The following is a 72,089-nucleotide window of genomic DNA, read 5'->3' as shown; positions in this document are numbered from 1 at the left end:
TCAGCACATATGTTTAGTAGTGAAAGTTTCTATACTTAATATGTTTTAGAAAAATCCCAAACTATACCTATTATAGTTTGCATGTATAATGTAGTGAATAGCGAATCCGAAAAACTATGCAATTTTAGTGAAAACGTCCCTTATGCTCAACACAGTACAAAAGGGTTAAAGTATGAGAATTTCATGAGTTTTGAAAACATTTATGTTTAGCTTGTATTTCCCCCCTGAAAACATTAAAAATACGGAAAATGTAGGGGTATGAACTCACAGTTCTTGTTGTGAAATCGTTGACTGAAATGAAGATCCTTGAGTTGTTGCACGTGACACTTAACGAAATCCTGTTATCAAATAAATACATATATGTATCTACATTAGCGATTTCGATAGATAAAGTGTCATAAGAACACTTGTATTCGGTTGAGGAATGTTACCGGGACTTGATCGAATCAAAGAGAGTGAGTTTTCAGTCAAAAGCACCACCAAAAAGGTGTTTACGGTCGAAGAGGGGTTTACGGTTCCTGAAGGCTCGGTGAGTTTACGGCCGTAAACTCAAGAACAGAGTTTACGGTTCTTGAAGGCTCGGACCGTAAACTCAAGAACATAGTTTACGGTTCTTGAAGGCTCGGACCGTAAACTCAAGAAAAATGGTTATGATTGCTGATTTTGATGAGATAATCGTTTCCAGGCGTTCCCTAGTGACTCCAAACGTGGTTTCTTGATGATTTCCGAAGTTTGAAGGCGTTTTGAGTGTTTACGGTTAAGGTTCTTAGAGAGAGAAGGAGAGAGTTTTTGGCCATAAATGTTATAATGAAGGTGGAGGCATCGTACTTATAGGAGTGAGGTGGGGGGGGGGTCCACTCGTTACTGACCGTAAACAAGTTTACGGTCGTAAACGAGTTTACGGTCGTAATCCTCACTTAGACCGGAAATGTTGATTTTTCGAAATAAACGGGTTTCCGTGCGATTTTGGCTCCGACTCGTAAATAATTTAATTAAATATAACTAGATTATTTTCTAAACCAAAAGTTTGACGGAAAAGTTAACGAATTTGAAATTTTATTAACGGAAATCACGAAACGGAAACGGGAAAAGTTTCGGGTTGTCACAGAGCGATATTTAGCCTTAGTGATCTAAACGGAAGTCGTAGAATAAGTTAAACCGAGAGCGTGCATAAGAAGAACGTCTAAATCGGACTTCGTATGAAGAAGTTATGATTTTCGAAGTTTCGACTTAGCAGTGTGCAGCCCAAATCTCGAAATAAAGATCGAGTGATATTTGGCCGAAACAATCTAAACAAGAATCGAAGATCTCGTCGATAGTAGTCCAACAGTTAAAAGATAGACGGAAACGGATGTCGGATGAAGGAGTTATGAATTTTTAACGAACATTTCGTGTCCCGACCTACTAAATATAATATAATAAAAATAAAGTCAAAATTAGCCGATGGAGTCTAAACGAAAGTTGTAGAGAATAGTCTCACCTACGCGTGTATATAAAGAACGTCGAAAACGGAGTTCGTATGAAGAAGATATGAATTTCTGAAGTTTTTAAATAATTAAAATATATTTATTTAATTATAAAATCGGATAATACCAAACCCGTGACTCATCCGGCCCTATCCACCCGGTACGCCCAACGTACCTAGATGTACGCCCAGCGTACATGTCGACGGAGGATTACGCCCAATGTAATTTGGGGTTACGCCCAGCGTAACTCGAGGTTTCAGCCCCTATAAATAGAAGTCGAAGACAGCCGAGTTCTTTGCTCATTTTATTTCCTTCTCTCTCGTTTTTGCATAGTTTTACGTGCAAGAAATATCCCGAAGCCCCGATATTAATCCCGAGACCCGAAGCAAGTCCCGAAGTCCCAAGGATCCCAAGAAGTAAAGTTTCCGAGCCGAAACTCTGCCCGCGTAAAGCCCGGTTTTGGAGAAAACGTCCCGGTTTTATCGGAAAAGATTATTTTAAGAGACGAGGTGCTGTTCGATCATCGTCTTATCAAGTGAGTGTATAGTTACTTTCTTTTAACACATAAATATAAAGTGTTAGCTATGAAATACGTGTTATGTGTTATATATTATTTGTCTATTTGAGACGGGCTTGGAATTGATGTTTTTATATGGGTGTTAAATGATTTAAACTGTGTTTGTATTTATATCTACAAAAATGTTGGGTAGAACATGGGTAGATGGAATAGTTGGTGACGATGCGACTTCGTGCCTATTGAGTAAGCCTTGGTGACGATGTGACTTCGTGCCTATTGAGTAAGCCTTGGTGACTATGTGACTTCGTACCTATTAAGTAAGCCTTGGTGACGATGCGACTTCGTGCCTATTGAGTAAGACTTGGTGACGATGTGACTTCGTGCCTATTGAGTAAGCCTTGGTGACGATGTGACTTCGTACCTATTAAGTAAGCCTTGGTGACGATGCGACTTCGTGCCTATTGAGTAAGCTTTGGCGACGAAGCGACTTCGTGCCTATTTGATAAAACTTGGTGACGATGTGACTTCGTGCCTGTTGAGTAAACCTTGGTGACTATGGAGTTAGCGCCAGATAGCTATGGATTTAGTATCTGATAGATAAACTTTGGCAGCAATGGACTTCGTGCCAATTCCTTAGGTAAATCCTTAGGAATGAATGAATGAAGGATAATTGGTTCTTAGGGTAAACCCTTAAGAAATAAAGGAGATATGGGGATGGGTAATTGGGTTGATTGTTTGATGATTGAATATAATAAATATATTATTGTGGGTTGAAAACCCTATATGCTCACCAGGCTCCCAAGCCTGACCCACTCAGTTTTATTTGCATTACAGGTAATGGCACAAGGGTATAAGTTGGTGGACTTGATGAGAGATTTTGGATTATAGATCAGTAGTTATAAATAATTGTTGTAAGGTCTATTTTATATTGTTTATGTTTTTGGTCTGTAACGGAACATGACATCCCGAGGTTTTATTATTTAATGAAAATACATTCTCTTTGAGAAATGATTTGATAAATTCTTATCATATTTTGTTTTGGGAACAAATTCCGCAATTCTTTTAATCAAAGGATTACTCTGATTTTATAAAACAAAGCATAAACAAATCGGTCTTTTCTGGCCGTGAAAATGGGGATGTCACAATAGACCACAAGGTCATAGATATGGACTGTAGGGACTAAAAGATCACGTAAAGCTTTAAGCTTTATCCACATGCATGGCCATTTGGAGCTAGAAAGGCCAAAATAGAAGCTTAGAGGTTGCATGGGACTTCCATGGCCATAAAGTTGGCACCTTTACGCCATGAGAGCCCCTCTAGACACTAGATATGAAGTGTTTGCCCAAATGGGGCGTCCAAATCCCATCAACCATCATACTTGGACCAAAACAAGCAAAAAGGTGCTAAAAAGGAGATCTAATCAAATATTAGGCAAGTTTGAGACTTGATTACCAGAAAGTGGCGAAAATAGAGTGAGGTTTCTGGATCTAGCTGCTCTTCCTTGTTCCTCTAAGATTTTCCTTTCTTCCAATGGCTTCAAACACTCACAAAGTACTCAAATTAGCTTACAATCACTCAAAAATGCATTAGGGTTTCGAAGTTATGGTTTGGGGCAGTGGAGGCTGGAAATGAGGCTAACTTATTGGGTTTAAGTCATTTAAATAGGGTGCAAAGTCCCAAAATTAGGGTTTCCCAAACCCCGTTCAACTCGTCGAGTTGGTCCCCTCCAACTCGTCGAGTTGGTCTTCCAAAAACACGCTTGACAAGTTTCCAACACGTTGAGTTCTCCCCCTTGGACTCGACGAGTTGGCTTTCTAATTAAATATTTTCCTTTCCTTAGTCGGCCATCTAGATACAGGGTGTTACAATATTATGGCATAATATACACATAACATGTCACACATTTTGTTTATATGATTCATAACATATTTATTTGCATTTTATCATAACTCTTAGGTAAATATAACCCAAAATGATCATAATAACATTGCAAGAACTCATTTAATTACGCAATATGATATGAACACTAAATAACATCAAACTTTCATATTTAGAAAAATAAGTATGTATCTTCCCGTAAAATCAATAAAAACATAAAATAAGGCCATAAAGACGCACCTTTGATGCGTGATCTTGATCTAGGCTCAAGATTTTTTTTGTTTTCGTGAGAAACCGCTATCAAACACCAAAGAAGACCCGAGACTGTTTTAGCTTTTGAAAACCAACGATAATGAGAGGAAAATGGTTGATCAACTTCAAAAAAGGAAAGGAAAGGAACCACGAAGACAACCAAGGAGGCTGTCTTCGATAGAGGGTGGCGAGGGGTTGCTCCGGTAGCTTCCTTATTGTTCCTTCTTTTCTGTTTTGATAGGAAACAACAAGGGAGAAAGGGGTCAGGAAGAAACAACGATCCAGGGGGTGTTTAGTTGGTTTAATCGACAGGAAGGAGGGGACAAGAGGATGCTGCCTCTTGTTGATTATCGAGAAAATAACACCTCATGTGGAGGTGTTCTTGGTTGTCTACGAAGTAGAAAAAGAATAGAGAAATGGAGAGGGTTTGAGTGTGATTTGAGACTACTCAGTTGTGAATGAAAACTTAAATGTGGCTGGACATTTATGCTCGATTATGAGTATACTTTGATTGAGATTTAAAAGCAATTTCATTACCTTTTCATCATGCATGTACTAAGTCTATTTCATGGGTGTAAGATGGTGTGAGAGAGGTTAGAAGAAAAACATGGGGAAAGAAGAGAAAGAGTGTATGAAGCTCTTTTACCTGATGGATAGGCTTTTTAAAGTCAAATAAACTAGTACCTTGAGTGAGAATTGGAAGCAAAAGTCGTAATCTTTCAGTTACGAGTGTACTTTTGAGAGAGGGTGAGAGAGAGTAGAAGAAAACTTGGGGGAGGAAAGGAGAGCATGGTTGCATGGATTTTAGTTGGTCATTTGATTCAAGTGCATGTCCTAATAGTACAACAAAAGGTGATGTCACACTTGTGACATCAAAAATGCCTTAAAATAGCTTTCTCGATTCGCATGCCCAATTCCCGACACCTAATAATTTTTATGAATGTGACAAATGATAGTCTCGAGTTCAAGGATTCTAAAAACTCAGACGGATCCTAAATCTAATATGTAGAACTTGGGGAAAGGTCGTTTAGAGTTTCACGTTTAGTTCGTACCGATTCGAAAGTTTTCTCAACTTTGATAAATTTACGGGTTAAAAATATTGTGATTATGAAATCAAATATTAGACCTATGTATGATTTCAAAAATGTTCTCGAAATTTCAATATGAGATGTGTAAGTACATCAACGGATCAATTCAGTTTTCGTTTATCAAGAAAACCAGTATTATACTGATTTGGTTTCTTAAAATGGATGTAACTTTTGCACATGACCTCCATTTTTGATGTTTTTTATATCCTCAAAGTTCTAAGAGTATAATCTATCCAATTTGATCATAAATTAGTCCTAAGTATACTCGATGCAAAACTTTTATTTCCAACACATAATAATTTTTGTGGTTTTTGTTTTGTCTTTAGCGATAAACGCTTGTTGAGAAAATTTGAGACATTCTGAAAGTAATTATGAGTATAATATATTTAATATAGTTTATTAACACATAATTACTTACATTAGGTCTTAATATAAAAGGGTTCGCGGTGGTTCGACCGACAAACTTTGACCTAACATTACCAATTGTTACAAACTTGATCACGATCAACATCCGGTACCACGTCATGGCAGGCATGCCACCACACCATGGCAGAGTCCAGACAAAACTGTCGCAACATCCTCCTCCACCACGTCGTGGCACCTATCTTGCCACGTCGTGGCTACTACACTAGGACAACTTAATGGATTGTTCCCTTAATCCGTAAAGCTCCTTGTTCATACTTTCCAGTAAGCTTTTTGGGACCCTAATGGTCCATAAAAATCCAAACTTTATGGATATGCATGACCCATGCATTTCCTTCACCCCAACTAGGTCAAAATGATGAGAAAATTACCTAAAACTCATACATGGCTCTCAAAACCCATTCAACTTTTAGATCAAGAAGATATAGTGACCAAGGGACCAAGGTGAGCCATAAAGTTGCAAACTTTATCTCATCTCACCAACCCATACTAAAAAATGAGCCAAAACATGCTATAAAACCTAGATCTATGAAGAGAGAACCAAAAAGGTGGAGACTTGAAGTCTTACAAAGAGTCCAGAAGGTGAACATAAGGAGTAGAGACTAGTTGCTTGATGATCTATGCACAAGAACTCTTTCTTCTTCCTTCCAAGATCACAAAACTACCAAAAATGAATCAAGAAGTACAAAAGGGAGGCTAGGGTTTATCAAAGGTGCTTTGGAGGTGATGGAGGCTAAGAGTGGAGGAAAACCTAACAATCACTTCCTTTAAATAGGTCTTTAAGCCTGGAATTTAGGTTTTGCCAAAAACGAATCACCACGTCGTTGCAAGCATTTAATAAAATACGTGATCCTAGACGAATGCTAAGTCGTGGTGATCCCTTCATCACGTCGTGGCCATCAGAATTCTTACAAATTGGAATATATAAATCATACCTGAAATCCGGGTGGTACACACCGCACCTTATTTTATCTCCTTTTTACTTTTTATGATTTAGCAACGTGTACAATACATTATACTATTGTTTAATTTTTATTAAAAAAATAAATTCTGAGAAAGTGAATGATTACCATTTCTTAAGTTAAGGGAGAATGAAGAAAAAATGACGGAACGATAAGTTGATACAGTAAAAATAAGTGAACTACATCTCGTCTAAAGTAGGGTTCACAAATATGTATCATAGAAAATCACATGCTAACAACCGAACAAATAATGTTAGTAATCAATATGTTTGTTAGCCAACATGTTTAATTAATAGTACAGTACCATTAGACAATGAGATTTTGTGAGACATAAAGACGCAATTCTACACACTCATTTTGGAGATTAAAAAATATATTCTAAAAAGCAAAATAAATGAAAATTTTCGAAATTTTTTATTTAAATATTATTTTCTTCTCTTTTTTATTAAAGAAAATTAAAAAAATTACAATTTTCTTTACATTATATGGATTTTTTTTTAATTGTTAGAATATTATAATATTTTACTATATATTTCATTATAAATATTCAAATAGAATTGTTAGAATATTTTAATAATCTACTAGAATATTATACGTAAAATTCTGTTAGAATATTTCAGTATATATATACAAAATAATGGTAATTTTTTTTGGATAAATAAGAAATTTTAATTTTTAAACTCAGATTGACATGTACCATTTTCATTCATTACTTTAAAATTTAATCTCATTGTAGAAATTAATATAAAAAAAATTCAATCAAGTTTTTAGTGTCAGCCATTTACAAAACTATCATCCATAAAAGCCTTATTCACATTTTATAATGTTCAAGAGCACATGAAAAATCTTCATTTATAAAACCATATATTTGTTTGTATATATTATTATCAACATAAAACAACCGAACTTATTGTTAACTAAACAAGTTGATACCGATTATATTTGGTATGGTAATCATAACAATTTTTTTATATAAACTATAATTGGTACAACAAATGGTATAAAAAAAATATTAGTTACTGTATCAATTCCATCCCTAATACAAGTGAAATGTATTACTAATTCCATCCCTAGTACAAGTGAAATGTATTACTATCTGACAAATATTCAAAGTGTTCTTTTACCAAATATAATATGAATCAACAAAATGATAGTAATTTAGTTGATTATTATTGATTATCTAAAATAAAAATGATTATTTTGAAATATTTGATAAAAAGTTGTTATATTAATTTTGAGATAAGAAAAATATATAAATGAAACTTAATATGGATATTAAAAATATATTTATATAAATCATTAGGTTTAATTGGTTGAGCAGACCATTTATTATTATTTCAAATAGAATATTCAAAAATATATTGCTTAAAAACTGAGCCAAAAGAGGGAGAAAAATAGAATAAATTTCAAACTACGCAAAAATCGTGTACTGTTCTTATCTCTCCTTCATCAAACCTCGCAACCGTTCGCCGTCGCGTAACGGCGGCGGGGCTTCCTTTTGTCCTTCTCGTACGTCGATAGTTCCGAGATCCGTAGCAGAACTTCGACCGATATCAGTTACCAGAGTACTGCATTTTGCTATTTTACTTCCTCAGTTGCATCTACTTAAAGGTAATCACTAAAACTCTCGGTAAATTTTCATTCATATGCTCGTACATTACGTCTTTTTGAAGGTTCTTAATCATTGTTGTACTGTATGATGCTATTCGTGATATACTTTGTCGTCACAGTTTCGGTTGATTGCTATGATTTCTATCGCAACTTGTTATATCAATTCCGGATTTCTAGGTTTTTGAACAATGTTACTTTTGTGTTGTTTTTGTTAGAGTTCTCGATGCTTATACTTTTACCTAGAGATGTAATTTTGTAATTCAAGTTCAATTTTGAATATTATCATCTCCTAAATGTGGCACCTACGAATCTAAGATTGCTTGAGTTAGGTTGCAGAGCATCTTCTTGTTAATATAAGCTTGCTGCTTCTCATAGAGGTGAGCATCTGCTTCTTGTCTTACAAAAATTTTCCTAAATTGTGTATAGAACAGAAAGTGATTCCAGTCTCTCACAATTATGCTTGTGGTGTTTAAATTTGATTAATGTGAGTAAAGATGAAGAAAGCTTCAACTTCACTTTTCTGTGTTTGTGGCTTTTGTTATCATTCACAGAAATTAGCAATTTGTATGCTTAGATTGCAATATACATGAGCTGTGTCACTTTCAGTAGGATATATCCTCTTTTTCCTAGTTTAAGCTTCAGTAGATATGAAGAAACTTGCACATGTTTCTGATTTCTTCTTCTCATAGTTTGTGACTACATACTTTTCAATTCACCATTTCCATGTTTCTTCTTTAAATTTCTTCTATCGTATTCATACATGATGTGATATGTGGGAAATTGTGTTCATTGTTTCTAACAGGCTTACAGGATGATTGGATCTTTTCTTACTAGAGCACTTGTGTAAGTTAATCAAAACTTTTTCTTTTTTCAATTGTCACAAAATTTCAATTCACTCTCAGTTTCTCTAATGACAAAAACTACTCAATTAAACACAGAATGGTGTTTGGCTATGCATATCCAGCCTATGAATGCTTCAAATCAGTTGAAAAGAATAAACCTGACATCGATCAACTCCGCTTTTGGTGCCAATACTGGTATTTATTATCATTATCATTATTATTACCATTATGCCACTCAGCATCATGTAATAATATATATATATATATATATATATATATATATATATATATATATATATATATATATATATATATATATCACAATCTTTATCCTTAAAACCCTCATAACATGTTTATTTTCAGGATCTTGGTTGCTGTATTAACTGTTTCTGAACGAATTGGTGACACATTTATTTCATGGTAAAAAAAAAAAAAAAATCAACCTGATAAATTCTTATCTTCACCTTCTTCTTTTTTATTTTTATTTTTATATTTTTATATTTCTTTCATGTTTTGGACTTGTGAAGGGTTCCAATGTATAGTGAAGCAAAGTTGGCGTTTTTCATATACTTGTGGTACCCCAAAACAAAGGTAAACTTTTTTCTTTTTTCTTTTTAAAAAAAAAAAAAAAAACTTTTTTTGATATTCATGTTTATATTTGATAATTACAGGGTACAGGATATGTATATGATTCGTTTTTTAGACCATATATTTCAAAGCATGAAAGAGAGATTGACAGGAGTTTAATGGAACTAAGAACAATGGCTGTAGATGCTGCAGTTTTATACTGGCAAAGGGCTGCAAATTATATCCAAACAAAAACTTTTGATATTCTTCAATATGTTGCTTCACAATCAACACCAAAACCTCAACCTGATAATAGTACACGTCAGCATGATTTGAATCTTAAAGCACAAAAGGTAGTAGCTCATGAGGAAACCAAAGAGCCATCATCTCCTGTTGCCAGCTCATCATCATCATCAGGTTCAAATACAGGTACAGATACAGGTGAAACAGAGAAACCGGATGCAGGGCCCACACAAGACCCTCCATTGCCGGATTCTGATGTTTTGACAAAAGAAAAAGAAAGTAAAAAAGAAATTGTGATGGAAGAGGCTAAGGAGAGTGTGAGGGTGACACGTGCTAGGTTAAGGAAAGCAACATCGCTTCAGTGAATGTGGGAGATGATGATAATAATAATAAGTCTTATCTTTTTCTAAATATATACGTTTGGAAAATGGGAGTTGGATATTGATGTATTATTGATGTTAAATGTATTTTCTTTTTTGTTCTCTATTTTCCATAATATCTTGGTTAATGGTCGAAGAGTGAGTTTTAGCCTTTTAGGTTTAAATCTCATAAACTTTAGATGACATGCTGTTAAAAATAAGGGATAATGACTTGATAGGGTAAGATACTTTTTGAAATGTACATATTTAGTCCTTATTTTTTTTTTTTGTAAAATAAACCCTTATACTTTATTAATATGTACACATTAGGTCATTTTCACCGGATTCTACAGGTTTTGCTGACGTGGAAGGGTTTATTTTACAAAAAAAAAAGAATAAGGACTAAATGTGTACATTTCAAAAAGTATTTTACCCTATCAAGTCATTTTCCCTTTCTTTTATTTTGTTGAAATGAAATACTCAGGTGGCATCCACATATCCACAACGAGATTTTTCCAACTTTTATTCATCATGAAAAAGAGGGAGAACCCCGATCTCCGGCTACTCCTTTGTGTGTTCCTACACATCACTGGTAGCAAGGAGGAATGATGGCAAAAACAACAAGGTCGAACGGGGAGGCAGGAGGAAGTAGAGATGGTAGTTGGCGGCGAGGAGCTGCTCTGATAGCCCCCTCGTCGATTCTTTCTTCTTTTTCTGGCAACATATCTCAAAGATGGAGGCAAAGAGAGACAAATCGGAGAAACACAACAGGTAAAGGGTGTTTGGCTGTTGCTGTTCGACCGGAAGGAAGAGAGACGAGAAAGAGAAGGGTCGCCGTGCTTTTCTTGTTGCTGGAGGATCACCCACCTCCGGTGACTAAGCTAATTAATTGCTATTTAGTGCCACTTGTGCTTCCACATCAGCAAAACCTGTAGAATCCGGTGAAAATGACCTAATGTGTACATATTAATAAAGTATAAGGGTTTATTTTACAAAAAAAAAAGAATAAGGACTAAATGTGTACAATTCAAAAAGTATCTTACCCTATCAAGTCATTTTCCCTAAAAGAAAATTCGTATATGACTGGTATACCGGGTATAGCCGGTTATAAGGATTGCATTGTTACAAAAATAAAGTATAAAGGTTTATTTTACAAAAAAAAAAGAATAAGGACTAAATGTATACATTTCAAAAAGTATCTTACCCTATCAAGTCATTATCCCTAAAAATAAATATTAAATGACTTATTGTTTTATTAAAATACAAAAAGTCAAAAGAATAATATTCTCTAACCGCCCATTGCCATGCCTTTTAAGTTGGTTGCACATCACTCGTTGGAATTCAAATTAGTATAACAAGTAAACTTTTGTTAAACATAACTGGACCCATTTTCAGGGTTAAGCCCAAGTCCAAACTCCATACATAGGCCTTAATGGTGTTTGTAGGGTTGTAAAGGGCGAACGAACAAGAATACATGCACTAGTTTAAGTAAAGAGAATAAACGAACGAATATGAACGAATAAACGAACGAATTTTTCTTGTTAATTTTTGTTTGTTTATCAAGTTATCTTGTTAGTTCGTTCATTTATATTCATTAAGATGTTAAAAAAACATAAACAATTATAAACAAGACGCAATAAACACACACAAAATAAACGAACATATATGAAAATAAACAAAAATAAATGAACACAAATGAGCATAAACATCCAAATCAAGAACAATAGAACTTGATGGTCGACACTTCTTATATGTTGCTCATACTTAGTGGTGCATTTTTTTTATTATATTTCTATCAAATCTAAAAGTTTTAAAATTTAACACTTTTAGAAACTCCATTTTCGGTCCTTTTACTGGTTATATAAAATTAAATTTATATATTTAATGTACTATAATAACCGCATATAAACAAACGTTCACGAACATGAATGAAGGAAGAAGACCATTGTTCGTATTTGTTCCTTTAACTAAACGAACAAAACATTGTGTTTATGTTCATTCATCTTTAAATAAACAAACATAAACGAACTTTTTGCCTCACGTTTCACGAAATATTCATTGAACGTTCGGTTCTCTTATAACCTTTGTTTTGGAGTACATGCCAGCGAATGTAACAATAATATATAAGTATAACCTATATGTGGTTGATTAGTTTGGTATCTAGAAAATTACGTATAACTTATAATTAGATTAACTATCCTATATATATCTGATTATTGGCATTGTTGTCTATATAAATGACGATGATGAGGTAAATGACTATTTAGATATTGTTCATTATGTGTATCTACATATTTTTATTCTATATGTTGTCGAACTTTGTGCGTATCATTCAGGTGGCATGGGATCTAATGGAAAGGAATCGACACCTAGAAGCAATCAAGTTCCAACTATAATGGTTTTGCATACCACTATTTTTTAGTATATTAACCATCGTAAAGGTAAAAATGTACTACATGAAATTCGTGCATTTAGGATTGCAAGTGAAGATGTATTGGATAGATATGGTAAAACATCTCTATTTGGGGATAATTATTAATATTCTAAAGGTATATCATAGGAGGAGAACATTGTTGGTGATTCGGTAGATTAAGACATTAGAATTAATGAATAATGACTATAATTATGATGATAGAAAAGCAGGTAATGGTTATATACATATAAATGACTATTAGTTTATGGTTCTCTTGATGCCTAATCGGAAACTTGATATTAAGCTTGGATTACCACTGATGTATGAGCCTATTGCATGCGTATTACTTCAAAAAATATTCAAGGACGAAGGAGTATTGAATCTAACGTTGGGATTTAAACTGCATTGAAGAAGGTTTTCAATATAAGACCATAAAGTCATGCAAAAACATGTTTGAGGCCATATGTCTTTATGAAAACTATGAATATAACGTATTAGGGCAGTCAAAATCGAAGAGCCATACTCTCGACCTGCTAAATCGTACCGCTGAAGAGTCTTTTCCTGGGGTATTGTCACAACCTAGAGTTGGCAAATCCTGACACTATGACCCATATCAAATGGCCAAGATCGATTCCAATTATTCTTTATCGCCCGGTTGTGTGGGAAACTATAATTTAACTAACATCATTCTAATGACATTACTACTATAACCTCTATCAATTTTAGATTCATACATTCAAGAATCATATGCGACTATTGATCATTATAGATGATGCCTATTTGAAAGGCAAGTACTTATACACCATATTTATTATGGCTGTTATGGATGATAGAACAAAATACCCCCTTTAGCATTCTAAGTGGGGAAGATGGAGTCTAGGGACGCTTGGACATGGTGTTTGAGGATGCTCAAAGTTTTACAAACATGATTATAAACGGAAGTACAAAATACCACCAAGAATACAAGTATAATTGGGTGGAAGTTCTTGTAGGAACAACCACAAGGTATAAGAACTTGGAATTATAAAATCTCCAATGAAAAGAAAGGATTACATGGTTATAGATTCGACAATAATGAGCGAGGAGATAAAGGAATGAACAACAACTACTTACTAGAAAGGCTTTATTTATAGTATTGTATAAAGAATCCTAAAGATCCTATATAAAAGGTGTAACGTCCATAAATTTCATGCCAAATTCAAACTTTTTAAATCATAAATAAAAGTCAAATAGTATTGTTTACAAAATGTTTTCAAATCAATATCCATCAGAGTGTCCCAAAATCATAACATAAGGATGAGGAGCGGTACGGTCACGCCTTCGCCTTGCCACGATCTCCTGAAGTACCTGAAACAATAAACTGAAAACTGTAAGCCCGAGGGCTTAGTGAGCTACCCCCAAAATATCAATACCACACTGACAATACCATATCAGTAACAATCAATCAATCAATCATGCATACTGGGCCATCGGCCTGACTGGTCCGCGCTACCGGGCCTACAGTCTATCTGAATCTATTCATGCATACTGGGCCATCGGCCTGACTGGACCGCCCTACCGGGCCTACAGTGTAACATCCCGAAATTTAAGTACATCTATTGAACCCTTTCTATTTACCAAACTGTCAAGTTTAGCCCCTAAGTGAAAAGTGTTGCAAACGAGTACGCTGCGCGTACACATGTGCTTATTATGGACGCGGACTCAATTAGGTACGCTGGGCGTACCAAAGTTACGCTGGGCGTAACTGGCTCAGATGCAAAACCCTAAATGAGACTTGAGGACTATAAAATGAATGATATGGCCCTTACCCCAGCCACCATATTACAGAGAGTGAAACCCTAAGAGAGCAAAAACCCGTTATAAGCTTATGTGTGTGTTCTTAAGCTTGAAAGTGTCATTTTGTGATGGTGAAGAAGAAGAGGAGGCCATGGTGGAAGCTAGAAGTTAGAGGGCAAGCTTAGATCCGAGTTCTATAGAGGTTGGAGCTTCACCTGGAGGTAAAAAGCTCAAAGCTTTCCTTGTCATCTTTGATTTGTGCTTTATGGACCCATTTTTAGGGTTTTTGGTCCCAAGGTGGAGACTTTATGAGCAAAGAGTCTCCATAAGCTTAGATCTGCCCTATTCCAGTGTAATATGTGTTATAGGTTCATAAAAATCCAATCTTGGACGTTGAGATTAAGTCATGCATGAGATTAGGGCTTAATGGGAAAAGAGGATATATGTTTGAAGTGATTGGTGACCTTTACAGCCATGCAAGGGCTTAAAGGTTCCGACTTTATGACTTAAGGGGCAGTAGGGAGCTTAGATCTGAGTTATGAGCCTAGGTCTTAATCTTTTCAGACCAAAAATGAAGAAAGTAGGAAACTGGGACTTACGCTGGGCGTAATCCCAGTACGCGCCGCGTAAGGGTTTGAGACCCCGATTCTGGATCGCTGGAGTACGCCCCGCGTACAAGAGCCGGTACACGCCGCGTACTGCCCCCTGTTGACTTTTGTTGACTTTTAGGGTTTTAGTCAACATTTGGACTTTTGGGTCAAGGAGGGGTAAAATGGTCTTTTACCCTTCTGTGGGATTGTAGAAAGGGATTTAATCTAGCCTTTGAGAGCCATTATTTATTTAAGGATATTGTTTATGTAATTAGGCGGGGGCTAGATCCGTATATCCGTGTGCGAGATTATCCGAGTTACCCGAGGTGAGTATTCTCACTATACATTACCTAGAGTGGTATTTATGTGTAGACCGGAGGGTCTTGTATGCTATGTGTATATATGAGATTATGTGCATTGTGTTATATGTATGCTATGTGTTGAACAGACCGGGCCGGAGGGCCCAACGATATAGACCGGGTCGGAGGACCCAACGATATAGACCGGACCGAAGGGTCCAACGACACAGACTGGACCGAAGGGTCCGACGAGCTATGACCGGACCAGAGGGTCCAACGAGCTACGGGACTGGAGGGTCCCACTGAGACACATCGACCGGAGGGTCGTACTGTAGCCTTGAGTGGCGTATGTGTTGTACGTGGTATTTTGGGGAACTCACGAAGCATTTATGCTTACCGTGTTATGTGATATGTGTTTCAGGTACCAGCGAGAGTCGCGGGAAGGCGCCGACATGATTTGTACACACTGGCAGAAGATTAAGTGTTGAGATTCTGGGATATGTTTTATGGTGATGACATTGATATATGAGATTTTGAGAATATTATATGAGTTTTATTATGTTTGAAAGATGAAAAATTGTTTTAAAAATTTACGTCGTTACAAGTTGGTATCAGAGCCTTGGTTTGAGGGATTCGGATGCACCTTCGGGCGTATCTGAACTCAAACTGAGGATTTGAGGAAATTTTCATAAAAGAAACAATTTTTCTAAAAGAGAAAGATTTTTGAGAAAATCAGAACGGAGCAGTGTGTACGATCAGCCAGCGCCCGAACGGTGATTTCCCAAAATACCCTTACATTATGTGCTATGAGATATTATGTGATATGCTATGCATGCTAAAGATAGGCTAGGTATTTCATATTTTAGGACTAGAGTGGCCTGATCTGTGATGCCTTAGCCTAGGAGTTGCTGTTATATGCGATGTGCCTTCGAGTATGTGCTGAGTATGAGTATCCAACATGAATCCTTTTAGAGAGGGATCTGAGTAGGGGAGTAATCTAGGGGAGATACCTAGATGAGCACGTGTGGAGTCTACAGAGAGAGTAGACAGATGGCCGCATGGGGCGGAGTTGCATGAGTTCGGTGATATCCTCCGAGTATGAGGAGAGCAAGTGGGATCATGACCTGAAGAGGTTTTATGTGCTAGTGGAGACTATTCGATGCCCGAATGTTGCTTGCTTTGTGCTTTGTGGGACTCTCGATGATGGGAGTCAACTACTAAGTGAATATGACGATATTCAGGAGGTAGATGGCTGCCATCATTAGGAGTTTTTCAGCAGCTGATTGCGGAGAAGTGTGAGGACCTAGGAAGAGCCTAGGGGGTGATCATGGTCGGATGAGTGCGCTGACAGAGTAGAGCATTTCGCTGGAAAGCGAGCACACGTAAAGAGATTTATAATCGAGAAGGTTGAGCAGCTACTTAGGAACTCTGGGATGGTTCGTGTGGAAAGTATGGGTAGATGTGGCAGGTAGTATGGGCCCGTACTACTGAAAGCATAGGACCCATACTCGATGCAGGGGGCATACCGGAGGATTCTAAGTAGCAGATTGAGAAGTGATGTCATGGTTCGAGTACCATGATTGGTAGCAGATCGAGAAGTGATGTCATGGTTCGAGTACCATGATTGGTAGCAGATCGAGAAGTGATGTCATGGTTCGAGTACCATGATTGGTAGCAGATCGAGAAGTGATGTCATGGTTCGAGTACCATGATTGGTAGCAGATCGATAAGGGATGTCATGGTTCGAGTACCATGATTGGTAGCAGATTGAGAAGTGATGTCATGGTTCGAGTACCATGATTTGTAGCAGGTCGAGAGGTGATTTCATGGTTCGAGTACCATGATTTGTAGCAGGTCGAGAGGTGATTTCATGGTTCGAGTACCATGATTTGTAGCAGATCGAGAGGTGATGTCATGGTTCGAGTACCATGGTTCGTAGCAGATTGAGAAGAGGTAACGTGGTTCGGGTATCATGATTCATAGCAGATCGAGAGGTGGCCACATGGTTCGAGTACCATGACCCGTGGCGGTTAGTGTTACTGGTTTTACCAGTTATTCCGTTGTGATTATCTAGACTGAGATCAGATGTGAAAGAATAGGGGGGACGGAGGGCCATGATGAACGATCATCCCTTAAAAGGGAAATCGAGTTAGCTCCAAGGGAGTGTTGGTGAGATGCCAGTTGGAGTCGCAAGACTCAGGGATGAGTAGAGATGGTGAGTTATGGGAGAATACGGTCTGGGCTGAGCAACCGGCCGATGGTGGAGATGTCATTTTCTGTGACCTGAGCGGTGCTATTTCTGTTCCTGTGGGAAACATGAGAGGTATTGAGATTTTCGGTTTCCAAAGTTGGGGGCGAGCCCTGTGGGGTAGCTTTGGTTACGATCTTTCATCAGAGTATTTGGGCAGTATGTCTGCCGAGAGGTGATGTTAGAGCCTGAGCAGGTTGTCAGCGGGGACTGAGATGGTTAAGGACAAAGATAAACCCTATTTGAGCATAGTAGGGCATGTATTAGCTGCAGCGGCAGACGATCAAGAAGAGGACATTGGGGCGGTGGCTCTTATTGTCTATGATGAGTATCGAGTGTGGTAATGGGGACTCCACTCTTACTACAACCCACGTGATGGAACGTTGGTTGAAGAGTCGAGGATGAGGAATATGTTAGTTCGTTATTTTCAGACTGAGAGTCAGGGTTACGACTGGACAGTTGAGATGTCCGGCAGTAGGATGGTACGAGTTTCTGAATGACTAGAGGTAGTCATGATGAGAAGTTTATGAGGATTTCATCGGAGATTCGGGGAATTTGGGATTGCTTGACTTCCATCGGGAGGTCATCGAGCATTGTGTATCACCTTCCAAGAGTAGGTGCGATATTATTGGTAAAAACAGTATGTGGGTTAGATTGTTGACGGACCAATTGGTGATGGTTCGAACCCTGAGTGGGGGAGAACCGGGTACTTATGAGGAGATCGTAGACTTGTTCAAGAGCGGTTAGAGAACTGGATAGAGAGGCATGCGGTGCGGATTCCTGAGACCAGGGTTATTGTTGGTCAAGGAGAGATGCAGAGTGAGATAGTGCATGTGGTACGTGTTTGAGAAAGGATGAGTGTCCCCACGGCAAGTGGCCGTTGGTCTGGGACCTGGTGGTGGTTAGGAATCCTTCAAGGTTAAAATGGTGAATTCGAGATGGTTGGCTTGTGAGGTTAGTTCGGCGGTTGAGAGTTTCTGGTTCAGAGTATGGGCTATTATATGCAGTATGGGAAGGAAATAAGTTGATTGAGCGATCAACTTCAGGGTTGTTATGAGTATTCTTGCATGAGTTTTGAGCAATAGAGGAGGAAGTTTCGGATTGTCATCTTCGTGTTCTGAGTCGTCGGCAATTTCTTCGTGTTTTAATTTGGGAAATGGAATATTCTGGGGTATCCGAGTTTAATGTCCTAAATCTCGGATTATTTTGAGTTTGAGTTTGAGATGACAAGTGGTGTATTGGGTGTTTATGGTTTCGGTGGGGGCCCTTCAGCTAATTGACCTCAAATGGATTTATTTGAGAATGTGAACTGCAGCAAGAAAAAGAGGTTTTTGTCACGACGGTGGTCGTCCGAAGTAGTGATTCTTAGCCTGGATGGGTGTGTGTGTGTACCTATCTATGCTGGGCCGCAAAGCATGAGTTAATGATCGCAGTGTGATGTCAACCTGAGGATGAGATTGTGAAGTGGTAAGAGTAAGTGCGGTAAGACTGCGGGGAGCTGCAGTTTCAATGAGTCAGTGCAGAGAGGTTGTGGTGATGCTACGGGGAGCCGTAGTACTCACTATTCAGTGGGAGGTTGTGGTGATGCTACGGGGAGCCGTAGTACTCACTGTTCAGTGAGAGGTTGTGGTGATGCTACGGGGAGCCGTAGTACTCACTGTTCAGTGGGAGGTTGTGGTGATGCTACGGGGAGCCGTAGTACTCACTGTTCAGTGGGAGGTTGTGGTGATGCTACGGGGAGCCGTAGTACTCACTGTTCAGTGGGAGGTTATGGTGATGCTACGGGGAGCCGTAGTACTCACTGTTCAGTGGGAGGTTGTGGTGATGCTACGGGGAGCCGTAGTACTCACTGTTCAGTGGGAGGTTGCGGTGATGCTACGGGGAGCCGTAGTACTCACTGTTCAGTGGGAGGTTGCGGTGATGCTACGGGGAGCCGTAGTACTCACTGTTCAGTGGGAGGTTGCGGTGATGCTACGGGGAGCCGTAGTACTCACTGTTCAGTGGGAGGTTGCGGTGATGCTACGGGGAGCCGTAGTACTCACTGTTCAGTGGGAGGTTGCGGTGATGCTACGGGGAGCCGTAGTACTCACTGTTCAGTGAGAGGTTGCGGTGATGCTAGGGGGAGCCGTAGTACTCACTATTCAGTGAGAGGTTGTGGTGATGCTAAGGGGAGCCATAGTATTCACTATTTAGTGAGAGGTCGTCGTGATACTGCAGGGAGCCGCAGTACCCACTGGTCAGCAAGAAAATGTTGTGATGAAGTGCTCTCTGATCAGAGCTTGACGCAGAAGAGTTTTAGGCTTGGGTAGCCCTAATATTTGAGTTTGTGGAAGCCTGGGGTCGAACCAGGGGCGAGACTGGGGTCTCCATGATTGTCGGAAGTCATTATATTCTGATTTGAGTGGTGGTTTTCGTGACCAAAAGGAAGTGGATCAGTGAGGTACGCGTGGGTTGCGGGTCATGGGTCGCGAGTTGAGTGTTCGTTGGGACGTGTGGTTCCAATTTTGTGCCAGACCAGACTCTCGAGTTGAGTTTAATTCTAGTGGTGTATTGAGTAGATGGAATGAGATACCGGATTCAGAGATGAATTCCATATTGTGGGGTATGTGAAATGGAGCTGAGGCTTATGGTTATTTTCATGTCTGAGGACACTTCTGAGCGAGCATGATTATTTTCTTTTGTCTGAAGGCAGAGTGTTGAGAATTCACTATTCGGATGGGTTAATATAGCAGTTCAGTGGATGCGCCCTGGTGGGATGTGAACCCTTCCGTTCCTTGGGGCGTGATCCAGATTATTTGGTACATTGGTATGAATGATCGATAACCGATTGTTAAATTTTGTCTTGTGAGAACCAAAGGAGCAGTGAGTTATCAGGGTTTGATATTCGAGGGGCGATTATCATGGTGATAGCATGAGTGGGCGGTCTGGCGGCGGGCCATGCCACTAGAATTTCCCGAATTTGGGAAAGTCAGAAAGGGGTATCTTAGCGGCAGAAGGGTCGGTTTGGGTTCTAGAGTTGGGAGTTCCTGTTTGGACTCAGGCGTCCATGGAAAGGTAGTGGCGGGATATGAGGTCTTTTCAGTGGTGCTTCTCGATTTAGGTTCGAGCTATGTGTGGTCAAGAAGCGATTTCGAGGGCGAAATCTATTTAAGTGGGGGAGAATTGTAACATCCCGAAATTTAAGTACATCTATTGAACCCTTTCTATTTACCAAACTGTCAAGTTTAGCCCCTAAGTGAAAAGTGTTGCAAACGAGTACGCTGGGCGTACTGAAGAGTACGCTGCGCGTACACATGTGCTTATTATGGACGCAGACTCAATTAGGTACGCTGGACGTACCAAAGTTACGCTGGGCGTAACTGGCTCAGATGCAAAACCCTAAATGAGACTTGAGGACTATAAAAGGAATGATATGGTCCTTACCCCAGCCACCATATTACAGAGAGTGAAACCCTAAGAGAGCAAAAACCTGTTATAAGCTTATGTGTGTGTTCTTAAGCTTGAAAGTGTCATTTTGTGATGGTGAAGAAGAAGAGGAGGCCATGGTGGAAGCTAGAAGTTAGAGGGCAAGCTTAGATCCGAGTTCTATAGAGGTTGGAGCTTCACCTGGAGGTAAAAAGCTCAAAGCTTTCCTTGTCATCTTTGATTTGTGCTTTATGGACCCATTTTTAGGGTTTTTGGTCCCAAGGTGGAGACTTTATGAGCAAAGGGTCTCCATAAGCTTAGATCTGCCCTATTCCAGTGTAATATGTGTTGTAGGTTCATAAAAATCCAATCTTGGACGTTGAGATTAAGTCATGCATGAGATTAGGGCTTAATGGGAAAAGAGGATATATGTTTGAAGTGATTGGTGACCTTTACAGCCATGCAAGGGCTTAAAGGTTCCGACTTTATGACTTAAGGGGCAGTAGGGAGCTTAGATCTGAGTTATGAGCCTAGGTCTTAATCTTTTCAGACCAAAAATGAAGAAAGTAGGAAACTGGGACTTACGCTGGGCGTAATCCCAATACGCGCCGCGTAAGGGTTTGAGACCCCGATTCTGGATCGCCGGAGTACCCCCCGCGTACAAGAGCCGGTACGCACCGCGTACTGCCCCCTGTTGACTTTTGTTGACTTTTAGGGTTTTAGTCAACATTTGGACTTTTGGGTCAAGGAGGGGTAAAATGGTCTTTTACCCTTATGTGGGATTGTAGAAAGGGATTTAATCTAGCCTTTGAGATCCATTATTTATTTGAGGATATTGTTTATGTGATTAGGAAGGGCTAGATCCGTATATCCGTGTGCGAGATTATCCGAGTTACCCGAGGTGAGTATTCTCACTATACATTACCTAGAGTGGTATTTATGTGTAGACCGGAGGGTCTTGTATGCTATGTGTATATATGAGATTATGTGCATTGTATTATATGTATGCTATGTATTGAACAGACCGGGCCGGAGGGCCCAACGATATAGACCGGGTCGGAGGACCCAACGATATAGACCGGACCGAAGGGTCCAACGACACAGACTGGACCGAAGGGTCCGACGAGCTATGACCGGACCAGAGGGTCCAACGAGCTACGGGACTGGAGGGTCCAGCTGAGACACATCGACCGGAGGGTCGTACTGTAGCCTCGAGTGGCGTATGTGTTGTACGTGGTATTTTGGGGAACTCACGAAGCATTTATGCTTACCGTGTTATGTGATATGTGTTTTAGGTACCAGCGAGAGTCGCGGGAAGGTGCCGGCATGATTTGTACACACTGGCAGAAGATTTAGTGTTGAGATTCTAGGATATGTTTTATGGTGATGACATTGATATATGAGATTTTGAGAATATTATATGAGTTTTATTATGTTTGAAAAATGAAAAATTGTTTTAAAAATTTACGTCGTTACATACAGTCTATCAGAATCTATCCCGAGCCTTCGGCATGACTGGTCCTCCTCGTGGGCCTGCAGTCTCCCCGGACCGCTCATAGGGTATGTTGGCCTTCAACACAAAGCAGGACTGCCTCAACCCAACCAATAAGCAAATAACCAAGTTCGCATAACTATCATATACTGGCATATACAAACATCAAACATATCTGTCATACTGATCATCAACCATAGAATCCTCTCGTAACTAGAGTACCGACCTAGCAGGTCACTAACATACCAATCCTTACGGATCATAAAGCATAACATACTGTCTACTCTGATTCCGATCTAGCAGACCAAACCATATGTAGCATACCATAACAATAACAACTAAAGGGCCGGCCTTGGTGCCGTAGACCCTATCGATATAGTAAGGATAACTCACCTCGCAGATGCCGACACGAAAGGTAAACTCCAATTCTCGGATCACTTGACATAGGCTCCACCACCTATGACCATAGTACAATATACTCATAAGTCCCTAAATCTATAAGGTACTCCATAACCCACCAGTCAACCCCTGGTCAAAGTCAAAGTCCTCAGTCAAGGTCAACAGTCCATGTTGACCCCCAACTCGCCGAGTACCCTTGGGTACTCGCCGAGTTCCTCGAAGCAAATTCCACTCGCCGAGTCATCGAGGTGACTCGTCGAGTTCCTTCGATTCCCGTTCAAACTCTAAGACCACCCGTCGAGTTCCCTCCTTGCCACTCGACGGGCACACACGCATACATATCCTAGGGAAAACTCATCCGACTCGCCGAGTTGTTCTTCAACTCGTCGAGTCTTATGGTGATCTTCATCGGACTCGCCGAGTTGTTCATCCAACTCGTCGAGTTCACGGCCATCTTCATGTGACTCGCCGAGTCAACCTTGCGACTCGCCGAGTCCATTCAGTCCTTTTTCCATACAGACTTGTTTTGAGCCATGCAGCGGCTCCAAATCACAGATCCAAGCTTCTAGGGCATGCTTTTCACGTAAAGTTGCAAACTTTACGTGCATGCATAGCTACAAAGGTTCTAAATGCCAAATCTAAGTTCTTAATGGGGCTTCATGTCCAAAAGGGACCTCAATCACGACCAATACAACAACTTTATGATTCTAAAACTTAAGGAGGGTCCAGATCTGAAGTTACAACTTCAGATCTAGCCCATAGCCCACCTTATCAACCTCAAAATCCATGAAAACCCCCAAAACTTCAACAAAAGGAAAAAGGGAAGTAAGGATGGCAACTTGATACCTCCAAGGGATGCTAGCTGAGGAAATTTCTGCTTCCCACACCTTCCTTGCTTCAATTCCTTTGCACGTATAGCTTTTCTCTTCTAGCCAACCTTCTTTCCAAGCTTAGGACACACCAAAATGGAATACCACACGAATTAGGGTTTTTAAGGAGCTCTCAAAGACTGCAAAGAGGCCAAAGGAGGCTTATGCTTCCTTAAATAGGGTGCAAAACCCCAGGATTTAGGGTTTCATCTGCCAGCTCCTACTCGCCGAGTCCCAATATGGACTCGTCGAGTAGGTCACTTAACACGCGATCCCACCCCGCTGCTACTCGACGAGTAGGTCAACCAACTCGTCGAGTAGAGCTTCACCCAATAAATCTTATTTAAACCATACCTGAGAATCGGGGCGTTACAACTCTCCCCCACTTGAACTAGACTTCGCCCTCGAAGTCCGTCGGAATAAACAATGTCGGGTAATGCTCGCGCATCTCCGCTTCCAGCTCCCATGTCCACTCGGATCCCCTCCGATGTTCCCACTGTACCTTTACCAAAGGTATTTCCTTGTTCCGCAGAATCTTCTTCTTCCTTTCCAAAATAGCCACCGGCCTCTCCACATAGTTCAGGCGTTCATCGACCTGAATGTCGTCCAACGATACCACTGTCTGCTGGTCCATAATGCACTTTCGCAATTGCGAAACATGAAACGTGCTGTGGATCCGGCTAAGCTCCTCCGGAAGCTCTAGCCTATAAGCCACCCTCCCAACCCTGGCAACAATCCTGAACGACCCGATGTAGCGGGGACCCAATTTTCCCCTCTTCCTGAAGCGGATCACTCCCTTCCAGGGTGAAACCTTCAGGAGAACCATGTCATCCACTTGAAACTCCATCTCAGATCGGCGTCGGTCGGCATAACTTTTCTGCCGACTCTGAGCGGTCTGCAGTCGCTGTCTAATCTGCTGTATCATCTCGGTAGTTTGCAGAACTACCTCTGTCCGACCCATCACTCTGTGCCCAACCTCGCCCCAGCAGACTGGGGTCCTACACTTCCGCCCATACAACAGCTCCAAAGGCGGGGCGCCAATACTGGAATGATAGCTGTTGTTGTAGGCGAACTCTACAAGCGGTAGGTGGGAATCCCAACTCCCACCGAAATCAATGACGCACGCCCTCAACATATCCTCGAGGGTCTGTATGGTCCGCTCACTCTGCCCATCAGTCTGCGGATGGAACGCTGTACTAAAATGCAACCTCGTACCTAGTTCCTCATGGAACTTCTGCCAAAAACGGGAAGTAAATCGGACATCCCGGTCGGAAACTATGGAAATTGGAACCCCATGGCGAGAGACAATCTCGCGGACGTACAGGTCGGCCAACTTCTCCGCCGACGAACTCTCCTGTATAGCTAGGAAATGGGCACTCTTGGTCAATCGATCCACGATGACCCATATAGCATCGAAACCCTTTGCCGTCTTTGGCAACTTCGTGATGAAATCCATCGTGATCCGTTCCCATTTCCACATGGGAATCTCTAGGGGATGCAGCTTACCATGCGGCCTCTGGTGCTCGGCCTTGACCATCCTACAGGTCAAGCACCTCTCAACAAACCAAGCGATATCTCGCTTCATGCCCGGCCACCAATAACTCAAACTTAGATTACGGTACATCTTGGTGGCTCCCGGATGAATAGAGAAGCGAGACTTATGAGCCTCCTCCATCACTGTCTGCCGGACCCCTCCGGTCATCGGAACCCAAACCCGACCGTAACGGGTCAACAATCTGCGGCTATCCTGAACAAACCGGGCGCTTTCGCCCTTAATCTTCTCCAACTTCCAGTTCTCTGGTCTCATACCCTCAATCTGAGGATCCCTGACCAGACCCACCAGCGGGGAATCCACCGCTATCCTCATACACTTGGCTGGGGTCGAGAACCCAGCTGACTTGCGGCTCAGAGCATCCACAACCACGTTCGCTTTACCAGGATGGTAAAGGATCTCACAATCATAGTCATTGACTACATCCAGCCACCTGCGCTGCTTCATATTCAGGTTTGGCTGATCCATAATGTGCCTCAAACTCTTGTGATCCGTGTATATGGTACAACGGACCCCGTACAGATAGTGCCTCCAAATCTTGAGAGCGAAGACCACCGCTCCCAACTCAAGATCGTGCGTGGGGTGTCTCGTCTCATGCGGCTTTAACTGCCGCGATGCATAAGCTATCACTCGTCCCCTCTGCATGAGGACTGCCCCTAAGCCTGTGATGGACGCATCACAAAATACCACGAAATCCTCCACTCCCTCGGGGAGTGTCAACACTGGCGCCTCGCATAACCGCTGCCGGAGGGTCTCAACGCCCTCTGCTGCTCAGGGCCCCACCGGAAATCCACTCCTTTCCTCGTTAGACGAGTGAGAGGTACGACAACCTTGGAGAAATCACGAATGAATCTCCGATAATACCCTGTTAAACCCAAGAAACTCCTAATGTCTGAGGGAGATCTCGGAGTCTCCCACTGCATAACCGCCTCCACCTTGGCCGGATTGACCAAAATCCCATCCTGGTTAACGAGATGTACGAGGAACTGAACCTCTCGTAACCAAAACTCACACTTCGAGAACTTGGCATACAGCCGTTCTCGTCGCAGTACCTCCAGCAGCTCCTTGAGATGCTCCTCATGCTGCTCTCGAGTCTTGGAATATACCAAGATGTCATCTATGAACACAATGACCGATCGATCAAGCATCGGTCTGTAGACTCGGTTCATCAGATCCATGAACACTGTTGGCGCGTTGGTGAGCCCAAACGACATCACCACGAACTCGTAATGACCATAACGAGTCTGAAACGCGGTCTTCTCCACGTTCTCCTCCCTCACCTTGACCTGGTAGTATCCTAATCTCAAATCAATCTTGGAAAACCAAGATGCACCCTGCAGCTGATCAAAAAGATCGTCTATCCTCGGAAGCGGATAACGGTTCTTCACCGTTAACTTGTTCAACTCCCTATAGTCAATGCACATCCTGTGTGAACCGTCCTTCTTCCTGACGAACAGGATCGGTGCTCCCCAGGGTGAACTACTCGGACGAATAAACTGCTTACCCAGCAGCTCCTGCAACTGAGACGACAACTCCTGCATCTCTGGCAGTGCCAGTCGGTACGACGCCTTAGCGATAGGGGCCGCACTCGGCACTAGATCAATCCTAAACTCAACCTGCCTCTCCGGAGGCACTCCGGGTAACTCCTCCGGAAACACATCAGCAAACTCTCTAACCACCGGAACCTCTGAAACTGAGAGCTGCTCCTTAACCCGCGTATCTACTATATACGCCAAATAACCGGCACACCCGTGCTGTATATACTGTCGAGCCCTGGCTGCCGAACAAAACCCTGATCCCAACCTGGTGCCCTCGCCATATACTACCAGTTCTCCCCCACTTGGGGTTCGAACCACCACCCGCTGCCTCTCACTGTCGATCATGGCGCCGAAACGGCTAAGCCAATCCATCCCTACAATCACGCCTACATCCCCCATGGGGATAGAAATCAAATCTATCGGGAAGGACACCCCGAAAATCTCCAACTCGCATCCCCGGTAAACCGAAGAAGCAGAAACCCCGTGCTCGTTGGCGATCGAAACTCGTAACGGACACTCAAGATCACCTATCGGCACACTGAACCCTCTAGAGAAAGTCTGAGATACAAACGACCGACTCGCCCTCGAGTCAAATAATACCAAAGCGGGCAAAGAATTCACTAAAAACGTACCTAACCACAGGTACAATCAATAAGCATAACACCAATACAATAACTGAGACAGAGAATAGAAACGTACCAGCAACCACATCCTGCGCTGTCTTGGCCTCCTCGGCCATGAGCTGGAAGGCGCGACCCTGAGCCTTCGGAGGCTCCACCCTGCCTGGTCTCCCATCTCCAATCCTCACAGTGGCTGGCGCGGGACCCTACGCCGACTTGGCGGCGAGCTGCGGACAGTTGGTCTTCACATGACCAACCTGATGACAATGGTAACAAATCCTCATATCTGCTGGAGGGGCGGACTGACGGCAGTCCCTGGCATAGTGCCCCTCCTTGCCACATTTGTGGCACCCCCCTCCTGCTCTACACACTCCCGAATGAACCCTGCCACACTTTCCACAAGTGTGGCTCTGCTGACCCCCAGACCGTGCATCAGCGGTCTTAGACCGCTTAGGCTCCGGCTGAGACTGTGTCGGTGCCTGATGCTGCTCCTTCAGCTGCAGCTCTATCTCCAACTTACGCCGCCTCGCGGCTTCCTGTAGATCCAGGAGGGTCTCACAACGCTGTGTAGCCACAAACTGTCGTATATCCGTCTTGAGCATACTCAGATAACGAGTCATCTGAGACTGCTCCGACGCAAACTCCGGGCAAAACATAGCCCTCTCCGTGAACATCCGGGTAATCTCCATCACAGACTCCCCATCCTGTCTCAATGTCAAAAACTCTTGAGCAAGCCGCTCCCATTCCACGCGCGGAACGTAGCGGGTGCGAAACATATCCCGGAACTGCTCCCAAGTAACAGCAGCCCGCTGATCATCAGAATATGAACCTGTCGTCAATCTCCACCAGTCCTTTGCCCCGAGCCTAAGCAGGTTCAGAGCACACCTGACCTTCTGGTCAGCAGGACATGAGCACGTGAAGAAACAACCCTCCACGTCAGACAACCACCGCATAGCCCTGATCGCATGCTGAGTACCATCAAATGTCGGGGGCTTCGTATTATCGAAGTCCCGGTACTGGAAAGCCCTGCCGGCTCCTCCTCCAACCCCTGCCGCAGTTACAGCCGAAGTGGCTGCAGCGGCTGCTGTCTCTGCCAGAGCTGCATATCGCTCATCAAAATACTCGACCATCGCGGTCTTGATCGACCCAAACATCTCTGGTAGCTGCGCTCGGAAAGCCGCAGCGACCTCATCGTGCAGAATCTCCCGGATCCTGGCATCCAGCTCATCAGTCCCCATCTGAACCACGGGCTCAGGTGCTACCGGCACCTCTGGCCCTCCGTCCCCCTGTCCCGACCCTGATCCGGATCCCGATCCTGATCCGGACCCAGCAGCAAAACTTCTCGTCACCACCATACTGAAAGATACGTTCAAGACATCAGATACACAACATAATATCGGGAGACCAAAACTCACAAATCCTAGGGGTTGTGACTTCCTTGCTACGCGTATGGGTCCTGTGTTTCCAGTAGTACGGGCCCATACTACCTTCCACACCTACCCATATTTGTCTCCAGTATCACCACAACTCCCTAATACTATACTCAATATAATGTGCGCTCAACCCTCACTACTAGGGGACATCGCCTATCTCACTACTGATCCCACAACTTTGCACAACTCACACCTTCATGGAACTTCCATCAGCCCCTGCAGCGCTAGTGTATGCTAGCCGCACATAATGCTGGACCCGATAGACTTTCGAATATCCAACCCTACCCTAAGGTCGAGTCAGACATTCTGAGGCTATAAGATCTTAACTATACACGGCCGTGATGCATACACTAAACATCTACAATTATGATGTCAATCCCATATACAAGAAACCCTAGGCTAATAGGTATCATATAATCAGGCAAATCTATCATGCGATTCCTGAAGATCCCTAGCCTAGCACTAGCATGTTGTTCTAACATATCAGAATATCAAATAACTGTATGGTATTTTGGGGTTTACTTACAGGCTCCGGCTGATCGTACCCTCTGCATCCTCCATCCTTTCTTTTGAAAACCATTTTTAAAACTTACTTCCCAAAAATCTCCTTGGTTTGAGACTGGATTCACACGAGTGTTCCTCCAATTCACTCAAACCAAGGCTCTGATACCAACTTGTAACGTCCATAAATTTCACGCCAAATTCAAACTTTTTAAATCATAAATAAAAGTCAAATAGTATTGTTTACAAAATGTTTTCAAATCAATATCCATCAGAGTGTCCCAAAATCATAACATAAGGATGAGGAGCGGTACGGTCACGCCTTCGCCTTGCCACGATCTCCCGAAGTACCTGAAACAATAAACTAAAAATTGTAAGCCCGAGGGCTTAGTGAGCTACCCCCAAAATACCAATACCACACTGACAATACCATATCAGTAACAATCAATCAATCAATCATGCATACTAGGCCATCGGCCTGGCTGGTCCGCCCTATCGGGCCTACAGTCTATCTGAATCTATTCATGCATATTGGGCCATCGGCCTGACTGGACCGCCCTACCGGGCCTACAGTCTATCAGAATCTATCCCGAGCCTTCGGCATGACTGGTCCGCCTCGTGGGCCTGCAGTCTCCTCGGACCGCTCATAGGGTATGTTGGCCTTCAGCACAAAGCAGGACCGCCTCAACCCAACCAATAAGAAAATAACCAAGTTCACAAAACTATTATATACTGGCATATACAAACATCAAACATATATGTCATACTGATCATCAACCATAGAATCCTCTCGTAACTAGAGTACCGACCTAGCAGGTCACTAACATACCAATCCTTACGGATCATAAAGCATAACATACTGTCTACCCTGATTCCGATCTAGCAGACCAAACCATATGTAGCATACCATAACAATAACAACTAAAGGGCCGGCCTTGGTTCCGTAGACCCTATCGATATAGTGAGGATAACTCACCTCGCAGATGCCGACACGAAAGGTAAACTCCAATTCTCGGATCACTTGACACAGGCTCCACCACCTATGACCATAGTACAATATACTCATAAGTCCTTAAATCTATAAGGTATTCCATAACCCACCAGTCAACCCCTGGTCAAAGTCAAAGTCCTCAGTCAAGGTCAATAGTCCATGTTGACCCCCAACTCGCCGATTACCCTTGGCTACTCGCCGAGTTCCTCGAAGCACATTCCACTCGCCGAGTCATCGGGGTGACTCGTCGAGTTCCTTCGATTCCCGTTCAAACTTTAAGACCACCCGTCGAGTTCCCTCCTTGCCACTCGACGGGCACACACACATACATATCCTAGGGAAAACTCATCCGACTCGCCGAGTTGTTCTTCAACTCGTCGAGTCTTATGGTGATCTTCATCGGACTCGCCGAGTTGTTCATCCAACTCGTCGAGTTCACGGCCATCTTCATGTGACTCACCGAGTCAACCTTGCGACTCGCCGAGTCCATTCAGTCCTTTTTCCATACAGACTTGTTTTGAGCCATGCAACGGCTCCAAATCACAGATCCAAGCTTCTAGGGCATGTTTTTCACGTAAAGTTGCAAACTTTACGTGCATGCATAGCTACAAAGGTTCTAAATGCCAAATCTAAGTTCTTAATGGGGCTTCATGTCCAAGAGGGACCTCAATCACGACCAATACAACAACTTTATGATTCTAAAACTTAAGGAGGGTCCAGATCTGAAGTTACAACTTCAGATCTAGCCCATAGCCCACCTTATCAACCTCAAAATCCATGAAAACCCCCAAAACTTCAACAAAAGGAAAAAGGGAAGTAAGGATGGCAACTTGATACCTCCAAGGGATGCTAGCTGAGGAAATTTCTGCTTCCCACACCTTCCTTGCTTCAATTCCTTTGGACTTCTAGCTTTTCTCTTCTAGCCAACCTTCTTTCCAAGCTTAGGACACACCAAAATGGAATACCACACAAATTAGGGTTTTTAAGGAGCTCTCAAAGACTGCAAAGAGGCCAAAGGAGGCTTATGCTTCCTTAAATAGGGTGCAAAACCCCGGGATTTAGGGTGTCATCTGCCAGCTCCTAGTCGCCGAGTCCCAATATGGACTCGTCGAGTAGGTCACTTAACACGCGATCCCACCCCGCTGCTACTCGACGAGTAGGTCAACCAACTCGTCGAGTAGAGCTTCACCCAATAAATCTTATTTAAACCATATCTGAGAATCGGGGCGTTACAAAAGGAGGCATTATTATAACTTGGTAACGTGGAAACCAAGAAAACAACTCCATCCATGGGGGAAATTGGCTCACACCATGCAAAACTTCACATAGAGACACATTCCATCTTCAACAGTAGGAACTACAAACCTTCATGAAATCAAGTAGTGCCAAAAGTCACAAATGATTAATTTTTCTCGAATGACATAGACGAAAAATATGGTGATATAAGAAAATTACCCAATGCCACCAATTCAGAACCTTCAAACTAAAGTACCCAAATACCGATTCCAAACTACTTAAATGGTCTACATACCATAGCATATAACATGCTCTACAATGCACTCACATACTAAACTTGTACCTCAGTAAAATAAAGCTTTATCCAAAACTAGAAATGAGAAATTAGAGAAGTAAAAACTTAAAACCGATTGTTGTGCGATCTATACGTCGTTCAACAAAGAAAAGTGTCTAGCAGGCCAAATACCGCAAAATATGTTACAATATCAATTATGCCAAAATATATTTAAAGTAAACTGCACCATCTGAGAAACTTATATAAACTCATCGCAAGGCCTATGTGGGAGATCAATCGCAGAACATTAGCAATATTTTATACGTTCTATGGTTTGAACCCTAGATCGCATGTGTGGAATTCCACACCTCTTCCATTAGGCTCCGCTCCCATAATAGGTACAAACAATCAAGTAATAGAAAAGAATATCTTACAAAGTCAAATACTTGAACAAGGCGAACGATCTTCAAATGGTTTTTTTCATTATACAAGTGATATGATCTCGAGATCTCAACACTTCCAAACCAAAATCCTCTAAAGGTATGTGCTACCTTCCAAACATTATGGATCATCCGAAACAATGTCTATAATGCATAAAAAACAGAAATGACAACGACCGGAAACTCCAAAAAGGTTCAACCCACACTGAAATATCATGTATTATGAATGATTCCAAATCTCCTTTTGTGACATCCCCAATTTCACGGCCAGAAAAGACCAATTTGTTTATGCTTTATTTATAAATCAGAGTATCATTTTGAAGAATAATATTGCGGAATTTGTTCCCAAAAATATGATAAAGATATTATCAAAGAATTTCCAAAGAAATGCATTTTAATTATATTAAAAACGTTGGGATGTCATCGTCAATACAGTACATAAGCATAAACGGAAATAACATAGGCCTTACAAACATCTATTATTCTACTAGTCTATAATCCATAAATCTCTCATCTAATCATCACACATATGCTCTCGTGCCACTACATGCAATACAAGAAATTGAGTGGGTCAAGCTAGGGAGCCTGGTGAGCACATAGGGTTTTCAACCCATAATAATTAAATTCTTTATTTTCATCAAATCATTCAACCCGATTACCCGTTCCCATTATCCTCACTCTCTGTCCCTAAAGCATCTAATTCAATGGACCTGTCCTAAGGATTATCTTCTGGATAAACAATAATGCTTAGGAGATTCGTTAGCAATTTATGTCAATAAGGCAACCATGGCGGGATGGAATATGCCTGGTAAACACTTAGTTCAAAAACACCTACAGGTTGCGAGCCTACTAGTATTGCACTGATCTGTCTAGAAGAGCCAGTGGTCGTCATTTATACTCCGATAGACGACTGGATCATCTTTAAAGTCAATGTCTCTCATCAATTATCTCATCTTTCATCTTTCATCATCTATATCATCTTTCATCTACCCATCTTTACCCAACATATTTATAGGTATAAAATACATATACATTTTAAATCAAGTAAAACATGTATAAATCGTTCATCCAACATATATATTAGGAACACAGATAATAGGCACATATAGCATGTAATTTTTATTAAATACTTTATATCTATGTGTAAGATGAAACTAACTTTGCACTCACTTGTTAAAGTGACAACTCGAAATTCGGACAACGCTTCGCTTCTAGCAACTGTCTTTTCCTTTGACGTAACCTAGTATCATTATTACTAAGTCTTAGCTTAATATTTATTATGACTAAATATTAGTCTAGATTCATCATTAATTCAAATTCTACTAATATATATATGATAAAGGACAACCAGGTAGGATCATATCGGAGGTAGGGTCTGTTTGGTAAACAAAGTATACTGTTTGGAAATCCAACTTTAAACACCTCACTAAATCCAGCCTAGATATCATCCTCGTAAGTAGATCAATCAGTATAACGACTTAGAATCATTGGTAAATCTTGTTCATAGGTTCATAATAACGATACTGAACTTAAACATAAGTTATACTTAAGCACGATAAGCATAACTCAACTTACATGTGGTTTAGCGAAAAACAAGACTATGCGCGGGCAGAAATTCTAAACCGAAAGTTCTATTTCTCGGGGCTTTATGGCACTCTGGAGGTTTGCTACTAACCCTTAGGAAGTGCTAGAATCAAAGCGTAGGGCCTCAGGGGGGGGGGTTGGGAGAGAATAAAGTGGAAAAGTGTGAGGAAAAGAGTGAAATTCGGCGTCTATTTATACGTTGAAATGAGCCCAATACGCTGGGAGTATGCAACATTACGTTAGGCGTACATAAAAATTACGCCCAGCGTAATGTGCCACATGTCAGCATCTGATGGCAAGCCGTGGGGAGGAAGGGGGTGCACCAGATCGCGACCCGTGTCGCCCTCTTTATAATCCGAAAATTAATTATTTTGTAAAATCCATAAATTTCGCATACGAGCTCCGTTTTTGACATTCTTTATATCCACGCGTAGCTATCGATAAGATCTACAACTTTCATTTAGACTCCGTTGGCTAATTTTGAATTTATTTTTAAATTTATATTTTAACAGGCTTAGACAGTTAAAGTCCGTTAAAAATTCATAACTTTGTCATCAGACGTCCGTTTTCGAATGCCTTTATATTGTTGAGCTCCTATTAACGAGGTCCTCAATTATTTTTTAGATTGTGTCGGCTAATAATAGATCCATCTAAAATTCTATTTCTGAGCTGTACACTGCTACGCTGAATCTTAGAAATATCTAACACTAACATGCAACAATCACCAAGTTCACCACTTCCTTTTTGTGACACATTCCCATCCCAACTTTGAGTTAACTATTTAATAGCTCCATTCTTTTTTTTCTTTTCGGAAATGCCATTTAACTTGGTCTAGTTTTGCTCTCACCCGAAAAGTGGCTAACTCCTTGGTATTATGAGCCGCTTACGCTGACTCAAGTAGATATCAAGAGGGATATCTTAGACAGCAGAATCAAGTTGTCCCATTTAATGACATACTCCATCCGTCTCATATTTATTGTCCACTTTTGACTTTTGAAATCTTTATTTTTCAACTTTGACCTTAAATATTTTTATTTGTATTATATATTACTTGATGAAACTTATAACAATGAAAATATATTTAAAACACAATACATTCATATATTTTGCATCAAGTATTATATATCATAAAGAAAAATAAATAATGACTTCAAAAGTCGAAGTGGACAATAAATATGGGACGGTGGTAGTATTAGTTATGAATCACTAGGTTAAGTGAAAATCGATTTGGGTATAAAGGTTTGTGAAGTTGGTTATGTTACAAATTTTTATAACGATGATGATAAATGGAAACCATAAAAATAACCAATAACACAAATATAACTTAGTGGTAACCTTGCATGAACCACAACGCAAAAGAAATGGATATATATATATATATATATATATATATATATATATATATATATATATATATATATATATATATATATATATATATATATATATATATATATATATATATATAAAGAGAGAGAGAGAGAGAGAGAGATTCATGTGTTTTAAGTAAGTATTGTGTTATTGTATGCATAAATGTGGGCCAATCAAAATTTAGAATATAATAAATAATTAAATAAATAAATAAGGGTAAATAGGTAATTTGATAATTAGTTTCCACAAATAATATCCTATAATTATGGTAACCATTGACTTCAGCTACTAGGCTTTTTAAAACCACCGTAACCCTAATCAAACCATCTCCAGCCGTCACCTCCATCCTTATGCCTCCCACTACCGGCCGCCACCCTACCCTCTTGCTCCTCCGACCACTGTATCCACCGCCCTTCTGTCCCAACCAGATGGCGAGATTGGAGAAAGCCAACAACACATCCCCTTTTACCGACTTTCAATAGACGTTTTGGAGAAGCTCTCTCTCTCTCTCTCTCTCTCTCTCTCTATCGTCATCTTTATTGTTCGCTGGAAAAACCAAAGAAGAAACCGGAGGCTGCTGCCTCCAATCAAGCCTCACCGACCCTCCTATCTTGACGAAAAAGCAAGCCTAAGAAGCCCCTGCATCATGTCGATCTCGGCTACGATTTATCCCCTTTTCACGATCCAGGTATGATTTTCGATTAGGGTTCTTATTATATCAATTTGGGGTTGCTGGAAATCTTTTTCACACACACAAATCAGGAATTCCTTGAACATCAACTTGAAACCCGTTTTCTTATTCTCTCTTGCGATACCACTTCTCGATCAACACCGCTTGTATGAGAATCCATGGACTCTTCCTCGTTCTCACTCTCAGCTTCTCTCCCTCTCTCGATTCCAGTCGCACGCAAAACACACACACAATCCACCCACACCCTCTCTCTAATTCTTCACGGTTTTTAGGGGAGAAAAAGGAAGGTGTTTGACTCCTAAAAAGGCAGAAATAATCGAGAATGGCAGGAATCATCTAACTTTCAGAAGTATCTCGTCTGGTAGGCTCAAAAGGGTAAGAAGGCAAGTCTCCCTCTACTGCGTCGATTTTAGTGGAGAAGAAGTTATTAAAGCTGATGAATTGCTGCGATTTAATACAATTTGATTTAAAATTGATTTTTAAATGCCTTCAGCTGTTAGGAACTTAGGATAGTTTGATCTTTATCTTGCATTTTACTAGAGTTCATGGACATTATAGAGAAACGTTTGAGTTGATAGTTTGTGTTGGTTGAAATGTTCTATTTATCGCAACTGAATTGATGAAGACTTATGCAGGGATTGGGGACATATTCCACAAGCATCAAGAAAGCTGAAAAAGATGTAAAGGAAATGGCCAAAAGGATCAACGATTATCGGAATAGAATCACGAATTCAAATTCTATCGGAATGGAAACACGAATTCTAATTCTGTTGGAATGGAATATGGATTTTTTTCTCATTGATTATACATGTTCTATAATTTTTGGTTATTGGTTTTGGTGCAGTTAACAAGTCCGCTTATTTTTCCAAAAGAATATAGTTTTTTATTTATCATTTGCTAATGCGTTATTGGATTCTAAACTACAATTGGATTTGTTTTCACAGAAGTTGATACTTGAAGAAGTTGATGCTTGAAGAACGGACAACAAAATTAAAAGTGTTTCTTAGCAACATTATTCTTTTAGAATGAATTAGTGTATTTGTTAGATTTTGATGTTTTTTTTCCCGATTTGAAAGTTTTTTAGTTTTATTTTTTAACAATAAATGTAATTCTTAACAATTGTTACATGTATTCTATAAGAATTAATGTAATTTTTGTTTTAATTCTTCAATTGCTGGTTTGAGAATTTGTTATTCTACAAGAAATTTTTAAAGTCATGATCAAGAAAATTTGTTATTCTAGAATATTATTATTTTTGAACATACTCAAACATATTCTGTCAGAATGTCCGAATTAAAAACCTTATAATTAGTAAAAATCGGATTTTTAAAATTAATAGAATCTATGATCCCTTAAAATATGCAAATTTCCTTTATTAAATATGTATTAATTGACTAAAATACTCTTCTAGTTAAATTGGATGATATTTTTCAATTATTTTTAATTCAATAATATGTATTAATCACTTTCTTAAAATAAGTAAAATGATTGGCCCACATTTATGTATACAATAACACAATAATTAGTTTTAACAGAATAACCTAAGCCTATATATATATATATATATATATATATATATATATATATATATATATATATATATATATATACTAGTTTATAACCCGTGACAACCACGTTACAAAACTAATTAAACTTCCATATTAAAAACTCAAAATTATTAATCAATTATTTAATAAAAATTATTAATTAAAATATATTTTTTTGGTTATATAAAATTATAATCGTTGATTTAAATAAATACGTGAAATTATATCACCTTATAATCTGTATTAATTTTATTTTAATTTTTATTCTAATGTTATTAATTTAATGTAGGCCCCGTTTGATAGACATCTTTCTAGGTCCAAACAGATCTTTCTGGCTTAATGGACCGGAAAGACTGTTTGATTTGCACAAAAAAATGGGTCTTTCCCGGTAAGATATGTCTTTCCCAGAAAGCCCCAAAATCATATCTTTCTTGCTGAATGGGTTGGAAAGACAATTATGCCCCCAACCCCGCATCTTTCTTTCTTTCTTGGATTATTAATTTTTTTTAAATAATTTTTAAAATTTTTTTTTTTGAATTATTACTTCTTTAATGTATTATTTTATGTCAAGAAATATTATTTTTAATATATAATATTTATGTATTAATAAATATTATTTTATTAGATTATTAATTTCTTTTAAATAATTCTTTTTTTTTAATTTCCTTTTTATGGATTAATTCTTTTTATTGGATTATTATATATTCATAAATATTATTTATAATATATAATATTTATATATTAATAAATATAACTTGATTTGATTATTAATTTCTTTTAGTTAATTTTTTTAATTCATTTTTATTGGATTAATTCTTTTTTTTTTGGACAACACCACCACCATCCTAATTTATTTTAAAAAATTTGATCCATCCCACCACTATCGGACATAAACCGGGTCAAGAATCACACGTTGGGTTATAAAAAAACTAAAAGAGCTAGAAAGAATAACAATGTAACATCAACCTGAAAAATAATAAAGTACAAACAACCTAAAACAATTCCCCAACTCCGCATCTTTCTTTCTTTCTTGGATTATTAATTTTTTTTTAAATAAATTTGTTTAAATTTATTTTTTATTGAATTATTACTTCTTTAATGTATTATTTTATGTCAAGAAATATTATTTTTAATATATAATATTTATGTATTAATAAATATTATTTTATTAGATTATAAATTTCTTTTAAATAATTCTTTTTTTTTAATTTCCTTTTTATGGATTAATTCTTTTTATTGGATTATTATATATTCATAAATATTATTTATAATATATAATATTTATATATTAATAAATATAACTTTATTGGATTATTAATTTCTTTTAGTTAATTTTTTTAATTCATTTTTATTGAATTAATTCTTTTTTTTTGGACAACACCATCAGCATCCTAATTTATTTTAAAAAATCACATCCATCCCACCACTATCGGACATAAACCGAGTCAAGAATCACACGTTGGGTTATAAAAAAACTAAAAGAGCTAGAAAGAATAACAATGTAACATCAACCTGAAAAATAATTAAGTACAAACAACCTAATCCACATTCTATTTAGATTTTAATTGATTGATGTTTAATTACTTTGTATGGCATTTTGTATTTAGATTTTTAAATGATTATTGTGTAATTTTGATTTTGTATTACAATTTGTATGTTTTTATAATTATTCAACAATTTCATCCATCACAGTATAGAACATTAAGGTAATATGGTCATTTTTCATCATTCAACACAGTTAATCAGATGTACAATCAAACAACATGGTTTCTTTCCCAGTCAGAAAACTTTTCCAGACAGCACTTTACCATACAACACTTTCCCAGACAGAAACTATCAAACGGGACTGTAATTAGAGTGAGAAATTTAAATTTTGAAATTTAAAATGGAGAATCAATAGGTTGACAAGTGGCGTGACATTAATTAATATGCCTAATAGGATGACACATGTTTAAAGGAGAATAAAACTATTCTTTTATTAGAATAGGGAGAGGATATATATATATATATATATATATATATATATATATATATATATATATATATATATATATATATATATATATACTAGGAACGTCGGAGGCCCGTGCTAAGCACGACCTAGTGTCGGTCATATATCATACCCGAAGAGTAATTAGGGTATTTCCTTAACCATTGTCAGAAGATGATTTCCTTGAAAGTACATTGCTATATTTTTACATTTGAACTAGATACAAATATCCCATTTTTAGAATGAGATTTAACTATTACCAGTAACCAGTTCCTCCATGAACATGAATTAGTATATTAGAATCCCTAAAACAATATTTTTTGTTACTACAAAGAAATTTCAATAACATTATATGAAGACTAAATGGAAGTTGTGCCGCCGAAGAATTGTTTTCCAATTTGCCAATGTATTTCAACTTGAAATCAAGAAGCAACCATGTTGTTTTCTATGACTGCCATTTATATTTCAAACCATAACCTCTTGCATATCATCAAAATACACATCAGCAATCCTATCTACCTGTATAATTCCAAGCATGCCATTACTTTTTCAAATATATTTTAAACATTATCTTGCAAATTATGACCATAAATAGAAAAAATGAAATGAGTATAGCATGCAAGATCACAACCAATAGTAGTACCTGGAAACAAAAGGCTTGATTGCTTCATTCCAATATTGTAAACCTAACATTACCTACACAAAAATTTATAAAATTCACTATAGTAAAAATAGTTTTTATGGAGAACTATGGGAGGAGTCATTTGGTTTGACTCAGGATCAAATTGCACGTAATCAAATTTCAATCAACTTTCATTATGTCTTTGGGAGCTCATGCTATACTGTTCATAATCTCTATAATGTTTCCAAGAGGATGAAAAATATTCCAACAATGAAACAGGAAAAAGTATGACAGTGTATGGTGCTTGTTCTTGCATATATGTTAAAAAACATATATACAAATAACTATATGGGTTTGGATAAAATAAGACAAAGTCATCAATTTCCTAACCGAGTAGCCTATGTTTAGGGGTAAGAAGAAAAGAAACTAATAAAAGACCAACAAACTTATGAAAAGAGTTTTATGCATAAAGGATCCCATGCACCATTTGCATGGATTACACACATTCCTCTCCTTGGAAAAAGTGAATGTCAAATTTGTACCTTTATAGTGTTGGACAAACTTATATAAAATAGAATTTTGGTTTTACCAACAATTCTAAGATTAAAAATTATAATTATGTGCAAATAAATTAGCCAAAACAAGAAAAAAAGAAAATAGACCGTCCAAGAAATCATCAAAAGGCTTATAAAGTAGTTGCATAATCTTAATTATATACATCAAAGAATGATTATCCCTTATTTTTGCTCTTATATTTTTTAGGAATTGTTATCATCGTCAAATCAGTTGCGTCGGCATCTTCACGATTCTCGTATACAGACACTATAAACATGGAATACGAATACCGGCATCGGCATCTTCGTCGGCATTGAAGAATTGCACCAAAGATAAGTTTTTATTTTATATCATTAATCAATTTTGAATGCTGGAATTTTATAAATACCATTCGTTTCACTTCAATCCCTCCATCAAATTATGAAAGATTTTATAACTTTCTATTAACAAAATTTGACTACATTGACCAATTTTTTTTTTCTTGTTTATAAAGTTCAGGGGCTAAAATGCAAAATTTGACAAAGGAAGAAAAAACATGCCTTTGTTATCCCTGTTCATTTACAATCGTAACCCATCTCAACCCTGCAAGTTTCATTAGATGATAATTAGAACAGTATGGAAAATTAAAAAAAAATAAAGAATTATATTGATATTTCTTGAAGTACCACATGCTTAAAGAGTTGTTGAAGTTGAGAATACGGATGATATCTCAAGTTCATACACAGTAACATGTAGAGTATGTAATAACGTTAATTGGAATAATATTGACAAGTTTTTTTTATAAGTGTGTAAATAAACAAAAGAAGGCGTAAAAATTTCAATGATGCTTTATTTATTCTTGACGAAAAAGTTACAATTAAACCACAGAAATTGAACATGTCCATCAACTTCAGGACAAGCTTTCCAACCGCCATAAACAACAGCTTGTAAAGGTAGAACTGATGTTTATTTGAAAATAAGAAACCACCAGAGTACGTGAGATAATCGTAACTTTAAATATAAACCAAAAAATATAGATATAAATTTACATGAACTTTAAGAACAAGCATCCAATTGTAGGCACCAAAGCCCATGCATTATTCTAGAGACTCCATATAAACAAAGCTACTACACGACAATAGTTCAATCTGACCATAAATTGAAGTCCTTGTAAAATTATGTAGTAACGGACTAAATAATCATATCATAGGAGAAACAAATTAGAACTTTTTTTCATTTGCATTGTTCCAATGCAAAAATTTCAACAACTGCTAGCAATATGTCAAGTGTACTTTCAAACATCTTGGATATTAACCCAAAACTGATGAAAAAAATAGACAGTTGTTGTCAAAGTCCCGATCAACCTCCGCCATAGATTGGGTTCCATTTTCCTATCACAACATAACCAAGATGTTGACCAAGTGAAGCATTAGACATCTTGGGAAAATACAAGTCATTCAACTTTTAATTTATAAAAAAATATATGGATTTAAATGTATCATTTTAAAATGTATTTGCATAAACTTCCAACATATTCGGTTCATGATTAAGTAGCCCATCTTGGGAAGAGTTGGTACAAAGTAACGACAATGATAGAACAAAGAATCGATCTGGAGTGAATTCAGGGAGGAGAGAGGCGGAGGAATTCTTCAAAACCAAAAAAGCCTAATCTAAATACATCTTCCAATAATAATAAACAATCAAATACACATAATACACATTCATATGAGATTTCTACCAGATTCAAATTAACACAGGCAAATGATCGAACACAAGGTGGGAAACAGAAACACCCATGTAAGAATCAGCATTTCCACATGTTTAGTTAACAAAATGAAGAATTTTGGGAATAATTCTACTTATCCGACAACATCAGTAATCATCAAAGTAAAAAAAATAATAATAATAAGACATTTATAAAAAATACCCATTTTGACAAGATAAGAGCATGTGAGCTAAAATGAATATTTATAGCAATAATCTTTACTTTCTTACCATCATAAATGATGGTTGTATGTGGCAGAGCACGAGAAATGTTGGTCATGATGAGTGGCGCTTAGTGGCGGATCCAACCCGGAAGTCAAGTGGGGTGCACGTTGACCGTTGATCAGAAGTCAACAGGCGGATCCATGATAGTCCCTGTTATTCTATTAATCATATGTTATTCCTCTGTTTAAATTAGGAATGACAATGGGTAGCGTGGCATGCAATCCCTTCCCCGAACCAGAAACTGAAAATTGTTCCCATCCGGGCTAAAATCTTCCCGGAAACCCGATTTGGATACCTCAACCAATATAGTAAAAATCAGGTAGAAAAACAAAATTTTATTGGTTAAAAACAATTTAAACTTAGTTTTCCAATCCGTCGTCCATTTTTCTAATAACTAAACCGTATAGCTTAGAATTTATATAACTAATAGGTAAAACAAATTATACATGTCCACTAATACAGTCATCATCCCTATAATGTTTGTTTGCTGAATTAAACTGAAAGTAACTATATTAACTAGTCGACTAAAATAATGAAGCTAAACATTATTGAATTTATATATAAGGTATATGTTCTATCTAGTGTACATGTCTATTTTACACAAGACCCATTTAGATATGTCCTTGCAATTAATCCGATTATATTAAGCCCAAAGCCCAAGTAAACTCAATCATATAACATAAACCTAATTCCCAATTATGAAACCGAATGAAAGAAAATAAAGAGCGTACCTCTCATGCAACAACGTTTAGGATGTTGTGGTACAGTGGTCGTGAGGGAGTTTGCAAGGGGATAAAGAAAATGAAAACCTTCGATGCAGATGGCATGGAGGGAAGACAGGAGTTTTGTCGGTGACAGAGAACAAAGCATGAGAGGAAGAAGGTTATTTTGGGGCGGTGGTTTTTGAAAAAAAACGAAGAAAAAAGGAGAGACAATTGACTAATTGAGAGGGTAGTCGAGTGTATTGGGATTTGGGAAACAAAAGCAGGTGGCAATTGTATGAAGGTAGAGAAGACATGTGTCGCTCATATAAAAGACATTAGTAGAAAAATGCACGCCAGCTAGTAAAACTTGCATTAAAGAATCGTCGATCTTATGCACGCAATAGTTAGACTGATGAAATAAAGATCTAAAAAAAAGGCTAAGTTAAGCTGACGGAGCCCATGAGATCTGACCCACAAAGATTTTCAGTATTATTTTTCTTTCTTAGGCTGATGTGGCATCATACTTAAACTTGACGTTTTTTTTTTATAGATTAATAGAAAATAAATCCACATAATTCCTCGAAGCCACCTTGTATGAGTTGCCCTCTTTCTAAAATGAAAAAAAATCAAAAAAATTCATCATTAATCCAACAAAAATCACACGTTAATTCATGAGCCTCCACTTTCCTCCAAAAATCACACGTTAATAGAAATACCTGAAGTGCAATTTTCATTTGGTGTTGCCAGCTTAAATAACTTCCATGAGAGGGCCCTTATTAATATGAAAAAAACAAATGATAATAAATATGGTACGAACAATAGAGCAACCAACTATCTATTTTTGCTAAATAAGACACAAAATGATAGAAAAATTACCATGTAATTGGGATTCCATTCATTCCATCCAATGAACCAGTATGCAATATTTCCACAACGGTCTACTAAATCCTCATAAAAAACATTGAGCAATAGTTCCACAGAAGTTGAGTTAATTCCTATTTGGTCATTCCAATCTCCCTGTCTCTACGAAAAAATATTAACAAGTAATTCAAAAATCTATTTTGTTAGATAAAAAATGGTTAAAATAGTGAAACTTACACTATTATCATCATCCATTTTTTCTAGATCAGGTTAAATCGGATTTCTACCTCACCAGCATCTGTGGACTCTTTTGAAAACTTACAAAACATTATATAATTTCAACTTGCCTTTGAAGTTTTGAACCAGAGGAAATAGAGAAATCTCAACTGAAACATTGGTGTACAGAAATTTCACAGTTACAAATGGCAAAAGCAAACTGATAAGTGAAGAAAAAAATAACAAGACGGTAGAGGTGGAAGGTTTCCATCCAGTTCAGTAGAACAGAGTAGAAGCTAATAGGGAAAAAGAAATTCCCTAGCATTTGATTCCACCAGTTCAGTAGCTTTCCATCCAGTTCAGGAGTTTTCCCTAGCATTTGCCTTTAAATTGTCTTTTCGATCTCCACAAAATTTCATGACGATAGACAAAACCTAAATTGAAAAGAATATTTGTGAGATGAAGGGAGAAAGAATGAGAGAGGTAGAGAAAGTTAGATTGCGTTGTCGGAACTTGGAAGCTAATTTTAAACAAATCTTTTTGTAACACCCAAAAATTTCAAGCCAATTTTAAACTTTTTCGAAACACTTAAAACCATTTAACATTACATAGTTTGTTTTCAAAATAATAATTATCACAGTGTCCCAGTTTCAAAAACATAAAATCATGACAACAGGAGGAGCGGTACGATCATGCATTCGCCTTCCCGCGATCACCAGAGGTACCTGAAACAACAATTGAAACTGTAAGCCCGAGAGCTTAGTGAGCTACCCCCAAAATACCAGCCTCATATAACCATAATCATATCATATCAACAAAAGTATATATATATATATATATATATATATATATATATATATATATATATATATATATATATACATATCAGCATGCATCATGAGCCTACAACCTGACTGGACCGTCTCGCAGGCCTTCAGTCTATCTGGACCGCTCTCCGAGCCTTCGGCACGTCTGGACCGCCTCTCAGGGCCTTCAGCCTATCCGGACCGCTCGCCGGGCCTTCGGTCTGACTACCATACCCTTTTTGGGTTTGTAGTCTATCCGGTCCGCCCTGGGTATGTTGGCCTTCAGCACAAAGCAGTACCGCCTCAACCCAACCCCCAATCAACAAACATGTGCACATACATATCATACATTATCATAATAACAGTCAAACCGATCTAGCAGATCAAATAGCATAGCAACATCCTATAACCAGGACACCGACCTACCCAGGTCACTAACATAGTATAATCCTATAACCAGGATACCGACCAAACCAGGTCACTAAGCATAAACATATCACCATCCTAACTACCAGGATGCAGAACATATCATGTAATAATCCGGACACAAATCTATAAAGGGCCGGCCTTGGTGCCTTAGACCCTGTTGATATAGTGAGGATAACTCACCTCGTTGGTAGTGCTGAGTCTGAAACTCTCTGACTGTTGTCTCACCGGAAATCCTGAACTGACACATAATAAGTACTAGGTTAATACCTAACATAACTCTCTTGACTGAGTGTCCACATTCCTTATTTAGTCCATTCTCTTTATTGGGCCAAGGCCCAACACTAAGTCCTTGACTTGAAAGTCTAAATATAAAGTCCACTATTGGCCCAATTTACTAAATTGGGCCCATCCTCCTAATTGGGCCTAAACCCATGATCTACTATCACTACCTGGCCCAAAACACCTTATTTACAGAGTCCAGCAACGGCCCAAATCCATTTAGTCCATTAACGGTCCAAGCCCGAAGTCCATTAGACAAAAGCCCAACAGAGGAGGTACGCGGGGCGTACTCATCCAACGTTGACCCCCATCGGGGTGGTTGACCCAGTACGCTGGCGTACTGGATTTACGTCGGGCGTACGCTGCGTTTTGCCAAAACCTTATTAAGTGTTTAATGGCTTAAGCTATTAAGCCCAAACCTCAGATCCAGAGACCTAACATGCCTAGGATCCATAAAGTCATGAACTTTATCATTTTGGACACCTATAAAGTTCTTATTGCTTGGTCTTAATCCATTAAGACCTTATTTCTCATGCATGGGATACATACAACAAATGAGACCTTATTTTTATCATTCAATGTCCCTTCAAGAGCCTGGAAGGACAACTCTTTTTGACCAAATCACAACATGCACCATTTTATGGCTTTTAGGACAAGAAATGCTCCTAATAAAGTAAAATGATGAGATCTATGTATACATGCATAAAGTTTGGAACTTTATACCTTCTGGAGCTTCTTGAACACAAGCTAACTTCAGATCTACAAGCTTGATCTCTTCCTCCAACTCTTGATGCAATGGTTTTCCTCTTTAAGCACTCAAAAACACACAAAATAAGCTTAACACACGAAAGGGGAGTCTAGGGTTTGAGAGAGACGAGTTTGGGTTGTGGAGGCTGAGGTAAAAGAGGTGTGGGTGCTCATCATGTTGGTTATATAGGCCCCAAACCCTAAATATTAGGGTTTCATCCAGTCATTAGTACGTCCAGTGTACTAAGGCGGACCTTAATACGCTTAGCGTATCCTTAAGTACACGCGGCGTACTCTATTTTGGCTCAAGTTGCAACTTGGTCCTTAATCTTATTTTAGATCTTCACTTCCAACCTCCAAGGATCATAATGACAAGGAAAAGATAGAAGAGGGTTCGGGAATACCTGCCAAATCTCAGGATGTTACACTTTTATATACAAAAAAAGAAAACAAACATCATTAAGAATGGTAACACCTTACAGAGAAATTAGGAAATAGCCTCCTTACTTAAGAATCACGACCTTATACATCAGGTTAAAGAAGAGAAATGATGATCCAGAGATGGTCTTGGAGTGGTAACGATAAGAATGAAATCCATCCTTAATCGACAGGGTTCGGAGGAGACAGCGAAAGTGGAAGAGAAAGAAAGAAGCTCTACAATAAAAATAGAAAAACAATGAACCAAACCTCTTTGTTGATATCTAAGGGCTTCTCGGGGAAATGCAATTGTGGAAGACACCCTATATCCTATGAGTGGTCAACAATACGGTGGAAAACAGGTGTCCATAACAGGCAAGTGGAGTACAAGGCTATGGATTGATGACTCTTCAACCCTATGAGAGCAGAGGAATATGGATAGAGGCACCTAAAAGAAAGGCAAAAGTAAGAAGCACGTTCAAATAAAACGATGTCGTTTTCACTATCTAAGTTGTTGGGTCATAAGATGGGTCAAAATATATATATATATATATATATATATATATATATATATATATATATATAAAAGTTGGGGCTAACTCACTTGGCTAATAAAGAGATGTTAAACTAACAACTAACTAGGAGTTCCAGGTTCAATGCCTGGGAGAATAGAAAAAATAATTATTTACCGTTAAAAAAAATATGTTTTATTTTTTAGATCGTACAAAATATCCTAAGGATCTTAAAACTCATAAATTAAATAAAAAAATCCTAATAACTTGTTAACTTAAAGACCATGTAATTGACTCCGAGGGGAATCGCTCACACCATGCAACAAAAAAGGTTTATATGGTTTGATGAACATCCTATAAAAGACTTGGAATTAGGGTTGTTACAATTGTGTCGTGTTTGGGTTGGTGGGTCAAAATATATACCAACCCGAACACAACCCATTTAACTATACAAGTCACGGGTTGACGGGTTTGGAACATAAAGCAATATACGACCTGTCAACCCACTTATTTATACGGGTTCACAGGTTGGTGGGTTCGTGGGTCAGATTTAAGTTTGTGGATCAGATTTGCGTTCGTGGATCAGATTCCATAAATAAAATTGATAATTAAACACGAATAAATTGTAGATGCAAATGAAAATTAAAAAACATTCATGAAAACATATTCAAACTAAAACATTAATACAAACATAGATAAATTCAAGTACTAATGTAATAGCCACAATACCATTTTTTTCTCCCAAAAAACAAAGTCAAATTCTCCAACATAATTTTCTACTTTACGATGAACTTTAACCTTAAAGTAATATGCAATGTTAAAACACACAGTAGTATCATATCCTAGTATCCTACATTCCTACGAATAATGCTTAATATATTTAAAAAATATATAAGTTTTTTATTAAAATTCTAAACGGGTTGACGGGTCAACTCGTATATTTTTTGACAAACTCATATAAGACCTGTTTAATAAATGGGTTGATAGTTTGGCGGGTTAGTGAGTTGACGGGTTGAAAAACTCAACTCAAACCCATTTATCGCGGGTCGTATCAAGAATTGTCAGACCTACTTGGAATTTTGGTGTGGCGGTATATAAAACATACAATATCATATAAAAATAATAATTATAAGTTCATAGCAACTAATAACCTCCAGTTTTAATATGGATTCATAACCACTATCCTTTTACGGACGACTTTAGGCACAAATAACAATAGCATAACTCCAAATTTTACATCATTCCTATTAAAGAAAACAACAATAGAATAACTCCAAATTTTAGATCATTCCTATATAGAGATAACATTTCTTGATACATAAAAATACTTTCATGATCTAAGCAAGCGTTCTACTTGGGTGGATTTATTAAAAGAGCAACAAAAAGAAAACAGCATGATTATGGCATACAACATTTTATTCTATTATATCAACATATGATTCCAATTTATATATTGGAGTAAGTAGAATTTCCATTTAAAATCTAAAAGTATTAGCGTAAGCCCTCCGCCACAACACCATATGTGAACTTCTGAAACTCACCGCCATTGGAGCTCCAAGATCGTTCTCATGGCATATAACACTTCTTCCTCACAACCAGAAGCTTGGTTCAATCCAAAACCAAAACAGAAACGATCACTATGGCGCAAAATTACAAACGTGTTTAGTTGCAAGAAGATTGAACGTGTAGAAGTACTTGAAGACCCAACAAAGACTCCGACCCAGTACTCAAAATTGGGTCGTTCCTCCAACTCGTCTCTCTCACCTTCACCGTTGCTTCTGCATCCATCTCTAAGATCACCAATCAAACGTCGTTATGGGTAAATAAATGAAGAAGTTGTTTTATAAACTGTGGAGTGTATTAGTTTCTTTGCTTTTGATTTTCATTTGGATGTCGATCTAACCATGTTGTCAATGAACAAGATGAAATTAAACCGGGCTTATGTTATTCGATAACCCTTTTGAAGCTTGTTGAGTGATAACGACTTTGTGTTGTGAGATCGTTCTTACAAAGCTTTTGATTGGCATTAAGGGGTGTATTCGAGCCGAGTCGAATCGAGTATTATCAAGCTCGAAACTCGATTCAACTAAAATACTCTAGCTCGAAACTCGGCTCCAGTCTTAATTTTCAAGCTCAACCTCGAGCTCTATAAAGTAATAATACTTTGGAGCCTAGATTCGATTAGGTATTAAATAAATAAAATTATATTAAATTGTAATAGAATTATGATTAAGCTCGCGCGTTCGATTCGATTGCTTCTATAATATGTAAATATGAATAAAACAAATGGTAAAATTGTAAATATAACTATGCTCGATTAAGCTCGTGCGTTTCACGATAAGGTATTCCAATACTTGAGTTCAACTCGATAATTACTCGAGTAGTTCGACTTAACTTGAACCGAGTATTTTGTGAGTCGGTCTCAAATATCTCACGAGTTGACTCGACTCAGTTGCACCATAATAGGCATACAAATTCGTAAGGGGTTGTTTGGAATTATTTTTCAAAACAACTTATTAGCTTATTAGTTTTTCGAAAAACCAATAAGAAAAAAAAAAGTGTTTTTGGCAAACTAAAATCACTTTTCAAAATAGCTTTTCTATTAGTTTGAAAAATGGATATTAAAAAAAAATTGTAAAACTTGACTTTTTGAAATAATTTTTGAGTTTTTTAACCATAATAACTTTAAATTTGAAATTTTAAGCCTAACACTTCTAATTTATTGATTTATTGGTTTTTTTCACCACAAAAATTAATCCACACATTTTTGTACAACCTCTTTTTGCCATCGACACTTTTGTCCTAAACCATTTTTAGATTTCAAATAAAAATCTCAAACACCGTTCTGAATTGAGTTTATCTACATGATTTATTATTGTTTTCTTTTAGTTTCTATAGTTGTGAGAACAAAAGCAATTCTTGTTGTTGGTAGCTTGCTGCTGCTGCAAGTTTAAGCTAATGATAGTTTAGTCCTTATAGTTTATGTTTATGTCATTTTTAGGCATTATATTATAGTATATGATATAGTTTTAGTCCTTACAATTTAGGCTAATGACTACTTTAGTCCCTATATGATATGTTAATTATATTTTTCGTCCCTATATTATATGTAATTTAGGATAATTATAGTTTTCATCTTTGTATTGTATATATAATATATATTTACAGTTGTTGCTTTTCAGGATAATGTTACCTTATTTCATATTTATATCCGCGGCGAAACGCGACAATCATACCCTAATTTAGTATATTCGCATTTAATTATATTTGATATATAATAAAACAATTTATTTTGGTTATATCAACAATATAAATCATTAATGACAGGCTAAACCGGTAATATGTGTTCTTTGATGTTGGGTTGTAATGAATCAAATGAAAATGAACATCATTTTTGTTCATTTAAGTTAATTGAACAAACAAATAAGTGTGAAAAGGTGTAACTTGAGTTTTATCGTTCACTAAGTTTGAATATCACAATCAAATGCACTTTGGGTGGACTTATTGTAACTTTAAGAGTTTCTTGTTTAGAGTTAATTTTATATTGATATTGACGTTGTAAAAGATTGTTGCTGCTTGTGTCTTTACCCAACCTCTGGGTAGTATGCTCCGAGATGGTTTGACAATTCCCTAATTCTGGTTCCTCATGGATTTTCTCTAAAAGTTTATACATGAATGCTTCTTAATTGTCATGGAGAATGTTGGTGTTAGGGTTAATACTTGGCTTCAAAGGCTTCAGAGTAGGCGCACATGAATGCCATGGCATGATGGATAGTTTTATTAATTTCGATGTTATCCCATAGCTACTCCATCTAAGTTGTTGCTGCTTCAAGCTTTATAACGTTCGTTGCTATTTTAAAAGGTTGAATCAAAGTGCGTTGTAATATGTTTTAGCTGGAGTGTGCCTCCTTTTCTTAGTGGTTATTTTCCATTGTAACGAGTATTTTGTTACTCTTTTTGTATTGACTTAGCTCTAGGTCATTTAAATCGTGGATTTCAAGCTGATTGTTTTTGGTCCAAATTCCCGTTGGATGTCTTTTCTTCTTTGTTCATAATAGTCTCTACTATTAAAAAAAATCTATGCAATCGAAGCTTTTAAAAAATGAAGGATTCCACTTTTTCCTTTTCTATCACTGATCACAAAAACTAGATCCCAAATCTTTTTCTCACAAGTCACAACTGTCTCAATCCTCTTCTCTCTACAAACAACCAAGACTTCTATGCTAATACTAATACTATAATATTGAATTCTAATATAGTACTCTCTAATAAGAAAGAAGACAAATCAACCATGTTTGGCATTCTTTTTTTTGGAACGGCGGAATATTATTAAGGCTAGCAAGATGCTAGAAAAAGAATTATATCAAAATAGTAACTGAAATAGGATTATGAAGTCAAGAGGACCAACTAAACTTGGCTTTACTACACCTACTAGAAATCCAAACATAAGATTTATGAACAACATCATCAAAAATCATAGATTTCTTTGGCGTATCCGTTCTAAAAATCAAACCGTTCCTGAAATTCCAAATGCACCAAAAGGTAGTCAAGATCATTGCATCAAAAGCTTTGCGCTGACCAATTCTCCAGGAGGTTGTAGCAGACCAATTGATAAGAGAGTCCACAATCAACTGAGAAGGACAATTAATACCCCACCAAATTGCAATACGGGACCATAAAGCAATCAAATCATAGCATTCTGCAAAAATATGGTCAACAGTCTCCACTCTAGAAGAGCAAACAGGACAAAGAATAGAATCCACCAGGATACCCCTATAAGATAATCGCTCTTTAGTAGGGATACTAGACAATCTAATCCTTCAAATAAGAATATTAATCTTAATTGGAACCCAATTATTCCAACGAGTAGAAATACCTCCGTTACTAAGCATAAAACCATCCAAAAAATTTCGAGCCGAAGAAATAGAAAAAGTATATGACAAATCATTAACCCAACCCAGTCTATCTGGAACCGGCCTGAGTTAGAAATCTTGCAGAAGAAAAATAAAGTTATTTCATTGCTCTTGTTCCGTTCCACCTCTAGGGCCACGTCTAAGGGTATTAACCCCCAATCCCATAGACAACCTATCAGTAATAGAAACATGTCTATGCAAGTCCACCACATAAATTCTAGGGAAATAGGCAGACAAAGGCATTTCACCCCTCCAAACATCATGCCAAAAAGAAGTGTGAGTACCATCTCCAACTCTAATGGGGCAAAGAGATAGAAGATCAATATTTTTCTGGCGTAACTGGGAGAACATACGAACAACCCCACCCCAAGGGCCTTGGCCAGTAATAAGATATCTCAAATTCCTACATGCACCATCCAAACCATATATAGATTTTATCACTCTAACCCACAGAAGATCGGGGTAGTGATAAAACCTCCACTACCACCGAAATATCATAGCCCTATTAAAAGAGAAAAGACTACCTATCCCCAATCCTCCTTCATCCATGGAGGCTAAAACTTTGTCCCATCTAACCCAATGCATACGACGTTCATCCCTGTCTGCACCCCAAAAAAATCTCGCCCTCATTCCTTTAAGATCCTTCAAAACCGAAAGCGGAGCAAGAAAGACAGACATCAAGTAACTCCCTAACGAGCCCAAGACAAACTTCACCAAAGTAAGGCGACCTCCAAACGAAAGAAACTTAGCCTTCCAATTTGAAAGCTTAGAACGAAATCTATCAATAATATAAACCCAAGAGTACATTCGAGTCATAGGCTGGCCCACTGGGATACCAGGATGAGAAAAAGGGAGCGTAGAAGCTGCACAACCAATCATGTTAGCCACTGTAAGAACTTGGGAAGAAGAAATTCCCACACCAATCAACTTTAAGCCCTGAAGCCAAATAAAAACACCTAAGAATACGAAGAAGACAATTTGCATTCTCAGGATCCCAAGGAGTGACCAACATAACATCATCAGCATAAAGGAGATGAGAAATCTCAATTCCTGAAATAGAAACCCCTGTGAAAGCATTCCCAGCTCGAGCCCTCATCAAAGCAACATGAAGACCCTCCATAGCCAAAATAAAAAGAAAAGGGGATAACGAGTCACCCTGTCTCAACCCACGGTGAATTTGGAATTCGTCAGTCGGGGAACCATTAATCAACACAGAAGCCCTAACAGGCGACAAAAGCTCCTTAATCCACCGACACCACATAGACCCAAATCCCATAATGGACATAATTTCCAATAAGTAATCCCAAGATAAGGAGTCATAAGCCTTCTCAAAATCCACCTTAAGAAGCATCATAGGATTTTTGGAAGACTTGCTCCAAGCAACCAATTCATTCAGAAGAAAAGGACCATCCAAGATCTGTCTGCCTTTGATAAAAGCAGATTGCTCAAGGCTAACAACACTATGAATAACCTCCACTAGACGATTAGCCAGAAGTTTACCAATAATTTTGTATTGGCAACCAATAAGACTAATTGGTCTAAAATCTTTTGGAGTCTTCGGATCTCTGACTTTTGGGATAATAGTGAAAAAAGAGGCATTACACCCCTTTGGGATGACTGAATGATGGAAGAAATGGTGAACAAACGCCTCAACATCGGTTGCAACAAGATCCCAATATCTCTTTAAAAACCCGAAAGTAAAACCATCAGGACCAGGGGCTTTAGTAGATCCACAATCCCAAACTGCCCTTTTTATCTCCTCATAGGAAAACGGAGACTAGAAATAATCAACCTGCAATTGGGATAAGTTACTAAAAAGAGCACCATCTGTTACAGGTCTCCACGAAGAACTCTTCTGAAATAAAGATTGAAAATAATCATGAAACCCCTCTTTAACCTGGACCGGATTATCCAACCACACGCCATCAATCATCAGACCACGAATAGCTATTTGTCTCCTTTTACGATTAAGCATTCCATGGAAAATCTAGAGTTCTCATCCCCTTCAATGTCCCACTGAACTTTAGCCTTTTGAGCAAGATCGACTTGAACTAGATGATCATGATCCGACAACTCCTTCAATAAAGAAACTCTTTGCTCTCTCAAGTTAGCAGACCCTTTATCCTCCATGAGCCTAATATCAATAGACTCTAATAACTCTTGCAAATTCTTCCTTTTACTACCCACCATGTCCCGGTGTTTAGAGTTCCACTCCATGAGTTTAGATTTAAGAAACTTAAGTTTTTTCTTAAAAATGACCCAAGGGTTAGTCAACTCCATCCCCACCAACGAGGTAGCCCAAGCCTCCCGAACAATATTATCAAACCCCTCCATATCAAACCAAGAATGAAATAAACGAAAAGGTGTCGGACCATAATCTACCCGATATTTCAACAGAAGAATAAGACGGTGATCAGGAATATTCTTTTCCAAGACAATAGCTGAAAGATGAGGAAAAGAATCCAAAAAACCCTCCGTGACCAAAAATCTATCAATCTTGTTGAATTTGGAACCCCATTTATCGCTCCAAGTGAATCGAGGTCCACCCAAAGGAACATCCTCAAGATCTAGAGAATTAATAAAATCATTAAAAACTCTCGCAAAAGACATATTGAAATTCGATCCCAATCTCTCAGACTCATCTCTAACTTCATTGAAGTCACCCATAACAATATATTCCCCCGATGAATTGGAGATAATATTATAAATATCATTCCAAAGAAGTCTTTTATTATTTAACCCTTAAGGAGCATAGACAACAATAAAATTCACTTGGAGACCCGAACGAACCCAAACCGCCTCAATAACAACAAAGCCATCGTGAACGCAAACTAGACTTTGAGAAATCAAATCAACATCCCAAATAACAAGAATACCCCCAGAAGCTCCACGAGAAGGAGAAAAAGCGTGCATAAAAGATGAATTACCCCAAAAGATCTAGCCATAACTAAGTCAATGTTCTCTAACTTAGTTTCTTGAATTGCTAAAAAGTTAACTTTATGACGATTACACAATTTTTTTATCCAACTCCTCTTATCTTAGGAGCCCGCCCTTTAAATATTTATTGATAAACAATTCATTTTGGAACTTGCCTCTCAACGTGCCCTTTTAAAATCTATGTAACACGATCCATGCAACCGTCCATATTATACCCCAACGATTCTCCCATTGCAATAGTTTTTTGTAATTCATTTAGAAATGAATTATTTTTATCAATGCTATCTGAAATACTTTGATTGTTACCTGAAAAAGAAAACCACTGATTCGAGAAACCCGGGGGATGAGAGAGATCATCTTCAGAACAATTAATACCCGAGACTCGTCCAAAACCTCCAGAAAAAACCCACTGGTTTACTATGAACCCGATCCTTAGAAGGAAAGTTTTCAATAAGAACATCATTCTTACCCCCTGAATTCTAATTAACTTCAGATTTTTTTTGAAGGTGAGAAGATAAAATAGGAGTTGAAGCTGTCAAGGTAGCATCTGGAACAGCAGCAGGAGCTGCTGTCACATTTTTGATAGCAACAGGAGCTGCTGCCACAATTTTGACAGCATCAGGCGCAACTTAAGCTGCTGTCGGCAAGACTTCAACCTGTGAATAGGGTTGTGCTGGGTCATATTTATCGGGAGTCTGTTGATCAGCATGAGCTGGACCAGGACCAGCAACATGAGGTGGCCCCTGTAAGTTTGAGTTTTCATTTATTGTAGCAGAATTCCGAAAGTGCCCCTGGAATGAACTCTTTTGCAGCTTGGTTGGTTTTTTTAATTCCTCTTCATTATCCATTTTTTTCATTACATCATAAATACCAAAAGGATCAAGTGAGACATCTTCCTTATCAATTAATGAATCATTGCTACCAACTTGTTCTTGTTCAAATCGGTGAATAGCATCAACACTATCATTATCAATATTGTTGAACTCACACATGAATGTAGGATTCCAACCGGGAGCTTCTTTGATACGAATGGGGAATATTTCACCATCAATACAAACTTTAATCACTTCAGAAATTATACCAAGAAACGATGTGATAATACATACACGTGATTTGTACACGTCTTCTCCAATGTTATCATCAAGATGAGCAATTGAACCCCATTTGGCCAAAATATGTCTAAAAGAATTCTTACTCCAAGCACGTAGGGGAAGACCTTCAACATCAACCCACACAATACGATCAGATGGCATAAAGTTTTTGTCCCATTTTCTTTTTTCAGTGATCCAATGATTAACCGCATCACAAGATAAAAAGTTTTTACATGCTTCTTTGGATTTAAATTCAAACATCACCCACAAGCCACCCACATATCGAATAATAAAGTTATCAAAACCTTCAAAATGGCACAACATACCCAAATTAGGAAGAGTACTAAAGTCACGGGCCTTAGCTAAACACGCTAATTTTTTGTTGTCAATAACAAAATTCCCAGATTCAAGAACAATGGCTAATTCTTCTTTGTCAGATAAAGATTTCTCACTATGACCACCTCTTACTACATTTGCATATGAAACAGAAAAATTCTCCCGTTTCTTCTCCACCTTAGGTGGTTCCCTATGGAAATTAGGCTCTTTCTTATGAATACGAGGGATAGAAGCAAACAACTTGTGATACCCGAACCACACTTCACAAAGATTCTTAATCGTATGATCAACGTTAACATTGCCCGGAAATCTTACAAAACCAAAACGTTTCCCCATACGTGACAACTTTTGGAGATAAATACATCACAAACTTTTCCAAACCGAGAACATGTACGCCATATATCGGAATGAATAATATAATCTGGGAAATTTGTAATATAAAACGAATGTGACTGAGACCTGGATGTTGCATGGATTCTTTCGTTAGAGGTCTTTTGAACGTGATTCTTGTTCTTCTTCCAACCCTCACCAGACCAGGAACGTGACTGATTAGAGACCATCAGATCAATCAATTTTGGAAATAACTTCACTAGGTTATGTAAATCTCCCCAGAGTCGAAAAAACCAGGATCACCCCAACAAAAACCCAATCAGAAGAAGAGACCTAGCCCAAGCCCTGCCGACGTTTGCTCTCGCCGGAGAAGAAGGGCTGAGCCGGAATGCTACGCCGTTGATCAAGAGGTGAATTCCGAAATCGCCGGAGTAGGTTGTGAACAACTATGTTTGGCATTCTTAAACCATTTTTGGGTTGGATTTTGTCTAATTCCTTGTCTTTGGTTTTATTTTCGTGATCAAACAATAACATGTTTGATGCATAATTGAGAAACAAGTTTTACACCAAATGACAATAATTATCTTATTGAGTTCGATTACATAATTGAAAATTCAACCATGTTTTCGTCTTTTAAATCCGTTCGTCTTAATTTTTCTTTGGGTTTGAGCAACTCATAAATCAAGGTGAAAAATAAGCGAATCAAGGAGAAAGATGGGCGCAATGCAAAAAGTTTTTGCGTAACGATGAATCAACCTTTTTTTTACGGTATTGTTTTTCCATGAGCTTGAATAGTTATGAGAAATTAATAATATTTTGTTTTGCCCGTAGAAATTGGAAGTGCTCTTGAAGAGATTATATCAATAGTCAACTAGAAAAGCTTGCAGTGTTTACATTTTGAGAAAGAATCTTAATGAATCGTAGACAGAGGGAGCATTTTTTGCCCCATTAATAATTACGTATACAAGTGACAATACTTGACAATACTTGTTATACTGAACCATGTTTGTTTAATCGCACAACAATTATATATATTATTAATTGTTAAAATGTTGAGGAACAGGAAACTTTTACAATTCTCATTTCTGCCACATTTTTTCCTACATTTGATACTTTGGCCACACCGGTTCCACTCAAGTTTTCCTTTTCATAAAAGCGCCCCATTTTTCCTTTCCATCTTATCCTGTACCGCCTTCTTTAACCAATCAGACTTCCTCATCCGTTCTCTGTTGATATCGCCACCGCCAAGGATTCACCGAATCCACCTCTTCATCCCTTCTTTCTATTAATTTCTTCATCTCTTTGCTCTTTCTACTACGGTCGCTTCAATGCCTGCGATGGATTTGGTGACGCCGCTGGAATCGGTCATGTGGACGTGCCGATGTGGAGGCGATGCAGGGCAGGTCAGTCGACGGAGCTTTTAATATACCTCCGTCTGTAATCTTTTGGACCCGACGTCTTTTTCGAACCGGGTAATTTTCACCTGTCCCGAGTGGCTTCTGTGCAACGGAGGTCATTAGGTCAGTGTCAAGCATGAGCAACGAACCCTAAACCCACCAATGTTTCTCTTTCTCCTATTCCCCCGTCTTTCCCATATTTAGGATTTTAATTTCTTCTTGGTTTTTTATTAGGGCTTTATGGTTCCTTCCGCTACGACGACACCTTCATCGTTTCCTCCAATTATCGCCATCAGGTTAAGCTTTCACATAAGCTTTCAATAACGTTATTTCTTCGTGTCCTCTTCATTTATCAGTCACCACCGCACACCAACTGAACCTTGCTGCAACTGTGTTACTGTGATGTCGTGTGCTGGAAAACGACGGTTGCTTTCTCTTATTCATCACTCATATGACAAAAATGTTGGTAGGCCTTTCCTATTCAACCGAATTTCATATTCCCTATTCCAATTTTGGAGACACCTGCTCTATGAAAAAGAAACTAATTTGTCCCTTATTAGATACTTTTTTTTGTTCAAAGTTGGCAGGTTCGAAGATGCACACCAACCACTTGATGAAATGACTGAAAGAATCGGTAAGCTTATTTTTTTTCATCTCACTGCAACTTTAGTTGTCACCTGTTTTCAAAGTTGTCGATTGTAAAACCTCGATGGATGAGGACCATGAGTGATCTGTGCACCAGCTAAGGGGTTATTAGAAGCAGATGGAATGTAAAACTTAAGACTGGCATTGTTTCCTTTTCCTTAACATTTCATTAGGGTGGTTCTATTAGTCTACAAATAAAATAAAATAAAAATCACAGGTTAAATCTTTTACTGAATCTAGATTTCATTTGCATCTTCTTCATCCTTCCAAAATTAGCTTAAAATGTTTAATTGATGATTTATAGTTTCTTTGCAATATTAAAATAGATTGTTGGGTTCCTCACCACCATGAGAAATTGAGAAACAAACTTCAACCGACAAATGGTTGCAACATTCGCTAAGATTTCCAACTCAGAGGTAATCCCCTGTTATTTTCAACTCATTCCTTTGTTTCTTTAATAACCTTTTCTTGCAGATCTCTTCAAACATAAGTTGGTAGTTGGTTTCTTGAAATGGGAGATTTGAAGACCATTGATTCAAGTTTATAGCGATTTGAAGTCAAACAGCTATGTTTCTTTTTGAATCTCAGGTTATCATTTTAGTTTTTGGATATCTCACATCCCACTAATTTTGAGTTGGTTTGATTATCTAAGCGTTATTATTATTATTTTTTTTGGAATGTACAGATGATGTCCGTCGCCTGTTTATCTGATCGTCAAAGAATAGAGATGATGTCTGCAACTTGAGTATCTATATAGCCTAATATTTTCTAATTTGATGATTGTCCCTTAATATTTTTTAATCTTATGGTTTGTTGATTTCAGTTATGGGATTTAATCGATTCTGGTGTTCACATACTTTCGCAACTTATATATTTTGGATGAATTTAAGGTTTTGGTTTTCTAAGTATGTGTGTGCTTAATAGATAATTGAATTTATAAGAATTATAATCTGCCACTGTGTTTAGTTGACATTTAATTTAGATGAAGATTAATAATGAAAATTGAATAATTTCACCCTTTGTATTTTATAATTAAATTTCTTTTTATTAACGGTATATATATATAATTACAATTTCTTTCCTGACAGTGAAAGCAGACCAATATTCAGCCACAAGATTCAGTGATAGTTTTATGAGTTCCCCAAATACACCAACGTATGAGCAAGAAGAAAGTATCATGTGCTTTATTTTTCATACTTTCTTTACATGCCGTTCTACATCAACATATTCCTAAGACTATATAAAAGCTCATTGCCCATAAAAAAAACCCAATCTGTATTGAAATTGGAACTCCCATACTGTTTCTGCTGAGACAGTTTTGGCTATTGGAACTCCCATACTGTTTCTGCTGAGACAGTTTTGGCTGTTGGTTGCAGGTTTCACCTAAACTGTTTGACAAACTCAAGTGAAAAAAATGTCTTATCAAGACATAAATAATTACATGGAGGGCATGGTGACGGATTTCGCATTGGCAAAGGAGAATCATAGTCAGTTTAATGACCACCATTCCGGTAATGATTTTGCCAATCTTGGTATTGGTTTCATAGTCATTGTTTTGACTACGAGTTTCTGGCAAAGCTACAAATCCTCTGATCTCGACGTAATATGTCAATATTACCCTTTTGGAAACCAAACTAATTTGTAATCTTAATTATTTTAAAAAATATTGGTCTGACTAAAATCAGTTATAACGAAAGTCAAATCTTTAACATAATATATCAATATTACCCTTTTGACATTTTTTTTTCATTTCCTACAATAATTATTTATATATTCATTTATTATCTCTGTTTCTTGCAGGGGCCAAAGAAACAAGAAAGAGAAGTTGGAGGGGTAAAAATAGAGCTAATATAAACCATCTGTTGCTAATGTAGTTGTTGCTATGTAACTGATATGAACATCCCTCGTACTAGACTGGACCAACATCCAAACCTGATTTAAGAAAAAATAAAATGCATGATTCCCATCTAGTTTTCATTAAATGATAAAACAGAACTTCTCAAACAAACAAAATCCTCAAGTTATAAAATTGTATGTGAATTGTTGAATATCAAATCAAATAGATACACAAGATACGGACAAGTAACATTTGAAGGCCTATCAAGAAAAAACATTATAAACTCACTAAATGTTTCTTCCCCAATCAATGTGGATAAGAAAACTCGCCAACTTGCAAATTCCATTAAATTTCCAACAAGATGAATTGCGTTATTTTTAATTTGAATATCCACACAATGCTCATTTTCTCTACAGAATCATATTATTCCATATTCTTAAACAAGGTAGTGATTACTTTCGATTAATTTTTCTAAGTTAATTTTCTAGGGCGTGAGTTCGGTTCATATATATATATATATATATATATATATATATATATATATATATATATATATATATATATATCTGGTAAAAAAAATTTTTGATAGGAAAGTAAGAAATTTTTTTTCGGCATATTTTTTGTCGAATAAAACAAATGAATCACTAGATGAATAAAAAATAACATGATTCGTAAAAAAAAACCCGAAAAAACATTTCGATGATTCATTTTTATGATGATTTTGTTATAAAACTGTCATAAAAATGATTTTTTTTTCTTGATTACTTAAAAATGAATCATGATAATGTTTTTTTGGAATTTTTTATCATGAATCATCTTATTTTTTAATGATTCATTTTGTTTGTTTGCTAAAAGAATATGTATATAATTTTTTTTTCTTATTTGATTTTGGTTATATATATATATATATATATATATATATATATATATATATATATATATATATATATATATATATATATATATATATATATATAGGTTAAGTTCAAATGAGAATACTATTTAATGTGAGAACGTAAGAACACTACTTTATGTTACTATTCTAGTATGAATTTTGTGGTTGTTTTTGGTTTTTTAAGGGTATGGATTTTGCGTTAATACATCTAATGTGGTTAAGAAAAATATGAATTTTATGATGAATAAGGTACAATTAATGACTTATTATTTTATAATTGTTACAATATTTATCTTATATAATCATATGATATTTATTGCAGGACATGTCACTATGTCTATGGATCAACTTTCATCTCTTTATGTTACAAATGACAAAAATTGTATGATTATAAATTGTTGTAATTTCTATATTGTTAAATTAACTATTTATATTGCAGTACATGTTAATATGTCAATATTTTGATTTTTAACATAAAGTATTTTAAAAAAAATGTTTTTCTAAAAGTTTCGAATTCCTTCATAATTTTCGAACTCCAAGTAGATTTTCAAGATTTTGATTTATGATACAAAACAATTTCAAAAATTGCTATGGTTGACTTTTTGACTCTATTATGGTTTTCAGACTACCTTTTTCAGAAAAAATCGATCGAAATTCTGAACATGGTAAAAAAATTTCATGAACATGGCAAGTATTTTTTTTTTTAAGAAAATATTCCCATTATATGATATTTGTTTATCAAAAGTGCTGGTTCTTGAGGACTTGAGGTGAATATCCCCCAAGTTAATGTTATTCGTCGTGCTATCCGAGTTATGATTTTATTTGGGGATTTATTGAAGTCCGAGAAATTTCTGTAAGATTTGTATAGATGTTTGTTTCCAGTTGAGTGCCAATGTGCTTAACGATTTTACTTTCGAATCGGAGGTTAATATTCTGAAGCGTCATCGTATATTCACATGGGCGAATAAGGAGAAAATAGAAATCGAAGATGAGTAAAATTCATGTGGACAATGAGAACATGTTATATGGAGAACACGTCCCTTTCATGCTTATAACTCATTTTAGTGGCAGAGCACATGATAATCACATTCCATGTTAGACATGACTTATTAACATTTTTCATGTGTCTACTGTGCAAACATAGAAATTTGGAATTATCAAATTTATATTTTACACCCATATTGTTTTAACGATTTGTAAACTTTTTTTATTATTATTTAAAGAACTTGTCTCTAGTGTTTTAACTTTTAAGACGTCCATGCATAGATGTTAACATCCTTACAAAATTATAATTAATTATTTAGAGCTTGAGTATCAACTTTGTTATACGATTAATTATTTTTAATTTTTACGGGCTCCCTGAGAAAATGTACATTCTAATACGTCTGTCGAACAATGTTGCGACGTACTCTTTACCCTTAGTTGAAGCCAAGGGTGTGATAAAAATCAAAACCAAATAACCAAACCGAACCAAAAGATGTTTGATTTATTTGGTTCGGGTTATTTGGTTTGGTTAACTGAATAAGGATATCTTATTTGGTTTGATTTTTGGTTAATTTTTCATTGTTTTGGTTAAACCCAAAAAACCGAATAAACTATATATATATATATATATATATATATATATATATATATATATATATAATATTTTATTTATAAATTAATGTAAGGTTCAAAGTCTTCCATGGATGATGACAATGGGCCTTCGTTTATGGCATGTGGGTTAATTAGCTAGACTTGTTTTTCGGATTTCACCATGAAACACTCACCATGAGCAGGTTTCCTTACTTCATCATCTTCTGAGTCAGTGGACCACAATTCAACTTATCCATCATCACTATCCTCAGCACAAGTTTCGCATTTGTTGCATCTTTCAGAGTTCTTTGATTTTCTGAGTGTAGTAAGCTTCATCTTTATTATTCTCCTTCTTCTCATTCTGTTTACGTAGCATGCACTCTTTTGCGAAATGATTATTGCCATGGCAATAGTTATAGTCATGTCCAGAATCACGTAGCAACTTCTTCTCTTTCTTCTTATCATCATTCTGAGAGTTCTTATAACTCTCCTCTCTTGGCTTCTCGTAATTGGAATTGCCCTGCTTATACTTGTTTCGGAAACGAGAAAAAATCTTCTTAAAGAATTTCTTTGGGTTAGACACCATCAGTGCTTTATCTTCCTTAGAGAGATCATCATCAGAAATGTCAGATTCGGAATCCTCAACAACTGATTTCTTTTGCTTATCACCTGTAGCAACCAACGCCAATGATCCAACACCAGATACTAGCTTCGCTTCTTTTGTGACTTCATCTTCATGAGATTTCAGTATTCCCACCAGTTTTGTCAGACAATAGTTTTTGAACTGTTCATGAGCCTTAACCGTACAAACTATTGATTTCCATTCAGACCATTCATGAATGTTACAATTTATTCAATTACTTGTCGTTTAAGCTTGTATTTAAGCATTTTGCTTAACAAGTGATTAAAGCGATTGACAGTCTGATCTAGATTCTCATTTGGTTTCTGCACAAAGGATCCAAAATCTGACAAAAATGTCATTTGCAGAGAATGTTCCAAGTTGTCATCACCTAAATATAATTCCTTCAGTCTGTCCCAGATTCCTTTTGCAGTGTCGTATGAATTGACAAGACAGAATGTGTCAGAAGGAAGAGCAAACCGAATGATTCTCATTGCCTTCAAATTACACAGTAGTTTGTCCTTCTCATCATTTGGAATTTCTGTATTTTCAGCAATGATTGCATCATAGTCAGCCTGAGTTTTGACTGCTTCTCTGGTACCGGAATACTTTTACGTTTCAACCGTCATAGCATGCCAAATGCTAGATCCATGTGTTTCGATTCCCAACACATAATCTTCAAAATGAAGAGCCCAAACCTCGTAATCTTCAGGAAAAAGTATAGGAATCCTTGTTGATCCAATGTTGCTAGGGAGATTGAATGAGAGAGAATGAAGATCGTCGTTAGGCATTTTAGCGAAAATTCAATGAAACAAAATATAGAATCAGATGTGTAAGCTTGAATCGAGTTCAAGGGAAAACGAGAGATTTAGATATGAGATCTACAATCAATTTGCAACAAACAGGTTTTCAAAATGCGGAAATGATTTAGATAACATGAATAAATCTAAACTGAAAAACCTCAATGAAAACCCTCAACTCGACAGAAGAATAGCGATTAGATTACACTATCTCCTGCTTTGATACCACTTTCATATCTCTTACCATAAGCTTCATCAAAAATCTCGAATTTGAAAAATCACAATCCAATTTCGAATGGCCATATCAAATTCTCCCCCTTTTTATAATAAAAAATGATTATAAAACATTCATGTGGTCATGAGAATGAACTTGAATTGGATAAATCATTGCTATGCTCCCCCTCGACAAAATAGAATAAACATTGAAGCTTGAAATTTGAAATATTCGAAAATTTTTGACTTTTTTGCGAAATACGACCTTCCAATTGTGAGACCATCTATAACCAATACTTAACATACACCAAATTGAATTTCTCAAATTGATTTCCAGATCAAACAAGTTGATTCAATCAATAAACATCACCAACTCCATCTGTTCTTCATCTTCATCCATTCTTTATCAAATTCTTCAAACTCAAAACATCGAATGACATTTTTAAATTCCAAGATCACAATTGAACATAATAACAACAAGAGACGATTCATGTTCAATAGTATCCAGAAAAATTGTCACACCCCCAAATCAAGGATGACGGAAACGTCCGGGGGTGGAGGACTTCATGTATAGTATCACAACAACGAGTATAATAGTGCTCAAAGTAAATACAACCATCATAAATATAATTGAAAAAGTTACACCAAAGTATATGTTTACATGATTCAAATCAATTACATTATGATGACAAAATGAACTGTTTGACGATTTATCGTCCCATCCTCAAAATGCTGTTGGTTTTCCTGTTTCACTGATTTCCTGAGAATACAAGTAGTTTTGAAAAAGTGTCAACAATTAAGTTGGTGAGTTCATAAGAGTTTTGTTTGAGGAAGAAACCATTTTCCTTGTAAAAGCGATAGAGTACGATTTCCAGAAAATCCAATATTTTCTTAGTTAAGTGTGGAATGAATGCTCCTATGTTATGCGATAATGAACCCTAGAACGACCCGTAGATTCCTCCTATAATCGCCAAGCGTATATAAGTTATATAAAATTCAAGTTAAATAAACCGTTGAATGTAATGGGTCTGCCCTAGGTCCACAACCAAACAAGGAACAGGAGATGAGGCGGGCCCACCAATTCTAAGTCGATTGTGACTAGATTCTTATATAACTCTATCACATACACTTAGCAATTATAGTTGAAGTCTAACAATTCTAGCTTTATGTAGTTTTAATAGAAATATGTTCCAAAGAAAATCCTATATTTTCCTTATAAAAGTTATGTAGTCCTAAATCCCAGGACCGAGACTGAACAAGTATTTTTCCATACTTAAAGTAATTCATGCAAGTTTAAATCGACATAAACTTGTTGATTTAGAAGTAAACCCCTTTTCAAAGTAGAATTTTCCATGTAAACTTGAAAGATTGTTAACTACCTACGTGAGTCGCTATAACCATACTATGACGAGAAATAACCTGCACAACGTTTTTCAGACGTTAAGATACTATGACTCTTGTCACCCGTAGACCTGCAGGTCCCACTGTAGCTAGCAGCAAGGTGTGGGGTGTCAAACCCAATATAGATCTATACACAATTATCACGCTCTCCCTACAAGAGACTCTGGTTATAACTTATAGGAATTGGGATCCCGTACTCGAACGTACGGGGAGAGAATTGCCTCACAACCTAAGTTAACTAGTTTACACATAGTTTGATATTAAAACCTCTTCCGTGGAGGAAGAAAAATCACTTTTTCTGAATAAATTAGTGATATGAAATCCTTAAACTATTACTATTATAGTTTATCACGTAGGATATGAAAAACCCATTTGTTTTGAGAGTAAAACCTTTTTCATGAAGTAAAAATCCATAAACTATGTTTATTGAAGTTTATTATATGTATTCGAAATGAATGAGTAAACCTTATCATGAATGACTAAATTTTAGTTTATGATGATAAACTAACAAGAAAATACATTCAATATTTAGAACTTATGGTTATACACTTTGCTCAACATACTACAAAGTGTTATGAAAGTTATAAGCTGTTAACTAGTTTTTAACCTTTCAGCACTGTTTTAGAGAAATCATATAAAAATCATACGAAGTCAAAAACTAAATCCGTAAATTCTAAGAGTTCATACAATGTGCCTAGTTTGTTCATAATTTTTATTATGATTTTTGGAAGTCTTTAACTTGTGTTAAAATGTTCATATTCACAGACTGGTCCGAATTCGTTTTTGAAATGATAGACAGTTTTGTAAAAATCACCATAAATCGTAGAAAAATCATATGGTGATGTGCAAGTAGTCATTTTAAAGGTATGAACCTGAAAGATTTTCACCTAATACATTTTTGAAAACTAAAATGTTTAAGTTGACCAAAACAGTCCGTGAATGGAGTTGAACTTTTCTGATGAACGCTGTTAAATGAGTTTAGTTGTGTTCTTGGTGTTTTAACTTGTATTCCCTCCCTTAAAACTTAAGAAAAACAAGAAAAGATAGGGGTCTGAACTCACCTTGTGTGTTCTTAGTGGATGGATGTTGAAGAAAAGAAGTGTTCTACTCAAGAACACTAAGAAGATGCCTCGAAGATTTCGAGAATCTAACACAAATATGATGGAGTTTGTGTAAGAAAAACTATGATTGGAGTAGAAGGAAGTGAAATAATTATATGGGGGATGAATATACTTACCAAAAGTGGAAGAAAATCTTGGAAGAAGGCCCTTGAATCTCGAATTTTAGTGAGAGAGTTGAGAGAGAAAATGTGTTTGATCTTTGGTGGAAGAATGAGAGAATGAGAGAGAGTGTTAGGAGAGAGGATAGATTTCAGCCTTAGACAAGGAATGGGGTTGGGAAATGATGGGAAAAGGACGATGAACGACCAGGTATGGTGGGGGGGGTGTGGGCTGGTCATGGAGTGGGTGTGGGTGGTTGCTTGTGTCATAAACTAAAGTAAAGTCAACACTCCACCCAAAATATCCTACCCACTAACCTTGGATAAGATTTACACTAAAAAACGTGATTAATTATGAATTTAGGGGTCTTATATGTTAAAATATAATTTTGGGTGAAAATCCCACGCAAAAATAATGAAAAAACGGGCCTAAAATGAAGTTGTGGTCGAAAACCGGGTGAACTAGGCCATTCTGCGAGACCTCTCGGTTGTGGGCCGAGGTTCGGTCCCTTCTGGTCATGGACCGAAGGTGAGATGCCCCGAAATAGCCCGAAGGCGAAATGGAGCGAAGGTGAAGAGGAGGCTCGGTCCGAAGGGAGGTTCGGTTCGCAGGAGCTTCGGGTTCGGTCCTTGTGGTCTCGGTTCTTCAGCAGTTCGGTTCCTATAGGGACCTTCGGTTCTTAGGAGGGTTCGCCCCTCAAGAGGGACTTCGGCCCTAAAAGGCTATTTTCCAATGTATCTTCCCGTTTCGAATGGTTTTTCACCAAGTCAAGTGTCGGGATGCCCCAAATGATTAAAATAAATCAAAAGAGGTTTTGAGAGAGATTTGGGAGAGATTTGAGATACTTGGAGAGATTTGGCATACTTGGAGAGATTTGGGAGAGATTTGACATAGTTGGAGAGATTTGGCATACTTGGAGAGATTTCACATCCTTGGAGAGATTTCTCATACAGAGAGAGATTTGGGAGAGATTTCACATTCTTAGAGAGATTTCTCATGCAGAGAGAGATTTGGGAGAGATAGAGTGAAAGAGATTAGGAGAGACTTCTTTTGTGACCTTTTTGAGTGTCTGGCTCTGTAATTCAAGGTTCGTAAACCCCGTTAAGTCTTGTTATGATTGTTATATGCCCCCGAGGGTCAAGGAATAATGTTTTATCGAGTAGTTTCATCACTTGCCCTGATTAGGGTTTAGAATTTCCGAACACGTGAAAACTCTAAGTGATACTTTGTATTACGATTGTGAGTTGTTCAATAAGAAACATAATGGAAACCCTAATATACAAGGGTTAGATGAGTTGACCGGTGTGACTTGTTGACTTTAGTTGACTTTGACTTGGCCAAAATTGACGGTTGTCACATTATCCCCCAGTTAGAAAGAATTTCGTCCCGAAATTAGTGTTTCGACTGGGGCTTCAAGAATTTGGAGGAAAGATGGGGGAACTTTTCGTAGTATAAGAAATTGATATGGTGGGGAACAACCCGCCTGATGTTAAATGACGACCTTGGAATTTCTTATTGTAACTTGAGCTGAGTCGATTTAAAGGAGTTATTGTTTTGGAATGATAGTGTATTCTACGTGTGCCTTTATGCTCTCCGCTTTATACTTGGTATTACCCCTATGAATATTTTATAATGTAGTTAGCGAGTTCCAGTATTACGAATGTTTCAACAAATTGTGATGAAATTCGCATTATAAGTCCTACCAGTTCCTTTATAATCACTTGATGTAAACTAGTCGTATATCATTAGGATTGCAAGGCATTCGGATGGGTGACCCCGCCTTTAAGCCCACAACCAAACAAGGACAGGAAATGAGGCGGAATCACACATCCTAAGTCCATAGAATCTTATTGATATATGACCATAATGTTTACACTAGCCATCACATATTTACTAGTAAAAACCCTGCGTTTTTATATAGATGATAAGAATTATTTGTGTTTTGCCGTGTTCTCTAGATGCTTTCAGCCTTTCTCGAATTTGTACTAAGTCATAAGTGATAACTTCTCCTCGGAGCGCTGCATAGGGTCTGCTTTAGTGTTTCTCGTTTGATTAGATCGGTAGGGAACATATGGGTTCGGTTTACACGATTAGACTTATTCGGATGATAGGGCGTTCACTTGCACTCCTGGGTAACCTGGTCCCGAAGTTCATGGTAGGACTCGTACCTGGTCCATCTATCATCAACTTGCGCATATAGGTCGTATGTAATTAAGGTTGGTGAGACAGTTGGATGGGTGACTCTGCTCCAAGTCCACAACCAGACAAGGAACAGGAAATAGGGCGGAAGCACACATCCAATGTCCGTAGAATCTTAATTATATATTATCCTCGCGTATACACGTAGTAGTGGTAGACTAACCGTACTCGTCCCAAGCTTCTGTGCTTGAACCTTATTTGCTGCATGCATGACATTCCCGAAAGGGTCTTCTGTAAATACTTGTGGTAAGGTTTCAGAAGGTATAATACTCCTCTGGTGAGTCTTTTTGGGGTTTCGCAGCGAGAGATGTCTCGGGGGTCTGTGTTGGATTTGTGTTTATGAGGGACAAAGGTTTTTCGAGATTAGGTGAAAGGTCTTTTCGTAGCCGTTTAGTCAGGAAAGTGAGGACTATATCAATTGAAATCGAATGACGACAACAATATCTTTTTAGGTAAAACATGTGTTAAGCTGTATTCGTAAGAAGTGCTCATTAGGGTGATAGAGTATCTTGTGTTTCTTTTCAGTGTGTTCCGTTTCGTTCGATGTTATTATTACTGCAGATGATTCCTACCACAGCGTCTAGCACTGGTAGTGAGTGTGTTCTGATAGCTAGCAATAATACTTGATATCATGATCCCTGACAGATCACTCTATGGTCGAGCGGTATATGTAAGTCGCATGTAATTTGATATTGGTGAAATCGTCGAGTGGGTGGCTCCACTCAAATCCCACTACTAGACATGGAACAGGAGTCAGGATGGAATTATTTGCTTTAAGTCTTTATTATTTTGATTATAATTAACCCCGATGTATGCACAAAGTCATCACAGCTTACAGGTAATGATCCTAAGGTCATATATGAATGTCTTTGATTTGATTCGAACGAGAGAGTATTTTAACTACTTTTAGAAAGACGGTAATTTTAGCAATCATACCAAATTCATTACAAACATATGGTACTTAAACTTTTTTGTCGTTGGAAACATTACAAAAGTCCTAATAGGCTTCCGCTGGTTCAGTTGTCACACTCCTCCTGCTCCTCCGTCATTCTTCTCGGTTGGACAGTCTCTCTTGAAGTGTCCCGTTTCACCACATAGGGAGCATACTGGACTTACACCAGTATTGGTGGTTGAAGCGATGCGCTGGGTCGGGGTCCTGCAGAAGCGGACGGTATGCCCTTTCTTGTTGCAGTTGATACAGCGTGGAATTCGGCAAGCTCCTGTGTGATAGTAGTTACACTTGTTACACTTTGGAAGTGTTCCCATATATTGCCTGTCTGGTGCTTGAGCGATAGATGTTGTGGCTGATGTCGAGGCATGTGTTGTAACTGCTGTCGTAATTGTAGGGGTGGCCATGGGTTGTTGTCTTTTAGCGAATCTTTGAGATTGGTTGCGCTCCTTTTTGTTCCAAAACTTTCGCTTCTTGTTCGTAGGTTTGTGGCCTGAGGCGCCTTCATTGGCAGACACCCGCCGGTGTTCCTGTTTGTTACAACGATTTATATTGTCGGTACCGCTTCCATCTCTGCTGGCGTTGTTAGCATTGAGTTGCGCCATGACGGCTGTCACGGCTGCCGTGACTGCAGCTTGAAAAGTAGCAAAGTCTATCTGCAGGGTTGGCGCCTTGCTAGTTGGTTGGTTGCCTCTTGGTGAAGACATAACTCTGTTTCACGATGAAAAACGACTTCGTGAGTGGGGATAATTATCTCAAGTGCATTCTTACGATTTATATTCACATATATAATTTTTTGCACATTGTTGTACTATTCTTAGTGTTTCTGCTAACGTTCCTGAGACGGAGTTATGGTAGTGGGTAGAAGTAGGTTTCGTACAGGCGTTAAGCTTTACTCATCTTAGGATCATGTTTGTCCTAACACACTTAGCTGAGGAGTTTTGATGGGACCCGGTGTATTAGCGCTCGTATGATCGCACCCTATAGGTCTACGAAGAAGGCAACTTTCCACCAAAATGTTTAAAGGTGAGACGATAATGAGTTTTTAGAATGGCTATACGTCGCGAGTTTTCTAACTAAGTTTATCTTAGTTCAATTTGTAACGTATTACGGTTGTTTATGGTGTTCTGAAAACAGTTCATAACGAGA

At 37.8% G+C, this 72,089-nt stretch overlaps 1 protein-coding gene and 3 long non-coding RNA genes across 26 annotated transcripts; 2 read left to right on the top strand and 2 right to left on the bottom strand.

Annotated features, from left to right (window-relative positions):
* The first annotated feature begins 7,972 nt into the window (after positions 1 to 7,972).
* On the top strand, positions 7,973 to 10,335 carry LOC145128307 (putative HVA22-like protein g). 2 transcript variants are annotated; one of them, XM_079063112.1, is made up of 7 exons: positions 7,973 to 8,197; positions 8,527 to 8,574; positions 9,000 to 9,040; positions 9,136 to 9,234; positions 9,403 to 9,459; positions 9,567 to 9,630; positions 9,711 to 10,335. In XM_079063112.1, exons 3-7 carry the CDS (start codon positions 9,009 to 9,011, stop codon positions 10,212 to 10,214), a joined length of 756 nt encoding a protein of 251 aa, XP_078919238.1. In that variant the 5' UTR covers positions 7,973 to 8,197; positions 8,527 to 8,574; positions 9,000 to 9,008; the 3' UTR covers positions 10,215 to 10,335. The 2 variants fall into 2 exon arrangements, with proteins under 2 accessions (XP_078919238.1, XP_078919237.1); XM_079063111.1 differs by lacking the exon at positions 8,527 to 8,574.
* A 29,306-nt stretch (positions 10,336 to 39,641) lies between these two features.
* On the bottom strand, positions 39,642 to 43,687 carry LOC145133761 (uncharacterized). 3 transcript variants are annotated; one of them, XR_013718734.1, is made up of 5 exons: positions 43,344 to 43,684; positions 42,619 to 42,770; positions 41,184 to 41,226; positions 40,111 to 40,163; positions 39,642 to 39,986 (listed from the first exon to the last, which is right to left on the bottom strand). It is a non-coding gene; the product is annotated as an uncharacterized LOC145133761 (long non-coding RNA). The 3 variants fall into 3 exon arrangements; XR_013718733.1 differs by having other exon boundaries at positions 42,619 to 42,762; positions 43,344 to 43,681; XR_013718732.1 differs by having other exon boundaries at positions 42,619 to 43,687.
* Positions 43,688 to 43,827: 140 nt separating this feature from the next.
* On the bottom strand, positions 43,828 to 44,304 carry LOC145129686 (uncharacterized). The gene is made up of 3 exons (XR_013717600.1): positions 44,193 to 44,304; positions 44,033 to 44,088; positions 43,828 to 43,926 (listed from the first exon to the last, which is right to left on the bottom strand). It is a non-coding gene; the product is annotated as an uncharacterized LOC145129686 (long non-coding RNA).
* A 14,045-nt stretch (positions 44,305 to 58,349) lies between these two features.
* Positions 58,350 to 61,198, top strand: LOC145132217 (uncharacterized). Of its 20 annotated transcripts, none has more exons than XR_013717939.1 (8): positions 58,350 to 58,593; positions 58,822 to 58,883; positions 59,175 to 59,221; positions 59,559 to 59,820; positions 59,918 to 59,964; positions 60,056 to 60,122; positions 60,321 to 60,743; positions 61,033 to 61,198. It is a non-coding gene; the product is annotated as an uncharacterized LOC145132217 (long non-coding RNA). The 20 variants fall into 20 exon arrangements; XR_013717940.1 differs by having other exon boundaries at positions 60,056 to 60,137; XR_013717935.1 differs by having other exon boundaries at positions 59,918 to 59,977.
* Positions 61,199 to 72,089: the final 10,891 nt, after the last annotated feature.

This window comes from Lactuca virosa, chromosome 8 (assembly GCF_052849685.1).
Source record: "Lactuca virosa cultivar CGN04683 chromosome 8, Lactuca_virosa_CGN04683_v6, whole genome shotgun sequence".
Taxonomy (NCBI): domain Eukaryota; kingdom Viridiplantae; phylum Streptophyta; class Magnoliopsida; order Asterales; family Asteraceae; genus Lactuca; species Lactuca virosa.
The sequence above is the reverse complement of the archived record's forward strand: the minus strand, read 5'-3'. Positions and strand labels throughout refer to the sequence as shown.

What these genes read in the sequence shown, in the direction of transcription:
- LOC145128307 (XM_079063111.1), top strand. Translation starts at nt 9,009, where the DNA reads ATGATTGGATCTTTTCTTACTAGAGCACTTGT. An exon ending in TTTCTTACTAGAGCACTTGT is followed by an intron (nt 9,041 to 9,135) that starts GTAAGTTAATCA and finishes AATTAAACACAG; the next exon opens with AATGGTGTTTGGCTATGCAT. An exon ending in GGTGACACATTTATTTCATG is followed by an intron (nt 9,460 to 9,566) that starts GTAAAAAAAAAA and finishes GGACTTGTGAAG; the next exon opens with GGTTCCAATGTATAGTGAAG.